This window comes from Lolium perenne, chromosome 3 (assembly GCF_019359855.2).
Source record: "Lolium perenne isolate Kyuss_39 chromosome 3, Kyuss_2.0, whole genome shotgun sequence".
In the NCBI taxonomy this organism is placed as follows: Eukaryota; Viridiplantae; Streptophyta; class Magnoliopsida; order Poales; family Poaceae; genus Lolium; species Lolium perenne.
Genome location: NC_067246.2, coordinates 38,687,844 through 38,759,932, shown reverse-complemented (window position 1 = coordinate 38,759,932; position 72,089 = coordinate 38,687,844). Strand labels below are relative to the sequence as shown.

The 72,089-nt window shown below is 44.0% G+C and overlaps 2 protein-coding genes and 1 long non-coding RNA gene across 3 annotated transcripts; all 3 read left to right on the top strand.

The window, feature by feature from the left end:
• Window positions 1–38,341: 38,341 nt before the first annotated feature.
• LOC127340719 (uncharacterized protein At4g14342) lies at window positions 38,342–41,728 on the top strand. The gene is made up of 5 exons (XM_051366472.2): window positions 38,342–38,586; window positions 39,049–39,128; window positions 39,610–39,695; window positions 39,811–39,934; window positions 41,374–41,728. The coding sequence occupies exons 2-5, from the start codon at window positions 39,123–39,125 to the stop codon at window positions 41,419–41,421; spliced, it is 264 nt and encodes an 87-aa protein (XP_051222432.1). The 5' UTR covers window positions 38,342–38,586; window positions 39,049–39,122; the 3' UTR covers window positions 41,422–41,728.
• A 588-nt stretch (window positions 41,729–42,316) lies between these two features.
• Window positions 42,317–44,128, top strand: LOC127340718 (transcription termination factor MTEF18, mitochondrial-like). Its single transcript, XM_051366471.2, has one exon. The coding sequence runs from the start codon at window positions 42,411–42,413 to the stop codon at window positions 43,560–43,562; it is 1,152 nt and encodes a 383-aa protein (XP_051222431.1). The 5' UTR covers window positions 42,317–42,410; the 3' UTR covers window positions 43,563–44,128.
• Window positions 44,129–49,043: 4,915 nt separating this feature from the next.
• On the top strand, window positions 49,044–50,366 carry LOC127338037 (uncharacterized). Its single transcript, XR_007874167.2, has 2 exons — window positions 49,044–49,289; window positions 50,027–50,366. It is a non-coding gene; the product is annotated as an uncharacterized lncRNA (long non-coding RNA).
• Window positions 50,367–72,089: the final 21,723 nt, after the last annotated feature.

Below are 72,089 nucleotides of genomic sequence, written 5' to 3'. Positions count from 1 at the left end.
TCCCCGGCGGATTCCTGCCCGCTGGAGAGCTCTTTTCTCTCTGGTGTTCTCCGCCCCGCAGAGGCGGCTGTAACTCTCCGTGAGGAACCCTCTGTGGCTTAGGTCTTCGGGACGAAGGGTTTCGCGAAGAAAAGGAGGCGAAAGGGGCTGTGGGCCCCCCACACCACATGGCGGCGCGGCCGTGCCATGGGCCGCGCCGCCCTAGGGTGTGGGCCCACCCTGGGTCCTCCTGGCTCCTCCTTCTGGCTTCCTTCGTCATCTTGAAAAATAGGATTTTTGGTATAATTTCCTTCCACAGTTGATCTTCCGAAATATTGCGTTCTGACGGTGCTTTTTCCCGCAGAATCCTGGCTCCGGTGCTTGATCCTCCAATAATGATGAAACATGCAAAATAGATGAAATAACATAAGTATTGTGTCCCAATATGAAATATATCAATGAATAACAGCAAATTATGATATAAAATAGTGATGCAAATTGGACGTATCAACTCCCCCCAAGCTTAGACTTCGCTTGTCCCCAAGCGAGACCGAACTCGATAACAGGACCACATGTTTATGGAGTGAAGAGTCGATAAATAAAATACGGACAAGAATCATCATATTCATTCACACAAGACATTATAGTAAACAACTTCCTCATATAACTCAACTTGAAACAAGTATAAGGTAATCACAAATAAAGGTGCATAAGAAATCATAGTTGGTGATGGCAAACTTCGTTCTTGGTCAGAGAACAATTAACAGATTATATTTATCTCATTGAGCAACGCTCTTATGTTAAAGTTTATATGGCACAACTTGCATACTCAATCATAATGGTCTCTTCATGATCATTGATAACTTGCAAAGCTATATTCATTCAGATAAAACTTGTACTAAACAAGGAAGAATAAAAGACATGATGAAGCAAATCACAATATAATGGTTTGATCACAACTACTCAAATGCTTGCTTGAGATGGAGGGAAATAGGTTTACTGACTCAACATAAAGTAAAAGACAGGCCCTTCACAGAGGAAAGCAGGGATTAAATCATGTGCTAGAGCTTTTTCAGTTTTGAAATCATATAAAGAGGGTAAAAGTAACATTTTGAGGGGTGTTTGTTGTTGTCAACGACTGGTAGCGGGTACTCTAACCCCCTTGCCAGACAAACCTTCAAAGAGCGGCTCCCATATTATTTTCATTTTGTGTGGCACTCCTTCCAACCTTTCTTTCACAAACCATGGCTAACCGAATCCTCGGGTGCCTGCCAACAATCTCATACCATGAAGGAGTGCCCTTTTATTTTAGTTTTATTATGATGATGACACTCCCCCCAACCTTTGCTTACACAATCCATGGCTAACCGAGTCCTTCGGGTGTCGTCCATCAATCACATACCATGGAGGAGTGTCTATTTAGTTTAATTAATTTGGGACTGGGAATCCCATTGCCAGCTCTTTTTGCAAAATTATTGGATAAGCGGATGAAGCCACTAGTCCATTGGTGAAAGTTGACCAACAAGATTGATAGATAAACACCACATACTTCCTCATGAGCTATGAAACATTGACACAAATAAGAGATACTAAGTTTTTGAATTGTTTAAAGGTAGCACATGAAGTATTTACTTGGAATGGCAGAAATTACCATGTAGTAGGTAGGTATGGTGGACACAAATGGCATAGGTTTGGGTTAAGGTTTGGATGCACGAGAAGTATTCCCTCTCAGTACAGGTTTTTGGCTAGCAAGGTTAATTAGCAAGCATAAGAGTCGAGGGAAACAAACAAATATACATGTGATAGAAACAATCATGCATCTTCCTTGTAAGCACAAACAATCTTGACTTCAGAATAATAAGCTATGAGCTAATCAAGAAAGAAAGACAATGAAACAACTACATGTATTTCTCTTTTCTATTTAAACCTCAAAGTGTTGTTGCTATTGACCAATGCTAAGTTTGCCAAAACCAAATAGATTTATTCAATGCTCCCAAAGTGATACCAATACTAACAACAAGGTAAATCATATAATAGAGATTGCAAACTAAAATAAGATGTGCAATATGTAAATGATAAGACTTCTCATTAATATTCCATAACGATAACTCACACCAAGGGATACATAGATAACCAACTAAAGGAGAGACACTTCCAAACTGCAACCCATCTTATATGATAACTTCCCTACTCATGATATGACACTACTTGACAATAAAAGTAAAAGGTAGTGATAATGTGATACCGCGGCACTCCCCCAAGCTTGGAACAAACCAAGGGGATGCCAATACCGATGATGAATTACTCCTTCGGCGATGGTGGTGATGAATTTCTGATAAGCTTCTCAACGAGCTCCTTTAGCTTCAGTTTCTCAGCTTGGTAATTCTGCACTAAAACTCGAACATATTCATTGTTATCTGAAGTTGGCGATGATGACCTTGTGATGCGGATCGAATGGTATTCCAGTATTCTTCGGAGACGGCAATTCTCCTCTTGGAGTATCTCCACTTCTCTTCTCAGAGCCCGATATTGATCACAAAACTCATCGGTAGTCCGTAGAGCTTCTTCCAACACAGGGAAAGAGTCGAGGCTACGAGCGGGTGGTAAAGGTCCCTGCAAGTTATGAGAAAAAGAACGTCGAGTGTCAACAGATCCCACCAAGATTTGCTTGCTCCCTCCGGCTTGCTGCTCTTGTCTTGATGGCACCTTCTTCACTTCTTCCTTCAAAAGTCCCTTGCCCTTGTTGTTGGAGGCCATGGTGCTTCTAAACCGAAAACAGATCCTGGCAGAAACAGCTCGAAACAAAACACGTCGAGAAAACGATATACGGATCTCCAGGGGTCCGGGGGATTATATAGCAAAAAATTTCGCGACATAAGGAAAGTACCAGATCGAACCAGAGTCGGAAAGGGGCGACGAGGCGGCCAAACCATAGGTCGGCGCGGGCCCAGGTCAGGCCGCGCCGCCCTATGGTGGCACCCCCTCGTGCGTCCTCTCCACTCCGTTTCGAACTCGTAATTTTTCATATTTTCCAAAAACAGCAAAAATATTGTTCGGAAGGTAAATTGCGTACTTCTTATTACCAGTACTGTTACCTATTCAAAGTCGGGTTCTGGCGGACTGTCAATTTGCCTTTTGATGAAAGCCTCTGGTGTTTCGACTTGAATAATATCAACATCAACATTATAGGAATCACCTGAGATATAATGCTTGAGTCTTTGTCCATTCACCACTTGCGTAGCATTGCCTTGGAGAGAGCTAATTTTAATTGCTCCTGAACGATACACCTCCTCGACAACATATGGTCCTTCCCATTTCGAGAGTAATTTCCCTGCAAAGAATCTGAGACGAGACCGATACAATAGGACTTTATCCCCAATATTAAATTCTCTTTTGATAATCCTTCTATCATGCCATTTTTTAACTTTCTCTTTAAAGAGTTTAGCATTTTCATAAGCTTCGCTTCTCCATTCATCTAGAGAACTTAATTGCAACAACCTCTTATCACCGGCAAGTTTAGGATCTTTATTTAATTCTCTAACTGCCCAATAAGCTTTGTGCTCTAGTTCTAAAGGTAAATGACAAGCTTTCCCATAAACCATTTTATAAGGTGACATTCCCATGGGATTTTTATAAGCAGTTCTATAAGCCCATAGTGCATCCTTCAATTTACTAGCCCAATTTTTTCTAGTTTTATTAACGGTCTTTCCCAAAATAGATTTAATCTCTCTATTTGATAATTCTACTTGACCACTAGTTTGAGGATGATAAGCGGAAGCAATTCTATGATTAATACCATACCTAGCAAGAGTTTTTCTAAAACCTCCATGAATAAAATGAGAACCTCCATCAGTCATAATATATCTAGGCACTCCAAATCTAGGAAAAATAATGTCTAAAAGCATTCTTAAAGAGGTCTCACCATTAGCACTTTTTGTAGGTATGGCTTCCACCCATTTAGTAACATAATCAACAGCAACAAGTATATGAGTGTTACCTTCTGAAGACGGAAAAGGTCCCATGAAGTCAAATCCCCAACAATCAAACGGTTCAATAACAAGAGTATAATTCATAGGCATTTCATTACGTCTGGAGATATTACCAACCCTTTGACATTCATCACAAGATAAAATAAACTTTCTCGCATCCTTGAAGAGAGTTGGCCAATAAAAACCTGATTGTAGAACCTTTTGCGCGGTTCTTTCTCCGGCGTGATGTCCTCCATAAGCACTACCATGACATTTACTCAATATCTCTTGTTGTTCATATTCGGGAACACACCTTCGCATAATACCATCCACTCCTTCTTTATATAAGTGTGGGTCATCCCAGAAATAATGCCTCAAGTCATAAAAGAATTTCCTCCTTTGTTGAGCTGAAAAGGTTGGAGGCAAGTACTTGGAAACAATAAAGTTAGCATAATCAGCATACCAAGGACTGTCTCGCGAGCTCACCTTTATTACAGCCAATTGTTCATTTGGAAAACTATCATTAACAGGAACAGGATCATGAGCAATATTTTCCAATCTAGACAAATTATCAGCAACAGGATTATCAGCACCTTTCCTATCTACAATATGTAAATCAAATTCTTGCAAAAGAAGTACCCATCTAATAAGCCTCGGCTTAGCATCTTTCTTAGTCATAAGGTATCTAATTGCAGCATGATTAGTATGAATAGTAACTTTTGAATCAACAATATAAGATCTAAATTTATCACAAGCAAAGACTACAGCTAATAATTCTTTTTCAGTTGTAGCATAATTTCTTTGAGCAGCATCAAGAGTTTTACTAGCATAATGAATAACATTCAGTTTTTTATCTACTCGCTGTCCAAGAACAGCGCCTACAGCAAAATCACTAGCATCACACATAATTTCAAATGGTAAATTCCAATCAGGAGGTTCAACTATAGGAGCAGTTGTTAAGGCTTTCTTTAGAGTTTCAAAAGCTTCCTTACAATCATCATCAAAAACAAATGGTACATCTTTTTGAAGAAGATTAGTAAGAGGCTTTGAAATCTTGGAGAAATCTTTAATAAATCTCCTATAAAACCCAGCATGACCAAGAACACTACGAATACCTTTAACATCCCTAGGATAGGGCATCTTCTCAATTGCTTCAACTTTAGCTCTATCAACTTCTATACCTCTCTCAGAAATTTTATGTCCCAATACAATTCCTTCATTAACCATAAAGTGGCATTTCTCCCAATTAAGAACAAGGTTAGTTTCTTCACATCTCTGCAAAACTTTATCAAGGTTTCGCAAGCAACTATCAAAAGAATTCCCATAGACGGAAAAATCATCCATGAATACCTCTACAATACTCTCACAAAAACCATGAAAAATAGCAGACATGCATCTTTGAAAAGTAGCAGGAGCATTACATAAACCAAAAGGCATACGCCTATAAGCATAAGTTCCATAGGGACAAGTAAAAGTGGTTTTCTCTTGATCTTTAGTTTTAACAGCAATTTGTGAAAATCCAGAATAACCATCAAGAAAGCAAAAATGAGTATTTTTAGACAATCTTTCTAGCATTTGATCAATAAATGGTAAAGGGTAATGATCTTTCTTAGTAACTTTATTAACTTTTCGAAAATCAATGCACATTCTATACCCTACAACTACTCTTTGAGGGATGAGCTCATCATTATCATTAGGCACAACAGTCATTCCTCCTTTCTTGGGAACGCAATGCACAGGACTAACCCATCTACTATCAGCAATAGGATATATAATACCAGCTTCAAGAAGTCTTAATACCTCATTCCTTACCACTTCCTTCATCTTCGGAATTAGACGACGCTGATGTTCAACAACAGGCTTTGCATCATCTTCCATATTAATAGCATATTGGCAAATAGAAGGAGAAATCCCTTTCAAATCATCAAGAGTGTAGCCAATAGCGCCTCGGTGTTTCTTCAATATTTCCAATAGCCTTTCTTCTTCAAACTCTGAAAGCTTAGAACTAATAATAACAGGATATATTTTCTTATCATCAATATGAGCATATTTAAGATTATCAGGCAAAGGCTTTAAATCAAAAACAGGATCTTCCTTTGGTGGCGGTGTTGTACCCAAATCTTCCACCGGTAAATCATGCTTGAGAATAGGTTGGCGAAGAAAAATTTCCTCAAGCTCATCTCTTTCTTTCCTAAAAACTTCACTCTCGCTATCCTCCAAATGTTGCTGCAAAGGATTGTTAGGAACAAGAACAATAGATGCACATTGCTCCATTTTAAAATCATCACTAGGCAAATCAGCTTTATAAGGAGTTTTGGTAAATTTAGAGAAATTAAACTCATAAGATTCACCAGCAAATTTAGTCAAATTTTTCTCTTTCTTGCAATCTATAATAGCTCCACAAGTATTTAGAAAAGGTCTACTGAAAATAATAGGACAATAATCACTAGCAGCAGAACCAAGTACCAAAAAGTCAGCAGGATATTTAATCTTACCGCATAAAACTTCCACATCTCGAACAATACCAATTGGAGAAATAGTTTCTCTATTAGCCAGCTGAATAACCACATCAATATCTTCAAGTTCACAAGAATCAATTTCGTGCATAATCTCCGTGTAAAGCTCATAAGGAATAGCACTAACACTTGCACCAATATCACATAATCCATAATAGCAATGATCACCAATTCTAACAGATAGCATAGGAACACTAGCTTGTTTGGGTTTATTAGGATGTGAAACAATATTAGAAGCATCTTCACAGAAAATAATATGACCATCCTCCACATTTTCAGTCACAAGATCTTTAACTATTGCAACAAAGAGTTCAACTTTTATTTGTTCTTCAGGTTCTACAGGTTTCTTTTCACTTTTATGAACCGCACTATTTATAACAGAGTACTCCTTCATTTTAGCGGGGAAAGGAGTTTTTTCAATATAAGCTTCAGGAATAACATGATCAGCAGTTTCAACTACAACGCATTTATTAATAGATGAATCAATTTTATCTTTATAAGGTTCATGATACTTATCGAAATTCTTCTTTGGCAATTCATAATGAGAGGCAAAAGCTTTATAAAGATTTGCAGCAACTTGAGAATCAAGACCATATGTAGCACTCATATTACGAAATTTATCAGTATCCATAAAAGCTTCAATGCATTTATAATCATAAATTATACCCGATTCTCTATCCTTGTCGTTCTCCCAACCTTCAGTATTTTCTTGGATCCGATCAAGAAGGTCCCTCTTAAACTCTTCTTTGTTGCGCGTAAATGATCTAGAACAAGAAGTATCCAGCAAGGTCTTGTCTTGAAAAGAAAGTCTTGCATAGAAATTATCAATAATAACATTACCAGGAAGCTCATGAATGGGGCATTTGAGCATTAAAGACTTCAATCTCCCCCAAGCTTGGGCAATACTCTCTCCATCATGAGGCCAAAAATTATATATGCGATTCCGATCCTTGTGAATTTCACTTGGAGGATAGAACTTAGAATAAAACCGGGGCACAATATCATTCCATTCAAGAGAATCCCCATTATCCAGTAATTTATACCAATGCGCCGCTTTACCAGACAGCGATAAAGAGAATAGTTTCTTCCTCACTTCATCCATAGCAATACCTGCACACTTGAATAAACCGCATAATTCATGCAAGAACAATAAATGATCTCCAGGGTGGACAGTTCCATCCCCTTCATAGCGGTTATCCATAACACGTTCAATAATTTTCATAGGTATTTTATATGGTATCACTTCCTCACCTGGCGCCTCATCCACTACCGTTGCAGTAGTAGTAGATTTCCCAAATAGAAATTGAAGAGAAGATCTCTCCATAATGACTTATAGCAGCAGGCAGAAATAAAATCAGCACAAACAGTAAAGGTTTTCCTTACCAATTCCACTTACCAATGGCGCTTCACTCCCCGGCAACGGCGCCAGAAAATAGTTTTGATGACCCACAAGTATAGGGGGTGTATCGTAGTATCTTCGATAAGTAAGAATGTCGATCCCAACGAGGAGCAGAAGGTGTTGACAAGCAGTTTCGATGAAGGATTCACTGTAAATGCTCACAGACAAGTATTCAGGGGGTTTTGATGTAACAGTTGAATAAAGTACGAGTAAGTAAAGTGCAAGAGTAACAATTGCAGCGAGTGGCCCAATCCTTTTTAGCACAAAGGACAAGCCGGTTTGTTTACTTATAATGACCAAGCGTTCTCGAGGACACATGGGATTTTAGTCTAGTGCTTTCGCTACATACGGCTAAATAATCTTCATTGTTATGATAAGTGTTGTGTGGGTGAACCTATGCTAATGTACCGCCCTTCCTAGGTCTAATACATATTTGTGATTATACCCCTTGCAAGCATCCGCAACTACAAGAAAGTAATTAAGAATAAATCTAACCACAGCCTTAAACTCTGAGATCCTGCGATCCCTCCTGCATCGATATACCAACGGGGGTTTAGGTTTCTGTCACTCCGGCAACCCCGCAATTGGCAAACGAGTACAAGATGCATTCCCCTAGGCCCATAAATGGTGAAGTGTCATGTAGTCGACGTTCACATGACACCACTAGAAGAATAACACCACAACTTAAATATCATACCATTGAATATTACTCAACCATAGTTCACTACTAACATTTAGACTTCACCCATGTCCTCAAGAACTAAACGAACTACTCACGAGACATCATATGGAACATGATCAGAGGTGATATGATGATGAATAACAATCTGAACATAAACTTGGTTCAATGGTTTCACTCAATAGCATCAACAACAAATAGAGATCGATACCGGGAGAGTTTCCCCTATCAAACAATCAAGATCAAACCCAAATTGCTACGGCGGTGACGAGGTGCTGCGGAGGAGACGGCGGTGATGATGGTGGAGATGATGATGATGGTGATGGAGATGATGTCCAGCTCGATGACTGTAACATCCCAAGTTTCAATAAAATGAACAAGAGATAACTTTCAAGAATCCAAAAATTGGAGCCAACAAAAACTTTTCTCATCATATAGGACTATGCATATTAGCTCACCTTATTAATTTATTTGAGTGTGCATTTGCCATGATGCTTGCTTATGTGTTACTCTCTTTCTAAAACCCTAGCAATGATCATTTGATCACCCAAAGTCAAATAAAAATAAAATAGAAAAGGAATTCTAACTTTCCACTTCACCCTCACATAAGGCCTATGCCATTTTTTTACAAATCTTTGATCTAGGCCAAATTGGTTTGCACCATTACTTGTAAATGGTTACTAGACACTTATTAACACCTTTGAAATCAAGCCAACTCAATTCAAATCAAATTTGAATCAAAATGGAGCTCACATGTGATTATGGTCATATGTGCCATTTTTACCCTGATGCCCACTTTAAGCCCCTGGATTTTCACCTTTCCCTTTCTACACTTGGTCAAACCTTTTCACCTCATCCAAGACAACATCAAGCACTTCAACTTTGCCCAAAACCACCACCCCAAAAGCATTACCAATTTCAAATGGGAAGCAAGCAAAGTTGGAACTTTCTCACATATGCAAGATCATATGCAAAATGTGATTTTGCATCTCAATTCCATTTTGACCACCACCACCACCAAAATGCTCCATTTAATATTTGATTACAACCCACCAAAAAGATTTTCAAAATTCAAAAATTATTTTCTTGCGGGCATTCTGTCGAACACCTTGTTGGCAGGGTGAAAAATTGAGCCCATACCTCATTTTTACTTTGGACTTGGTCCAACCTTGCCCTCTCTGCACCCTGGAACCTCCCTCTCACCTCACCACACCATCACCACCACTTGCACTGGACATGGTTTGATTTAATCAACCCAAACCATGCCATGCCGTGGCAGGGCATGCCACCTCATGCCATCTCCTCACCTGGTCGATTCTAGCCTGCACCACCATGTCCACTGGCTCCCTCTCACCTCCCTGGACACGCTCATACCATCCCTTGACCGAGACCAAGCTCGCACGCGTCAGCACACGAGCGCCCAGACACGCCCAGGACTCGCCCATGCCGCGCCAGAGCGCGCATGGCGTTCACCCTGGACGCACCAGAGCGTGATGACGCCCCGCGTCCTCGCGTCACCTCGACCCCTCCTCTCAGCACCAGTCGACGCACGACGGCTCACTGGATCGCCCGGACACGCTCACTGGCCCACGGGAACGCCAGGCGCGACGACCACGACGACGAGCTTCCGCCACGGTGACGCACCCTCCCGTCAAGCTCCCCGTCGCCTCAGAGCCTCGTTTTCCCCACCATCAAGCGCGTCAGCCTCGCCAGGACACCAGTAACACGCCGCGCCCATCCCTTGCCTCTTCGCCGTCCTGGAACGACGACGACGATGACAAACCTAGCCGGGCGCCACAGCCACCTCCCGCCGCTATAAAAGGGGAGCCCCTCCCACTGAACTGAGCACGCCAACACCTTCCCCTCCCTTCACTGAACATTTTCCCCACCTCAATTGAGCACCACCTCGCCGGAGCTGCTCGAATCGCAAGCTCAAGTCCGCCGGAGCCCGCGGAAGCTCTGCTTCGATTGGCGCCTCCCCGAGCGCCGCCGCTGCTCCCAGGGCTTCCTCATCTACTACCCCTTCTCCGCGCCTACTGCCAGACCCCTGCAACGGCCTGGTACTCCCTCCAACCCCCTAGGCTCGCCGCCAGGGAGCTCGCCGCTCGCCGGAGACGACGACGTCTGTCGTTCGTCCGATATCTTTCTAATCCAACCGCTCACATTTCACCGTACCGCTTCGGGCGTTAAGTCCCGCTGACGCGTGGCCCCCACGCTGTCAGGCGGCCCGCTGCGCTGGACGCAGTATTGGGCCGGCCCAAGTTCTTTTCCCGCGCGAGCCCACGGTTTGAATTCAATTTTGAAAATTAGAAAAATACACTAATCTGTTGCAAACTTTGAAATTCAATAGTGACAAATCTACTCGGCCAAATTTTACAAACTTTATATTTTTGGAAACCTTAGGAATTTATCTACACAATGCCACTGGATAGAACCCTAGATCTATTGTAGAATTAAAGTGGCAAAATAAACAAGGCAGGGACTTTTCTGTCTTATAATAATTCTTAAAAATCAAACATAAATGCTTTTCAGTTAATTCCACCTCCAATAATTCACATTTCACTTATACTAATTGTTTCTGCAAAAATATGCCATGCCTACTTTGAATGATCATGGCTTAGTTGTTTGAAATGCCCTTATGGCTATTTCTAGTCAAAGGTATTGTCCAAAACTATTAAGAAATCTTATGAGGGAGTTTTCTCTCATTTAAATCTTGTCACCACCAATTCCAAATGAAGTGGAGACTCTGGTTATTTAGGTCCCATAGGAATTGTTGGTGATATTAAATCTTGGTTATGCTAGAATTAAATGGTATGAGGTGCTCACCTCATTTAAATCTTTTTCTCCAAATGATAAGTGTGAAGAGGTTGACTTGGGTCAACCTAGGTCACATATTATGCATAAGAGAAATTAAATATTAATAAGAAAAGCACATCCACCAACATAATAGTAATATGTGATGCTAGTTCAAGTGTGTGAACCATGTTTGTGCATAGTTTAGTAAATTAGTTTAGTGTGATGATTGTGTACTCCGTATTCGTATTTTAGACGCTAGTACCGAGGAGTACCAGGAGGAGGAGGAGGTCTACTTCCAAGAATAAGAAGACCACTTTGACCAGTTTCCCAACCAAGGCAAGATAATACTCTTGCAAAGTGCAAAGCTCACCATGAGCAAGGCATTACCCCAATTACTTTATGCTTATGATCCTATTTCCCAGTTTTACTTTACAAGCTTTATTTACCTTTGTTTTATCAAAGTACTTTTTGATTTATGATTTACCGGGTTAGTGTTGAGTTAGTACAAGAGTATCAAACTTAGCCTAGAAGCAAAGCAAATACTTAGCACCCCTCACACATAGTGGCTAGTGCTAAAGTTAAAATGACTACTCTAGATGGGAACTCGTGTTGATGAAATGATGATGGTGAAAACCTTGGAATGATTAGTCTTTTCCATTGAAAGATTTTGAAGGTGAATATGACACTGAAGTTGACTTGGTGACTTTGGTGAAAAACTGATGATTGAGTTGGATGCGATACCATTCCAATTTTTGAGTACCCCCACAATACCTGATTATGGGTAGGGCTTAGCTGGAAATTTATGTGTCTTAGTATGGGTTCCCTCTAAACAAGCGTCATCGGGGTTATGCCGAAAGCTGCCTCTACAACAAAAGAAATGATTGTGATATGACGTGATATGAGGTGAATGTCCGGCCCAAGCCCTGTGCAGTTCCCGGGTTAACAGTGGGTTTTCACCGGGAGGCCAAGCTCATGGGGAGAGGTGCCTATACTAGGGTGTGTAAGTGAAAGGTTAATGGTTGATGATCCGCGTACTGAGTTACGATTATTCGGGGTTTTATCCCTGACGGATGTAATCAAATGTTGTGGCACAAGTGTGCGACCTCTGCAGAGTGTAGAACTATTCGAATAGCCGCGTCCGCGGATATGGACAATTGGAAAGGCCATTCTGTTTTCCGTCATCAGATTTATATTTATGTGACTGGTATTCTTGAACTTGACTTGAATGGTGAATTTGACTTTGAATCACAACTGAGTTGTGGGAATGACACTAATGTTCCCCCTTGAGTTAGTTAGCACATGGGGAGTTGTTTTCTACAATGTTTATCAAATAAAATTGGCTTTATGCAAATAAACTTAGAGCTTAGAACACCATTATATCAATGCTAGTACTTACTTTAGTGTTAGATTGCGAGTACTTAAAGTACTCACGGCTTTGTCCCTGGCTATTCAAATGGCCAGAATATGAAGCCGAGCAGCAGTACGAGGAGGACGATCAGCAGGACGTCTACCACAACTAGGAGCTTCTAACGTCAAGCGTTGGCCTGTGGACTAGAGAGTCCTTGTATCTTACGCTTCCGCTATGAACTTGTGTTTGTTCGTTGATCATTAGATCAACTATTTGTGTAATATGGATCATGTGATTCCAATTTGTAAGACATTATGGTTTGTAATGAATGATGACTGTGATACTTAACTATTATGCCTCGCAACAACAATTTCCTGGGATTGCGATGTATGACATAATAGGCATCCGGACTTTAAAAATCCGGGTGTTTACAAGTTGGTATCAGAGCCATTGTTTGACCTTAGGAGACCCTAGTTAGAAGTGGACGTTCTGAAAAATTGAGTTTCAAAAAGGAATGAAGTATTTCTGAAAATTTTAATCTTTGTCTTCTCTTTGAGCTCTTTGGAAAAACAAAAAGTCATGCTCTTCCTTAGAAATATAACTAAAATTTTGCCACACTTGTTCACTTCTCTAACTTAATCCTTTACTTCACTTTCAGATGGAGCCCGTGAACACGAAGTTTTACCAGCTTGGGAATGGGGGAAGCTTGATCTTCGAGCACGACCTCAACGCCCTGTCCGACCACCTTGGTCGCCCGCACCCAGAGTTCCATGGATCGCAGATCGCGAACCAGCCAGGAGGTGAACTGCAGTGGATCATCACCGCTGACTTGAGGGGCAAGATGGAGCCCCCCACTTCTGAGAGGATCCTCTTCTCATTCATGGAGAGCAACTGGCTGGACGGACTTGCCCGCGCCCTTCAGGAGGGACTCGCACGCCTGTGCGGGATGAGCGGGGAGGCACTCAAGCACCCTCGCTTCTCTCACCTCGCGAGGCGTAACTCTGCTGGAGAGCCCATGGACATGTCATCCCACCCGGAGCTGAAGCACCATGTGGAGCATCTCGACTTCATGCTGTACCACACTCAGCAGGATCTCGACCACTCCCGTGAGTACGCCAACCAGACTCACGCCCGCATCATCGAGCAAGGAGACGCCATCAAGATGCTCGCCAACGACCGCAGGACCCTCCGCCAGCAGTGGGCGAAGAGGGATGCCACCATCACTCGCCTCCGCGCGAAGATAGCTGCACTTGAGGCCACTGTCAAGGCCCAGGAGGAGCAGATGAAGAAGATGGAGGAAGATGGAGAAGACATTCAGGGAGGAAGCAACTACCTGAGTGACGACAACGACTTCGAGGAGGATGAGAACACCGAGGGGGAAGACTACGACTTCCTGGACAACGAAGATGATGACCACACCCCCATCGATGTTGATGAGGATGAGGAGTAGTTCACTTAGGCACTATCGTAGGTGTGAGTTGTATTCCGCCCCATGTATCGTAGCTTGGAGAAGAAGGGTTCTTAAAACCCTTAGTGTGTTAACTTGTCAAGTGTGTTGTTTGCTATGAATGAATGTATGTTTGTGTCATCATGAAAAGACTTCAAGTTTTAAGCTTTTGAACTCAAACATAAAACAAGCCATAGAAAAATTCCCTCTTATCTCATGATCACTCTCAATGCTCAGATGGCCCCTCCAACTCGCAACGCGAATCAAGACGCTATGATGCAGATGTTGCAAGTTATGCTGGAAGATAGAGAAGCAGAAAGAGCTGAAAGGCAAGCCAACATTGCAGCACTTCAACAGCTTGCCAACAACAATCAAGGCCACCATGATCATCCAGGATCCAAGCTCAAGAACTTCCAGAATACCAACCCGCCAGTTTTCAGCAAGACTGAGGAACCACTTGATGCAGATGATTGGCTCCAAACTATGGAGAACAATCTAGAAGTAGCTGGAGTGGAAGAGAATGAGAAAGTGCTGTTTGCCACGCACTACTTAGCAGGACCAGCAAGAGCTTGGTGGACAAGCACCCGTGCCATGAACGCGGGACAGTTTATCACTTGGACTGATTTCAAGCTCAAGTTCAGCAAGTACCATGTGCCCCCGGGTCTGATAAAGAAGATGAGAGATGAATTCCGTGAACTGAAGCAGGGCTGGATGTCCATGGTAGAATACCGCGACAAGTTTCTCACACTGTCAAGGTACGCCCCGGATGAGACCGACACTACGGAGAAGAGGAAGGAAAGGTTCCTGAATGGACTGCATGATGAGATGCAGACTGTGTTGATCAACATTCCCTTTGCCGACCTCGAAGCCCTTGTTGACTCCGCCATCCAAATGGAAGGCAAGCTGCACCAAGCCAGCGAGAACCGCAAGCGCCGCATGATGAATCAGAGTGGGCCTAGCAATGCCCCAAGGTATCGCCCCAACTCAGGCGGAGGCTTCAGGACCAACAAGCCCAATGCACAGATGTCACGTCCGGTTTACTAGAACCGGAGTGGAGGAAACCCCAGGCTAGGAGGCCACTACAACAACAACACCAACAACAACTTCAACCGCGCTCCACCGAGAGCCCCCAACCACAACAACAGCAACAGCAACAACAACACCAACACCGCACCAAGGACCGGGAGCAATGCAATCCCCGTCGCGAACAAGCAGGACAAGACCACCATCACTTGCTATGAGTGTGGTGTAGTGGGGCATTACTCCAATGAGTGTCCCAAGAGGCTCGCCAAGCTCGCAGGCAACCCCGTACCACCTGCTCAGCAGCAACGCCGTGTCTCCACCGGCAAGAAGTTCGCCCCCAACAACCCGAACAACCGCGGAGGTCGCCTCTACCACATGAATGCTGAGGAAGCCCAGGAAGCACCTGACGTGGTGCTGGGTATGTTCTCTGTTAACTCAATACCAGCAAGAGTGTTGTTTGATTCTGGAGCAACGCATTCGTTCGTTACAGAAGATTTTGTGTGCACTAGTAAGATTCAACCAATCAGCTTGAAACATGTCATGGTAGTTCAAATACCTGGATCAACAACTAAAGCTAGAAAATTTTGCAAAGATGTACCCATCAGAATCCATGAAATAGACTTTTATGCAAACTTGATTGTTCTGGGAACAAAAGGATTGGAAGTAGTCCTGGGTATGGATTGGATGGCGAAACATCATGGATTGATAGACTGCGCCAAGAAGGCCATCACCATGACAAGTAGCACCGGAATACTAATAGAACACTTATCTGAAAAACTACCCAGAAATTTCACCTGCAACCAAGGTGTAGCTAAGCCAACTCTGGATCAAATCAGGGTCGTTTGTCGATACCCTGATGTGTTTCCGGATGATCTACCAGGTATGCCCCCGGATCGGGATATCGAGTTTATCATCGAGTTAATCCCTGGAACAGGACCTATAGCCCAGAGAGCCTATAGCATGAACCCCGCAGAGTTAATGGAACTGAAGAAGCAACTGGATGATATGCTGTACAAAGGTCTGATTCGACCAAGTGCGTCGCCTTGGAGATCACCAGTTTTGTTTGTGGATAAAAAGGACGGTGCCACTCGTTTGGTTACGGATTATCGTAAGCTTAACGATGTCACCATCAAGAACAAATATCCCCTGCCGAAGATAGAAGATCTGTTTGACCAGCTAACCGGTGCCCAAGTATTCTCAAAGATTGATCTGAGGACAGGTTACCATCAACTGAAGATCCGAGCAACAGATATTCCAAAGACTGCCTTTACCACCAGATATGGACTGTATGAGTACAATGTCATGTCCTTTGGACTGACCAATGCCCCCGCTTACTTCATGAATCTCATGAATAAGATCTTTATGGAATTCCTGGATAAGTTTGTCGTTGTCTTCATTGATGACATCCTTATCTACTCCAAATCAGAAGAAGAACATGAGCAACATTTGGAAGTGGTTCTAGAAACCCTTAGGCAGCATCAGTTGTACGCCAAGTTCAGCAAATGTGAGTTTTGGTTGAGAGAAGTAGGATTCCTGGGACACATCTTGTCTGCAGGAGGAATTGCGGTAGATCCCGCAAAAATCAAAACAGTTGAGGAATGGAAAGCACCAACCACCCAGACTGAAGTCCGAGCATTTCTAGGATTGGCGGGATATTACCGCCGATTTGTTGAAGGATTTTCAAGCATCGCCAGACCAATGACTCAACTGCTGAAGAAGGACCGGAAATTTGACTGGAATGACAAATGTGAAGAAAGCTTTCAACTACTCAAGCTCAGATTAACCACAGCCCCAATACTGATCATGCCCGATGTCACCAAGCCTTTTGATGTCTATTGTGATGCATCCAAGACTGGTCTTGGATGTGTGTTGATGCAAGAAGGCAAAGTAATATCTTACCTATCAAGGCAACTGAAGCAACATGAACAGAACTATCCAACTCATGACTTGGAGTTAGCAGCCGTAGTGTTAGCCCTGAAGGTTTGGCGTCATTACCTCATGGGTAATCGATGTGAGATATATTCTGATCACAAGAGCCTGAAGTACATTTTCACCCAGAAGGAGCTGAACATGAGACAGCGCAGATGGATAGAATTAATCAAGGATTACAACATGGAAATTCACTACCACCCCGGCAAGGCCAATGTGGTAGCGGATGCCTTGAGCAGACTGCCGTGTCAGTTGAACTCCATGATCGCAATAGAGCAACCAAGCCTGTACCAAGAGTTTGAACAATTCAGACTAGAGCTAGTGAGCGAAGGATTCCTCGCCAGCATTGAGCTCCAACCCACTTTGATGAGCCAGATAAAGGAAGCCCAGAAGGGAAATGCCAGCATTGATGGAATAAAGAGTCAGATAGCTGTAGGAAAGGCACCAGGATTTACCGTAGATGAAGAAGGAGTTCTTTGGTACAACGAACGCCTGTGTGTACCGTCAGATTCAGAGTTGAAGCAAGTCATTCTGAAGGAAGCTCATGATACACTGTATTCCATTCACCCCGGAGGAACCAAGATGTACCAAGACCTGAAGGAACAATTCTGGTGGCACGGAATGAAGCGAGAGATAGGAAGCTACATCGCCAAGTGTGATATCTGTCAACGAGTCAAGGCAGAACATCAAAGACCTGCAGGACTGTTGCAACCTTTACAGATTCCGGAGTGGAAATGGGATTCTGTCGGTATGGACTTTATCACAGGATTGCCCAAATCTAGCAGAGGAAATGACTCCATTTGGGTAGTCATTGATAGGTTGACCAAGGTTGCACACTTCATCCCCGTCAAGACCACATACCAAGGCCCAAAGCTAGCTGAGTTATACATCTCCAGAATAGTCAGCCTGCACGGAACCCCGAAGTCAATTGTGTCAGATAGAGGGTCACAATTCACCTCAAGATTTTGGCAGAAAGTGCATGAAGGACTAGGAACCCGTCTGAATTTCAGCACAACGTACCACCCACAGACTGACGGACAGACCGAGAGAGTCAACCAGATACTGGAAGATATGTTGAGAGCCTGTGTGCTAGAGTACGGATCCAAATGGGAAGACTGCTTACCATATGCAGAATTCTCCTACAACAATAGCTACCAAGCCAGCTTACAGATGGCCCCCTTTGAAGCCCTGTACGGAAGGAAATGCCGTACCCCTCTGAACTGGTCGGAAGTCGGAGATAGTCAAGTCTTCGGCCCCGATGTGCTCCGCGAAGCCGAAGAAAAGGTGCACAAGATCCGCGAGTACCTCAAGACCGCCCAGTCAAGACAGAAGAGCTACGCCGACAAGAGACGCCGAGAGATGACGTTCGAGATCGGAGACTTTGTGTATCTCAAAGTCTCACCCCTCAAAGGAATGCAGAGATTCCAACTCAAAGGAAAGCTCGCCCCCAGATATGTCAGACCATTCAAGATTCTGGATCGCCGAGGAGAAGTCTCATATCAGTTGGAACTACCGGAAGAGATGTCCGCCGTACACAATGTGTTTCACATCTCACTGCTTCGGAAGTGTCTAGAAGTGCCTGAGAAGACCGAAGTATTCAAGAACATCGACCATAGAGCCATTGATATCAACAAGGATCTGACCTACCGCGAAGTACCTATTCGCATCCTTGAAGAAGCATTCAGGACCACCCGCACCAGAAGTATCAAGTTCCTGAAGATACAATGGAGTAATCACACCGAAGAAGAAGCAACTTGGGAACGCGAGGAAGACATGAAGAAGGAATACCCAGATCTCTTTAGTACCTAGTTTTCTCTAGATCTCGGGACGAGATCTTTTGTAAGGGGGAAGGGTTTGTAACATCCCAAGTTTCAATAAAATGAACAAGAGATAACTTTCAAGAATCCAAAAATTGGAGCCAACAAAAACTTTTCTCATCATATAGGACTATGCATATTAGCTCACCTTATTAATTTATTTGAGTGTGCATTTGCCATGATGCTTGCTTATGTGTTACTCTCTTTCTAAAACCCTAGCAATGATCATTTGATCACCCAAAGTCAAATAAAAATAAAATAGAAAAGGAATTCTAACTTTCCACTTCACCCTCACATAAGGCCTATGCCATTTTTTTACAAATCTTTGATCTAGGCCAAATTGGTTTGCACCATTACTTGTAAATGGTTACTAGACACTTATTAACACCTTTGAAATCAAGCCAACTCAATTCAAATCAAATTTGAATCAAAATGGAGCTCACATGTGATTATGGTCATATGTGCCATTTTTACCCTGATGCCCACTTTAAGCCCCTGGATTTTCACCTTTCCCTTTCTACACTTGGTCAAACCTTTTCACCTCATCCAAGACAACATCAAGCACTTCAACTTTGCCCAAAACCACCACCCCAAAAGCATTACCAATTTCAAATGGGAAGCAAGCAAAGTTGGAACTTTCTCACATATGCAAGATCATATGCAAAATGTGATTTTGCATCTCAATTCCATTTTGACCACCACCACCACCAAAATGCTCCATTTAATATTTGATTACAACCCACCAAAAAGATTTTCAAAATTCAAAAATTATTTTCTTGCGGGCATTCTGTCGAACACCTTGTTGGCAGGGTGAAAAATTGAGCCCATACCTCATTTTTACTTTGAACTTGGTCCAACCTTGCCCTCTCTGCACCCTGGAACCTCCCTCTCACCTCAACACACCATCACCACCACTTGCACTGGACATGGTTTGATTTAATCAACCCAAACCATGCCATGCCGTGGCAGGGCATGCCACCTCATGCCATCTCCTCACCTGGTCGATTCTAGCCTGCACCACCATGTCCACTGGCTCCCTCTCACCTCCCTGGACACGCTCATACCATCCCTTGACCGAGACCAAGCTCGCACGCGTCAGCACACGAGCGCCCAGACACGCCCAGGACTCGCCCATGCCGCGCCAGAGCGCGCATGGCGTTCACCCTGGACGCACCAGAGCGTGACGACGCCCTGCGTCCTCGCGTCACCTCGACCCCTCCTCTCAGCACCAGTCGACGCACGACGGCTCACTGGATCGCCCGGACACGCTCACTGGCCCGCGGGAACGCCAGGCGCGACGACCACGACGACGAGCTTCCGCCACGGTGACGCACCCTCCCGTCAAGCTCCCCGTCGCCTCAGAGCCTCGTTTTCCCCACCATCAAGCGCGTCAGCCTCGCCAGGACACCAGTAACACGCCGCGCCCATCCCTTGCCTCTTCGCCGTCCTGGAACGACGACGACGACGACAAACCTAGCCGGGCGCCACAGCCACCTCCCGCCGCTATAAAAGGGGAGCCCCTCCCACTGAACTGAGCACGCCAACACCTTCCCCTCCCTTCACTGAACATTTTCCCCACCTCAATTGAGCACCACCTCGCCGGAGCTGCTCGAATCGCAAGCTCAAGTCCGCCGGAGCCCGCGGAAGCTCTGCTTCGATTGGCGCCTCCCCGAGCGCCGCCGCTGCTCCCAGGGCTTCCTCATCTACTACCCCTTCTCCGCGCCTCGCTGCACTCCCTGCAACGGCCTGGTACTCCCTCCAACCCCCTAGGCTCGCCGCCAGGGAGCTCGCCGCTCGCCGGAGACGACGACGTCTGTCGTTCGTCCGATCTCTTTCTAATCCAACCGCTCACATTTCACCATACCGCTTCGGGCGTTAAGTCCCGCTGACGCGTGGCCCCCATGCTGTCAGGCGGCCCGCTGCGCTGGACGCAGTATTGGGCCGGCCCAAGTTCTTTTCCCGCGCGAGCCCACGGTTCGAATTCAATTTTGAAAATTAGAAAAATACACTAATCTGTTGCAAACTTTGAAATTCAATAGTGACAAATCTACTCGGCCAAATTTTACAAACTTTATATTTTTGGAAACCTTAGGAATTTATCTACACAATGCCACTGGATAGAACCCTAGATCTATTGTAGAATTAAAGTGGCAAAATAAACAAGGCAGGGACTTTTCTGTCTTATAATAATTCTTAAAAATCAAACATAAATGCTTTTCAGTTAATTCCACCTCCAATAATTCACATTTCACTTATACTAATTGTTTCTGCAAAAATATGCCATGCCTACTTTGAATGATCATGGCTTAGTTGTTTTAAATGCCCTTATGGCTATTTCTAGTCAAAGGTATTGTCCAAAACTATTAAGAAATCTTATGAGGGAGTTTTCTCTCATTTAAATCTTGTCACCACCAATTCCAAATGAAGTGGAGACTCTGGTTATTTAGGTCCCATAGGAATTGTTGGTGATATTAAATCTTGGTTATGCTAGAATTAAATGGTATGAGGTGCTCACCTCATTTAAATCTTTTTCTCCAAATGATAAGTGTGAAGAGGTTGACTTGGGTCAACCTAGGTCACATATTATGCATAAGAGAAATTAAATATTAATAAGAAAAGCACATCCACCAACATAATAGTAATATGTGATGCTAGTTCAAGTGTGTGAACCATGTTTGTGCATAGTTTAGTAAATTAGTTTAGTGTGATGATTGTGTACTCCGTATTCGTATTTTAGACGCTAGTACCGAGGAGTACCAGGAGGAGGAGGAGGTCTACTTCCAAGAAGAAGAAGACCACTTTGACCAGTTTCCCAACCAAGGCAAGATAATACTCTTGCAAAGTGCAAAGCTCACCATGAGCAAGGCATTACCCCAATTACTTTATGCTTATGATCCTATTTCCCAGTTTTACTTTACAAGCTTTATTTACCTTTGTTTTATCAAAGTACTTTTTGATTTATGATTTACCGGGTTAGTGTTGAGTTAGTACAAGAGTATCAAACTTAGCCTAGAAGCAAAGCAAATACTTAGCACCTCACACATAGTGGCTAGTGCTAAAGTTAAAATGACTACTCTAGATGGGAACTCGTGTTGATGAAATGATGATGGTGAAAACCTTGGAATGATTAGTCTTTTCCATTGAAAGATTTTGAAGGTGAATATGACACTGAAGTTGACTTGGTGACTTTGGTGAAAAACTGATGATTGAGTTGGATGCGATACCATTCCAATTTTTGAGTACCCCCACAATACCTGATTATGGGTAGGGCTTAGCTGGAAATTTATGTGTCTTAGTATGGGTTCCCTCTAAACAAGCGTCATTGGGGTTATGCCGAAAGCTGCCTCTACAACAAAAGAAATGATTGTGATATGACGTGATATGAGGTGAATGTCCGGCCCAAGCCCTGTGCAGTTCCCGGGTTAACAGTGGGTTTTCACCGGGAGGCCAAGCTCATGGGGAGAGGTGCCTATACTAGGGTGTGTAAGTGAAAGGTTAATGGTTGATGATCCGCGTACTGAGTTACGATTATTCGGGGTTTTATCCCTGACGGATGTAATCAAATGTTGTGGCACAAGTGTGCGACCTCTGCAGAGTGTAGAACTATTCGAATAGCCGCGTCCGCGGATATGGACAATTGGAAAGGCCATTCTGTTTTCCGTCATCAGATTTATATTTATGTGACTGGTATTCTTGAACTTGACTTGAATGGTGAATTTGACTTTGAATCACAACTGAGTTGTGGGAATGACACTAATGTTCCCCCTTGAGTTAGTTAGCACATGGGGAGTTGTTTTCTACAATGTTTATCAAATAAAATTGGCTTTATGCAAATAAACTTAGAGCTTAGAACACCATTATATCAATGCTAGTACTTACTTTAGTGTTAGATTGCGAGTACTTAAAGTACTCACGGCTTTGTCCCTGGCTATTCAAATGGCCAGAATATGAAGCCGAGCAAAGACGAGGAGGACGATCAGCAGGACGTCTACCACAACTAGGAGCTTCTAACGTCAAGCGTTGGCCTGTGGACTAGAGAGTCCTTGTATCTTACGCTTCCGCTATGAACTTGTGTTTGTTCGTTGATCATTAGATCAACTATTTGTGTAATATGGATCATGTGATTCCAATTTGTAAGACATTATGGTTTGTAATGAATGATGACTGTGATACTTAACTATTATGCCTCGCAACAACAATTTCCTGGGATTGCGATGTATGACATAATAGGCATCCGGACTTTAAAAATCCGGGTGTTTACAATGACGGTGACGATGGCGTCGATTTCCCCCTCCCGGAGGGAATTTCCCCGGCGGATTCCTACCCGCCGGAGAGCTCTTTTCTTTCTGGTGTTCTCCGCCCCGCAGAGGCGGCTGTAACTCTCCGTGAGGAACCCTCTGTGGCTTAGGTCTTCGGGACGAAGGGTTTCGCGAAGAAAAGGAGGCGAAAGGGGCTGTGGGCCCCCCACACCACATGGCGGCGCGGCCAGGCCATGGGTCGCGCCGCCCTAGGGTGTGGGCCCACCCTGGGTCCTCCTGGCTCCTCCTTCTGGCTTCCTTCGTCATCTTGAAAAATAGGATTTTTGGTATAATTTCCTTCCACAGTTGATCTTCCGAAATATTGCGTTCTGACGGTGCTTTTTCCGCAATCCCGGCTCCGTGCTTGATCCTCCAATAATGATGAAACATGCAAAATAGATGAAATAACATAAGTATTGTGTCCCAATATGAAATATATCAATGAATAACAGCAAATTATGATATAAAATAGTGATGCAAATTGGACGTATCAACTCCCCCCAAGCTTAGACTTCGCTTGTCCCCAAGCGAGACTGAACTCGATAAACAGACCACATGTTTATGGAGTGAAGAGTCGATAAATAAAATACGGACAAGAAGCATCATATTCATTCACACAAGACATTATAGTAAACAACTTCCTCATATAACTCAACTTGAAACAAGTATAAGGTAATCACAAATAAAGGTGCATAAGAAATCATAGTTGGTGATGGCAAACTTCGTTCTTGGTCAGAGAACAATTAACAGATTATATTTATCTCATTGAGCAGCGCTCTTATGTTAAAGTTTATATGGCACAACTTGCATACTCAATCATAATGGTCTCTTCATGATCATTGATAACTTGCAAAGCTATATTCATTCAGATAAAACTTGTACTAAACAAGGAAGAATAAAAGACATGATGAAGCAAATCACAATATAATGGTTTGATCACAACTACTCAAATGCTTGCTTGAGATGGAGGGAAATAGGTTTACTGACTCAACATAAAGTAAAAGACAGGCCCTTCACAGAGGGAAGCAGGGATTAAATCATGTGCTAGAGCTTTTTCAGTTTTGAAATCATATAAAGAGGGTAAAAGTAACATTTTGAGGGGTGTTTGTTGTTGTCAACGACTGGTAGCGGGTACTCTAACCCCCTTGCCAGACAAACCTTCAAAGAGCGGCTCCCATATTATTTTCATTTTGTGTGGCACTCCTTCCAACCTTTCTTTCACAAACCATGGCTAACCGAATCCTCGGGTGCCTGCCAACAATCTCATACCATGAAGGAGTGCCCTTTTATTTTAGTTTTATTATGATGATGACACTCCCCCCAACCTTTGCTTACACAAGCCATGGCTAACCGAGTCCTTCGGGTGTCGTCCATCAATCACATACCATGGAGGAGTGTCTATTTAGTTTAATTAATTTGGGACTGGGAATCCCATTGCCAGCTCTTTTTGCAAAATTATTGGATAAGCGGATGAAGCCACTAGTCCATTGGTGAAAGTTGCCCAACAAGATTGAAAGATAAACACCACATACTTCCTCATGAGCTATGAAACATTGACACAAATAAGAGATACTAAGTTTTTGAATTGTTTAAAGGTAGCACATGAAGTATTTACTTGGAATGGCAGAAATTACCATGTAGTAGGTAGGTATGGTGGACACAAATGGCATAGGTTTGGGTTAAGGTTTGGATGCACGAGAAGTATTCCCTCTCAGTACAGGTTTTTGGCTAGCAAGGTTAATTAGCAAGCATAAGAGTCGAGGGAAACAAACAAATATACATGTGATAGAAACAATCATGCATCTTCCTTGTAAGCACAAACAATCTTGACTTCAGAATAATAAGCTATGAGCTAATCAAGAAAGAAAGACAATGAAACAACTACATGTATTTCTCTTTTCTATTTAAACCTCAAAGTGTTGTTGCTATTGACCAATGCTAAGTTTGCCAAAACCAAATAGATTTATTCAATGCTCCCAAGTTTATGATCTTGCATGCTCTCCGTTATTAGTAGAGGCTCTGGCCAAGTTTTTACTCTTAACTCCAAGAGGGAGTATTTATGCTCGATAGTGGGTTCATGCCTCCATTAAATGCAGGGACAAAGGACGAGAAAGTTCTAAGGTTGTGGATGTGCTGTTGCCACTAGGGATAAAACATTGATGCTATGTCCGAGGATGTAGTTATTGATTACATTACGCACCATACTTAATGCAATTGTCTGTTGTTTGCAACTTAATACTGGAAGGGGTTCGGATGATAACCTGAAGGTGGACTTTTTAGGCATAGATGCATGCTGGATAGCGGTCTATGTACTTTGTCGTAATGCCCAATTAAATCTCACAATACTCATCGTATCATGTATGTGCATTGTCATGCCCTCTCTATTTGTCAATTGCCCGACTGTAATTTGTTCACCCAACATGCTATTTATCTTATGGGAGAGACACCTCTAGTGAATTGTGGACCCCGGTCCATTCTTTTACATTGAAATACAAATCTGTTGTTATTGTTCTTTAACTGTTTTCTGCAAACAATCATCATCCACACTATACATCTAATCCTTTGTTACAGCAAGCCGGTGAGATTGACAACCTCACTGTTTCGTTGGGGCAAAGTACTTTGGTTGTGTTGTGCAGGTTCCACGTTGGCGCCGGAATCCCTGGTGTTGCGCCGCACTACATCCCGCCGCCATCAACCTTCAACGTGCTTCTTGGCTCCTCCTGGTTCGATAAACCTTGGTTTCTTTCTGAGGGAAAACTTGCTACTGTGCGCATCATACCTTCCTCTTGGGGTTCCCAACGGACGTGTGCTGTACACGCCATCAGCCCCTGCAAAAACCTGCGCACGTACCAAGTCTCGAATCTTCTTGGCATTACCAAATTCAGACATCAAAGCAAGGAGCGTCGGGGGAACTGCGTTCAAAGGAAACATTGTCTTCCAAACCACCCTCATAGCCTTGTAGCACTTGTCAAAAAAATGGTGGACCTGCTGGACCCGATCCTGAAATTGTGCGACAGCCGAAGCCTTCGAGTGCTCCCGCCAGAAAATCTCTTCGGCTGAGGACAGCTGAGTTAATGCATTCACACGCTCGTGAATCCGTTTGTTCTCTTCTGCGCAGTTCAAAGCTATGACTGGCACGAAAATAAACAAAGGATCAGACAAGATACTATCGACAAAAAGGCACAGAGATCAAGGAACTCACAGTTCAAGCTCTCGGTAGCTTTATGTAGCTCAGTAAGAGCGTACCGCTCCACGTCGGCTGCAATCTCGCTCTTCTTGTTGACAATCGCAGCTAAGGCATAAGTGCTGCGCAGGTCCTTTTCCATCTGGGTGATCCGATCCTTCATCCGTTGGATTCGATCACCTTCGGGAAGAACGCCCAAAGAGTCATCAACAAACGAGGGCACCGGGAAAACCTGCAGGCAACAGCGTTAAAAGGATGATAGATATGGACAAATTAAGCGTCCAACGTAACTCCCATCGGGAGAAGTACAAGAAATTTCTATCAGGAGAAGTACAAATAAAGATATTATGACAAAAGTGTGGTGGCAACATTGCCACCACAGTGTTCATTACAAACTTAAGTTCTCACAATAGAATAATGTTTTGTACTAAGCCCAAGGATAAAATCGTTACAACAGTCAAGGAGCCTGAGTTTGAGTCGACAGGCTGGGGCCAGCCGATGTCTTTCCGGACGAAACTAGTTCAAGGAGCTGGCGAGCACAAGTATGGGCAGACGATGTAAAGGCGCTCAAGTCAACAAATCGCCCATCTTTTTCTTTCGGCAGCTCCTTAGTCATTTCTTCGATGTCAGCCTTAAAGCCGTAACCCATCATAAGTTGGAAGGCAAGGAGGGCACCATAGGTACGCGAGGTACGCTTGAATACCTCAATAACTTCCTTGGTGTCGACGGCAAAGGCATCAATCAGCTGCCCCAGAGTCTTCTCCTGCTTGATCTTGGGGAATATCATCGAATGCATCCGCGCCAGAGCACCCTTTCCCTTGTCAAGAAGCTCCCGGGTAAGCTGGTGGGTGGCAAGAACCATCGACACACCATTCGCCGGGGAGTTGCTCGGAACTTTGTCCAAAGCAGTAGCAGGGATGCTGGCGGCTTCTGCAAGAAATTCAATTGGAGGAAACCATTGATGAAGAAACGGATCCATAAAAAGTAATAATCTACAAGAGATGTGTGAAAAAGCTTACCAAGTAGAGCCAAGGAAGATTGACGAAGGAGCTCATCCTTCTCTGCTGCTTGATGGCGTGTAACTCACACGTTCGTTGGGAACCCCAAGAGGAAGGTATGATGCGCACAGCAGCAAGTTTTCCCTCAGAAAGAAACCAAGGTTTATCGAACCAGGAGGAGCCAAGAAGCACGTTGAAGGTTGATGGCGGCGGGATGTAGTGCGGCGCAACACCAGGGATTCCGGTGCCAACATGGAACCTGCACAACACAACCAAAGTACTTTGCCCCAATGAAACAGTGAGGTTGTCAATCTCACCGGCTTGCTGTAACAAAGGATTAACCGTATTGTGTGGAAGATGATTGTTTGCGTAAAAACAAGAAACAAAGTATTGCAGTAGATTGTATTTCAGTAAAGAGAATTGGACCGGGGTCCACAGTTCACTAGAGGTGTCTCTCCCATAAGACAAACAGCATGTTGGGTGAACAAATTACAGTTGGGCAATTGACAAATAAAGAGAGCATGACCATGCACATACATATCATGATGAGTATAGTGAGATTTAATTGGGCATTACGACAAAGTACATAGACCGCCATCCAACTGCATCTATGCCTAAAAAGTCCACCTTCAGGTTATCATCCGAACCCCTTCCAGTATTAAGTTGCAAAGCAACAGACAATTGCATTAAGTATGGTGCGTAATGTAATCAACAACTACATCCTTAGACATAGCATCAATGTTTTATCCCTAGTGGCAACAGCACAACACAACCTTAGAACTTTCTGTCACTGTCCCAGGTGTCAATGCAGGCATGAACCCACTATCGAGCATAAATACTCCCTCTTGGAGTTACAAGCATCTACTTGGCCAGAGCATCTACTAGTAACGGAGAGCATGCAAGATCATAAACAACACATAGATATAACTTTGATAATCAACATAACAAGTATTCTCTATTCATCGGATCCCAACAAACGCAACATATAGAATTACAGATAGATGATCTTGATCATGTTAGGCAGCTCACAAGATCCGACAATGATAGCACAATGGGGAGAAGACAACCATCTAGCTACAGCTATGGACCTATAGTCCAGGGGTAGACTACTCACACATCACTCCGGAGGCGACCATGGCGGCGTAGAGTCCTCCGGGAGATGAATCCCCTCTCCGGCAGGGTGCCGGAGGCGATCTCCTGGATCCCCCGAGATGGGATCGGCGGCGGCGGCGTCTCAGTAAGGTTTTCCGTATCGTGGCTCTCGGTACTGGGGGTTTCGTCACGGAGGCTTTAAGTAGGCGGAAGGGCAAGTCAGGAGGGGGCACGAGGGGCCCAGATGACAGGGCCGCGCGGCCAAGACCTAGGCCGCGCCGCCCTGTAGTCTGGCCGCCTCGTGGCCCCACTTCGTTGACTCTTCGGACTTCTGGAAGCTTCGTGGCAAAATAGGACCCTGGGCGTTGATTTCGTCCAATTCCGAGAATATTTCGTTACTAGGATTTCTGAAACCAAAAACAGCAGAAAACAAAGAATCGGCACTTCGGCATCTTGTTAATAGGTTAGTTCCAGAAAATGCACGAATATGACATAAAGTGTGCATAAAACATGTAGATAACATCAATAATGTGGCACGGAACATAAGAAATTATCGATACGTCGGAGACGTATCAGCATCCCCAAGCTTAGTTCTGCTCGTCCCGAGCAGGTAAAACGATAACACGTATAATTTCTCGGAGTGACATGCCATCATAACCTTGATCATACTATTTGTAAAGCATATGTAGTGAATGCAGCGATCAAAACAATGTATATGACATGAGTAAACAAGTGAATCATATAGCAAAGACTTTTCAAGAATAGCACTTCAAGACAAGCATCAATAAGTCTTGCATAAGAGTTAACTCATAAAGCAATAATTCAAAGTAAAGGCATTGAAGCAACACAAAAGAAGATTAAGTTTCAGTGGTTGCTTTCAACTTGTAACATGTATATCTCATGGATATTGTCAACATAGAGTAATATAATAAGTGCAATAAGCAAGTATGTAGGAATCAATGCACAGTTCACACAAGTGTTTGCTTCTTGAGGTGGAGAGAAATAGGTGAACTGACTCAACATTGAAAGTAAAAGAATGGTCCTCCATAGAGGAAAAGCATCGATTGCTATATTTGTGCTAGAGCTTTGATTTTGAAAACATGAAACAATTTTGTCAACGGTAGTAATAAAGCATATGTATCATGTAAATTATATCTTACAAGTTGCAAGCCTCATGCATAGTGTACTAATAGTGCCCACACCTTGTCCTAATTAGCTTGGACTACCGGATCATCACAATGCACATGTTTTGACCAAGTGTCACAAAGGGGTACCTCTATGCCGCCTGTACAAAGGTCTAAGGAGAAAGCTCGCATTGGATTTCTCGCTATTGATTATTCTTCAACTTAGACATCCATACCGGGACAACATAGACAACAGATAATGGACTCCTCTTTTATGCATAAGCATGTAACAACAATTAATAATTTTCTCATTTGAGATTGAGGATATATGTCCAAAACTGAAACTTCCACCATGGATCATGGCTTTAGTTAGCGGCCCAATGTTCTTCTCTAACAATATGCATGCTTAACCATAAGGTGGTAGATCTCTCTTACTTCAGACAAGATGGACATGCATAGCAACTCACATGAAATTCAACAAAGAGTAGTTGATGGCGTCCCCAGTGAACATGGTTATCGCACAACAAGCAACTTAATAAGAGATAAAGTGCATAATTACATATTCAATACCACAATAGTTTTTAAGCTATTTGTCCCATGAGCTATATATTGCAAAGGTGAATGATGGAATTTTAAAGGTAGCACTCAAGCAATTTACTTTGGAATGGCGGAAAATACCATGTAGTAGGTAGGTATGGTGGACACAAATGGCATAGTGGTTGGCTCAAGTATTTTGGATGCATGAGAAGTATTCCCTCTCGATACAAGGTTTAGGCTAGCAAGGCTTATTTGAAACAAACACAAGGATGAACCGGTGCAGCAAAACTCACATAAAAGACATATTGAAAACATTATAAGACTCTACACCGTCTTCCTTGTTGTTCAAACTCAATACTAGAAATTATCTAGACCTTAGAGAAACCAAATATGCAAACCAAATTTTAGCATGCTCTATGTATTTCTTCATTAATAGGTGCAAAGCATATGATGCAAGAGCTTAATCATGAGCACAACAATTGCCAAGTATCACATTACCCAAGACATTTATAGCAATTACTACATGTATCATTTTCCAATTTCAACCATATAACAATTTAACGAAGGAGAAACTTCGCCATGAATACTATGAGTAGAAACCAAGGACATACTTGTCCATATGCTACAGCGGAGCGTGTCTCTCTCCCATAAAGTGAATGCTAGGATCCATTTTATTCAAACAAAACAAAAAAAAAACAAAAACATACCGACGCTCCAAGCAAAGCACATAAGATGTGATGGAATAAAAATATAGTTTCAGGGGAGGAACCTGATAATGTTGTCGATGAAGAAGGGGGTGCCTTGGGCATCCCCAAGCTTAGACGCTTGAGTCTTCTTGATGTATGCTGGTGTGAACCACCGGGGCATCCCCAAGCTTAGAGCTTTCACTCTCCTTGATCATGTTGCATCATACTCCTCTCTTGATCCTTGAAAACTTCCTCCACACCAAACTCGAAACAACTTATTAGAGGGTTAGTGCACAATAAAAATTAACATATTCAGAGGTGACACAATCATTCTCAACACTTCTGGATATTGCATAATGCTACTGGACATTAGTGGATCAAAGAAATTCATCCAACATAGCAAAAGAGGCAATGCGAAATAAAAGGCAGAATCTGTCAAAACAGAACAGTTCGTATTGGCGAATTTTAAAATGGCACCAGACTTGCTCAAATGAAAATGCTCAAATTGAATGAAAGTTGCGTACATATCTGAGGATCATGCACGTAAATTGGCTTAATTTTCTGAGCTACCTACAGGGAGGTAGACCCAGATTCGTGACAGCAAAGAAATCTGGAACTGCGCAGTAATCCAAATCTAGTACTTACTTTTCTATCAAAGGCTTAACTTGGCACAACAAAACACAAAACTAAGATAAGGAGAGGTTGCTACAGTAGTAAACAACTTCCAAGACACAAAATAAAAACAAAGTACTGTAGGTAAAAACATGGGTTGTCTCCCATAAGCGCTTTTCTTTAACGCCTTTCAGCTAGGCGCAGAAAGTGTGTATCAAGTATTATCAAAAGACGAAGCATCGTTATCACAAACTCCCCCATCTATGGTGGTACTAAGGGCTTTGTCAATTTTAGGCCTATAATAATATTTCTTTGGTTTAGGCACTTTAGAGACATACATAAACTTTTGCTCCTTACCCACATAAGCTTTTTCTCTAAACTTTATAGATGAAAAGGTTGAACCCAATGTTCCCATAGCCTCTTCTAGTTCACTAATCCTTTGGGTTTGATTATCATAAATAGCACAAGATTCTAAGATGGCGATTCTCTCATTAATTCCACCTAGAGATTTATCAAGTTTATCAGTGCTATCAAGTAATGCTTTCAAAGTAGTATCAATAATTGGAAGGTTTTGCTCTATGGTTTCCAATTTTTTCATAACATCCTCAAGAGAGGTTTCAATTTTAGTTTCATTAACAGGTGGTGTTCCAAATAAACTCTCAATAATGCAACTAGCTTCTAAAGTGGGAGCGCCTAGGAAGTTACCTCCCGCGAGACAATCAAGAACATATCTATTCCAGCTAGAGATACCAACATAAAAATTCCTGAGTAGGATAGTGGTGGAATGTTTCTTAGTGCACCTACTATGAGCATCACTAATTCTATACCAAACATCTTTTAAACATTCTTCCCCTTGTTTCTTAAACGAACGAACTTCAACTTCAGGATTACTCATTTTAGCAGTAGTAAATAAAGCAAACTAGATAAAGTAAATGCAAGTAACTAATTTTTTTGTGTTTTTGATATAGCAAACAAGATAGCAAATAAAGTAAAACTAGCAACTAATTTTTTTGTATTTTGATTTAGTGCAGCGAACAAAGTAGTAAATAAAATAAAGCAAGATAAAAACAAAGTAAAGAGATTGGGAAGTGGAGACTCCCCTTGCAGCGTGTCTTGATCTCCCCGGCAACGGCGCCAGAAATCTAGCTTGATGGCGTGTAACTCACACGTTCGTTGGGAACCCCAAGAGGAAGGTATGATGCGCACAGCAGCAAGTTTTCCCTCAGAAAGAAACCAAGGTTTATCGAACCAGGAGGAGCCAAGAAGCACGTTGAAGGTTGATGGCGGCGGGATGTAGTGCGGCGCAACACCAGGGATTCCGGCGCCAACGTGGAACCTGCACAACACAACCAAAGTACTTTGCCCCAACGAAACAGTGAGGTTGTCAATCTCACCGGCTTGCTGTAACAAAGGATTAACCGTATTGTGTGGAAGATGATTGTTTGCAGAAAAACAGTAAAACAAGATCGCAGTAGATTGTATTTCAGTAAAGAGAATTGGACCGGGGTCCACAGTTCACTAGAGGTGTCTCTCCCATAAGACAAACAGCATGTTGGGTGAACAAATTACAGTTGGGCAATTGACAAATAAAGAGAGCATGACCATGCACATACATATCATGATGAGTATAGTGAGATTTAATTGGGCATTACGACAAAGTACATAGACCGCCATCCAACTGCATCTATGCCTAAAAAGTCCACCTTCAGGTTATCATCCGAACCCCTTCCAGTATTAAGTTGCAAAGCAACAGACAATTGCATTAAGTATGGTGCGTAATGTAATCAACAACTACATCCTTAGACATAGCATCAATGTTTTATCCCTAGTGGCAACAAAGACAACACAACCTTAGAACTTTCTCACATCGTCCTGTGTCAATGCAGGCATGAACCCACTATCGAGCATAAATACTCCCTCTTGGAGTTACAAGCATCTACTTGGCCAGAGCATCTACTAGTAACGGAGAGCATGCAAGATCATAAACAACACATAGATATAACTTTGATAATCAACATAACAGGTATTCTCTATTCATCGGATCCCAACAAACGCAACATATAGAATTACAGATAGATGATCTTGATCATGTTAGGCAGCTCACAAGATCCGACAATGATAGCACAATGGGGAGAAGACAACCATCTAGCTACAGCTATGGACCCATAGTCCAGGGGTAGACTACTCACACATCACTCCGGAGGCGACCATGGCGGCGTAGAGTCCTCCGGGAGATGAATCCCCTCTCCGGCAGGGTGCCGGAGGCGATCTCCTGGATCCCCCGAGATGGGATCGGCGGCGGCGGCGTCTCGCAAGGTTTTCCGTATCGTGGCTCTCGGCATCTGGGGTTTCGTCACGGAGGCTTTAAGTAGGCGGAAGGGCAAGTCAGAGGGGGCACGAGGGGCCCAGATGACAGGCCGCGCGGCCAAGACCTAGGCCGCGCCGCCCGTAGTCCGGCCGCCTCGTGGCCCCACTTCGTTGACTCTTCGGACTTCGGAAGCTTCGTGGCAAAATAGGACCACGGGCGTTGATTTCGTCCAATTCCGAGAATATTTCGTTACTAGGATTTACGAAACCAAAAACAAAGCAGAAACAAGAATCGGCACTTCGGCATCTTGTTAATAGGTTAGTTCCAGAAAATGCACGAATATGACATAAAGTGTGCATAAAACATGTAGATAACATCAATAATGTGGCATGGAACATAAGAAATTATCGATACGTCGGAGACGTATCACTGCTCGAGCTTCCTCCTCCTTCAGCCTCTCTTTCAGCTTGCTCAGCTCATCTTTTAGGGAGTCAACCTCATGGCGAGCTATGGCAGCCTTTTTGATGGCACCATCTAACTTTGAAGAGGAAGACTTAGCTTCCTCCTGCAGTCGAACCTTGTCCGCCTCCAGGGAGGTAAATTGAGAGGCGAAGGCTTCTAAAGAGGATATCACACCTCGTAGATCCTTGAAGAAAGGGAATGTTTTACAAAGATCATTAGGCAAAGACACATTCCAAAAGATTCCTGTTAGACTCGATAAAGACTTACAGAAGGAGGAGATGTGGCAGCGGCAGGAGCATCTTTCCCTTTGGAAAGGGAGGAGGCAGTCGATGCTTGCGCCGCGGGAGCCGCTTTAGGAGCCGAAGCTTCGGAAGCTGCGGCGGCTGGCGAGACAGCATCAGATCTGACCCTCTTAGGTGGAGGCTCAATGAAAGCATCGTAACTACAAGAAGGATTCGATCGACCAAGTTATGAGAAAAATGTGAGAAGACCAAGAAGCTGAAAATAGTAAAAAAGACACTTACATATCAAGCAGATCATCTTCATCGGCAAAGCCACCGATTGATCTCTTCGTAGGTGGAGCCCTGGTCTCCTCCGCAGCTGCATTAACAAAGGCATCGTGATCAGCGTCATCATCGCGCACTGATCCCTCTGTGTCGCAAGTGTCATCGGCTGATGGGGGGAGATTGGTATGAGCGGTTTCAGAATCTATCAGGTCATCGTGATCGCTTGCGGGGTTTGTATGCTCAACAGTACGAGAGTCAACGGGTTCTGAAGAGCCTCTTCCTTCGGAAGTATCATTTGGCAAGTTATGTAAGTCCTCGGAGGCCACGAGGGTGTGTCGAAGAAAAGGCAAATGAGAACAACAGTAATTATGTCGATTAAGTAAATAGCATCATAACAAGAATTTGAGGAGGGAAATTACCTCTGGTGGTGGATGATCGGCATCAAAAGGAGTATACGGAGACATCAATGGGATCGAGTCTTCTTGGCTGAAGAAAGTGAGGCGACGGACTTCATCGAGCAGTTCTTTTTCCGACAGTTCGGCAGCGTTAATTCTGGTCCCATCCTTTGGACCCGAATACAACCACATTGGGCGAATTCTAGCCATAACTGGTTGGACTCGACGTTTCAGAAACACTGCCGCTACCTCAGTACCAACCATGGTTTGGCCATCAGCTTCTTTAATCCGAAGAAATCTGGCAAATAATTCGTCGGCTGCTACTTTTTCGTCGGGAGAAAGAATATTTTTCCAGGAATTCTTAGGTTTGGCTTCAAGGACGTCGACAAATCGAGGAAGTTGAGATTCGGGTGACAAGGAATCCTTGGCGTAAAACCACTTCAATCTCCACCCTTGCACAAACTCTCTCATTGGGAAATTGAAGTAGTTGACATCCGAACGGGCTACAAATCCCACTCCTCCGGTGACAAAAGACCCGTTACTGCTGCTGTATCTCTTCACGTAGAAAATCTTTTTCCACAACCCAAAATGAGGCTCAACGCCCAAATATGCTTCGCAGAGGGTGATAAACACAGCAACGTGGAGGATTGAGTTGGGAGTGAGTTGCCATAGTTGGATTTCGTAAGTTCGCAAGAGATGAAGGAGGAATTCGTGAACGGGAAGCGAGAGACCTCGATATAAGAACGACAAGAACATCACGGTAAAACCAGCAGGGGGATTAGGTCGGGAAATCGCACCTGGAAAGATCACATTCCCCTCATCGGAGGAGATCAATCCCAGGCTTCGGGATCTCTTCTCGTCACGCCTGGTGACGGTCGAAGCTATCCAATCTCCGGGCCTGGCTACTGAGCCTGGCGGCACCGGCGGCACCGGAGTTGGAGGAGGAGCGCTTGGAGCGCCCTCCTTCGGAGGAATCAAGGAAGATTTGGCGGAGGCGCCTCCGCTCGTAGAGCTGGCGGCGGCGCTAGGGTTCTTCTTCTTCACCATCGCAAGATCCGGGAAAAGCTAGGAAGCAGTGGTGGCGGCGCGAGCAGTTGTGAACGGGAGAAGAGGAAGAACAGCGAAGGGATGAATGAAGGAAAAGATTAGGTATTTCTATCTCTTGGGAAACTTAAGGAAGGCCTCGTCAATGGGCCTTTTCTCCAGTTAATGGTTGCGGAAATCGAGGAGGTGCCTCGCTAACCGTGTAAGAGGAGCAGGAATTGCTCGAAAACAGGGCTGGCAGGTCGTGTCTTATCAGTCAAAATCAAGGGGACAGAAAAGCGTCATCAATGACGTCATGAGGAATGATTGCATACGAAGAGATAAGAAAGTATCGGGTGATCAACTTGAGCCTACGCACGGATTGCGAGCATCCGCACCTAGGCTCGGGGGCTACTCCCATCGGGAGCGCTGGCGCGCACCCGATAGAATAAAGACTCGAAGGAAAAACTTGACTCGAGTCTGCGCCCAGACATAAGCGCCCGTGCCCAGACTCGGGGGCTACTCCCATCGGGAGCGCTGAACGCGCACCCGATAAAACTTTTTTTCGCATTCCAGGATCATGCCCGGGGACTTGATTCTGTGTAGGGTAACGTTGTTTTGCCATCGGCAGTTAACCAACAAAAGTTGGGCACGTTATTCGTTATCCCTTGCATAAAGAAAATGTATCGGATGGACTACAAAGACTTGCAGGAAAAAACTTCGGCAGAAGAAGGTGCTCGAGTGGTACAACTTGAGTCTACGCACGGATTGCAAGCATCTGTACCTAGACTCGGGGGCTACTCCCATCGGGAGCGCTGACGCGCACCCGATAGAAGATAAAAGATAGAAGAAAGGCAAGAATGATCAAGGAGAAGAACTTCGGAAGAGGACAAGCTCTAGTCTCTACCCGAACTATGTTCGGCTAGACACTCGGGGGCTACTGATGTGGGCATTACCCTTCGGGTAACCAATGTTGCTCTACCCTACACGGTCCAACTGGAGGCCCATGAAGGTACCTGATAGCAAGATGGGCCACTAGTACGGTGCGGCGGAAGATTACTTGGAGTACAATACACGGAAGAAGTCGAGCAAGGAAAGATTGGAGATAGATCTATTGTAAACCTACTCGTACTCGATTAGACCTCTCGGGACCTGGCCACCTATATAAAGGCCAGGAGAGAGGCTATCAAGGGACACACTCAACCTTAGCAATACTAGCCAGCAGAAGCTTAGAACTAGGTTACCCTAGCAACTAGCGTCTCGACGAGATTACAGCCGAACTATTCGGCACCCCATTGTAACCTGTTTTCATCATAATCAAAGAACAGACAGGCAGGACGTAAGGGTTTTACCTCATCGAGGGCCCCGAACCTGGGTAAATTGCTCTCCCCGCTTGTCTGTGTACCGATGTCTCGTGTCAGCTTGCAGGATTCCATCAACCCTAAGCCCCTATCGGAGGGCATTGCCGAGGAGCACCCTGACATGCGCCCTTGGGATTCCCTCCATTGATGAATTTTTTGCCGCACTTGGGAGTATCTGCCTGCGCGCGCGGGAGAGAGAGGAAAAGAAGGCGGGGCAGAAGAATAGCGGGAGGGAGTAGAATGCACGATCGGTTAAGGAAACAGGAGTATTTTCTGAGATATGTTTTCAGTTTTCTATTTTGTCTCTCATATCGCTAGGAGGTGTCAAAAAAATGGCTCGCCCTAATTTCCGTGCCAAAAAACAATAAACACTGTATAGAAAGGAATGGAGGGAAAAGCCCCAGTTGAACCTAGGTGCACGTGAATCCAGGTTGGAAATGCATTTTCGAAATGTGAAAAAATTCTGAAATAAAAATAGCGGTGTACGTATGCATGTTTCATGTGTGCGTAAAAAGTTTTCGCGGAGAAATCACTTTTTTATTTCAGAATCTAAAAAAGACAAAATACGTCACATGTGTACTGCTATATAGCCCTGTAAAATTTCACTTTTTTGCCGAGACAAAATAAAATGTTTTTTCAGAACGAAACTCATGTCCTGGGCACATGTTTGAGATCATCTTTGCAATCATTTTGTGTTTCGATTTTTGAAACATGTTTTAACATCACAAACCCACTTTTAAAAAAGTGGGTTCACATACATCCAGGTTCACAAAAGTCGGTCTCGGAATGGAGGGAGTATATAATTTCAAAGTTTGTAATCTTGATCTTGCACTTGTATTTTTCTGTAAAATTCATCTACTGTAAAACTTTTAGCTCGCCGTCCTGCCCGTCAAAACCCTAGCCCCTCACTCTCCGGCGCGGTTCCAGCCGACCACCGCGTCGCCCCTCCGCTCCACCTCCCAAAAATTCCGACCTTCACCGCGCACTTCAACACTCAACCCCTCATCCGCCTCCCACGCGCGCCGCCGCCGCCACCGCCGTTCCCGTCCCCGGTCCTTCCTCACCGCGCCGCCGCAATCGTTGGCCATTGGTTTTCGAGGTATGGCCTTTTTCATCCAGCGATTCTCATAGTCAGATCCCACCGACCTGTATTTCTCGGGCACACACGGACCGCCGGCGCAGCGCCTAGATCCGCCCGCCCCTGCGGAGCTGCGAATTCGTGCTTGACTGCAGATCTAATTTAGCTGCCTGCCATTTTCACCGGGAAACTTTCTTTGTAAATTTCAGAGGTTGTTAAAGTTCGCTGCGCTGTAGGAAAATTCGTTGTTGGCAATAAACTAGATTGTTCTCGGCTGATGAAAAGCAATAATGTAGACCCCCCCTCATGTCTCATCTGCTCTTACTGCAATACAGTACATTTTCTGCCTAGGGTTCAGTCATGGAAGTTTCTAATATACTTCTGTGGGTTTTTTCATCACAAATCTCACTAAAAAAATTGGGAGTGCCTCCTTGAGCTGTTTTTGGATGATGACATACCTCTGTGTCTTCTGCACTTCTGTAGAACTGGGTGAACGTTTGCGAGATTATTGGTCCCTCCTCAGTCTTCACAGGTCAGGATAACACCCATCAGCCACCATGCAGGTCAGTACTCAGTAATCCCTGATCAGAACTCTCTGTATTGCTGATTCTGCCCAAAGTATTCAATTGCCATTTTACATAGACGAATAGGAATTTTTTATTACTCCGTATAATTTTTTTTTTGCCACAAAGCATCTATTATTTATTATTTAGTTGAGTGGCGAGCCTATTGGATATTTATACCCCGCAAAAATTTCTTGTGAAAGATAACTTACTTTTTGTGCAGTTTATTTCTTGGTTTGTTATAGTTGGTGATTTATTCTTGTCTGCTAACGGAATTGATCTAATATAACTTGAACTAAAAACATGTTCTACCTGATCTTTATATATCTAAACATTTGTTGTTGGATTTACCTTTTTGTTTTGGTATTGGTGGTTAGGTTCAAGTATTAGTGGTTTTGTCCTGCTATTGTATACATCTTAAAGTAATTCTACATTTTGACTGGAACTCCTTTAAGTTCTAACATGATTCAGTATTTTAAAGGCTAGCGACAGGTTCAACATAAATTCTCAACTTGAGCATCTTCAAGCCAAATATGTTGGAACAGGGCATGCTGACCTGACCAGATTGTAAGCATCTCATTTTTGTCTGTATTAAAAAAGTAATGGCACACTAGCTGTTCGGACTTTGTTATTGTTGCACGGCTGGTATGGTATTAACCATTAGCATTTTCTTGTACTACAGTGAATGGGCTGTAAATATCCAAAGAGACAGCTATGCATCCTATGTTGGACACTATCCAATGTTGTCATATTTTGCCATTGCTGAGAATGAATCAATTGGAAGGGAGCGCTACGAATTTATGCAGGTATGTGAACAGATTTTATCTTAACTGGTCCACTGAATTTCAGCTGGAAATTGCAGATAACACAAAAGGTGTATAAACATTGGCGTAAAGTATGACTAGGCTTGATTTATTAGGCTTCAGTTGTATTCTGTTGAATTACCTTACTTGCTTGTATTAGGTTCACTAGTAGGTTGCTAGTCTTGCTTTGGTTACTTAGGCAGTTTCACTGTCTTCCATGTAACCTTTCTTTGCCTCATATTTGGCATTTTTATTATTTTCGCGCACCATGTAATTGCATTTATGTGTATGACATTGCAAGCTCATTAAATACCACCTCGATGCTGCTACTCTTCAAGTTGTAGCTCTGCAGGGTTTCTGTACTAAGCCATAATATATCATGTCCAGTATCTAGCTTGAACTTGTTTATTTCCATGCTAGGAAGGAATATTTCACGGATGTGACAGTCTGAGATACTCTCCATTTATAAGTTGATGTGAGATACACCCCCTGTGAGAACCTCAAGTTATGTAGCGATTTCTTGAAATGGTATGAGACACTCCGGGCCTGTTAGGTTCCCGGCCACGTTTTGCCAAGCCAAAGTTTGGCAATTTGGCATATGTTTGGTTCCTGCCACGCTTTAGCATTGCCACACTTTATTACGCATGTGGTCCATCTGTCATAGAGTGAATTTTTTGCCAAGATTTGCCACACTTTGTGGCACAAAAATTTTCAGCCACACTTGCCAAGTTAGGCTTGGCAAAGTGTGCTTGGGAACCAAACAGGCCATCCATGTCTATAAGTAGATGTTTCAGAATGCTCGCAATCAAAAGTGTGAAGATTGATCTAACAAACATAAAATTTGTGACATTTTTTCACATGCAAGAGGTATAACATGAAGAGGTTCCACATCAACTGAATGGTCCAAATAAAAATTGTTTGTGCTTCTGTTGAATGCTGGAAGCAAGACACATACTAGACGGTTGGTTAAACTGTCTCTTTCCTGCCTTCAAACTGATGCAAATCTATATCCAAGCCTAGCAGGCTGCAGTTTGTCAATTCAGATTTTACCTTTCTCTATTAGATAGGCTTCAGTCTTAAAGCCTACTAGGGTTGGTAGTTTGGTACATTCTGTGATATGTACTGTAGACTGGGGGAGCCAAGCTATCTATCTGATACCACGGTTTATCTTTACCATTCTACTGCGCTCAGAATTGAAGAAAAAAGTTAGATATGTACCCAGAATTTCTATGCGGGCACCTAGGCTGTGTTGGACCTGCAATTGATTTGTTTTATCAAATTCATTTTGTTGCCATCTAATTTAGCATGTTTGAAGTTTACCAGTATCTGAGGTAATTCCCCTTCAGTGGTATTTGGCCATACTCCATTTGCATGTTTGTGAGCAGTTGTATCTGTGAGGTATTGCATTACAATTTATTGAACCGCTGTTTCTGGTCTTGCAGAAAATGCTGCTTCCCTGTGGCCTCCCTCCTGAGAGAGACGAAGACTGAGAAAGTGTTGGTGCTGTAGTTGGTACCACGGCAGAAGCTTGTGTTTTAGCCACCTCAGCGCTGTGTGTGATTCTGTTTGAACATCCTGGACATCTTTGGCGACGTGTTTCTACTTGTCCTCCACTCAAATGTTAAGCAGTTGCTCCGTTCAGTTTAGCTATATTAATCTGGTGCTATCCAGTTGAATTTAATTTGTGGATGGCCACAGCTATCTTATAACCTCATAAAGGAGGTAATGTAACATGATGCTGTATCTGCGTCCTATGTGTGGACAATGTAGTCGAATTGCAGCAGCTCATGGCAGAAATTGGGATGTATTGGAGATGCATGCTATGTTTTAATTTTCCATGTTATAAGCCAGGCTTCATCCCCTCCACCTATGGCGCTCTACTGGTGCTGGATTCTGTTTCTTTATTCTTTGAAATGAGTAGGAAAATGGAGTTCAAATAGATTTGGTATTGGAAGCTGAGACATTTGTAGTTTGGAAGTTTGGGTCATTTTGGCAGAGATGGAAGTTGCAAGTCTTGCAGCGAAAGAAGATATGTTCATCTCTTAGCTTATTTGTGTTTATATATTGTATTAGAATGTTCTGCTAGCACTCCTATTTCTCTTTGCAAGCTGGAGTAGTATTGTCCTCGAGAGATTGTATGTAATTAGACAACCACAACAAATAAGCTAGCATCTAGTGATTTAGTTACTTCGTATATCCAGATCCAGTTAATTTGAATCAGAGCTCAAATTGTACCCTGAAAATATGAATCTTTGTAATCTGGAACTTACAGCAAAGTTTAATTTTTAGGAAAATATGAATCTTTTTTGCAGCGCATGGGATAACAAGGCCCACTACGCTCACAAGTTCGGCTCGTGAACAATTCTTTCCTGGGCTTCCGTTCCGTCAACGCCAGTCTTCATCCCGTAGACAGAAATAACCAGAGTCTCCCTGTCAGTGGCGGCGCTCGTCCCCGCTTCCCGTCGCCGCCGCCTGCGCCATGCTCCGCCTCCGTAGCTCCATCCTCACCCACCTCCTTTATTCTCCCGCCACCTCTCTGGGCTCCTCGGTGCAGCGCCTTCTCTCCGCAGCCGCCCCACGCATTCCTCCAAGCCCTGGCTTTGCCGTGGACTACCTCGTCGAGAACTGCGGCCTCACCCGGCCGCAAGCCCTTAAGGCCTCCACTAAGATCTCCCACCTCAAATCCCCCTGCAAGCCCGATGCCGTCCTCGCCTTCCTCTCCGGTCTTGGATTCTCCACCGCCGACATCGCCGTCCTCGTCGCCAAGGACCCGCAGTTCCTCTGCACTCGCGTGGAGACAACTCTGGGACCTAACGCCGTCGAGCTCACCGCCCTCGGATTCTCGCAGACTGAGATTGCGAGCCTCGTCTCGCTCATCCCCGCCTCCTTCCGCCGCAGATCCATCGTCTCCAACGTGCCGTACTACCTGTCCCTCCTCGGTTCATACGAGAACCTCCTCCGGGTACTCATGAATAGCTCCACCCTCCTCTTCGTCAGCCTCGAGAAGGTGGTCAAGCCCAATGTCGCCTTCCTGCGGGAGTGCGGGCTAGATCACTGTGATATTGCCAAGCTGTGCATCTCCTGGCCACGGCTGCTCAGCGCCAACCTAGAGCGCGTCCATGCGGCGGTGGCATGCGCCGAAAGTATTGGCGTGCCTCGTGGGTCTGGGATGTTCAGGCAGGCGCTGCGCGCTGTTTCATTCCTCAGCAAGGAGAAGGTCGCTGCCCAAGTGGACTACTTGAAGAGCACGATGGGGTGGTCGGATGCCGAGGTGGGCATTGCTATTTCTAAGCTTCCGATGCTGCTGGTGAGATCTAAGGGCATTCTGCATATTCTGTCGGAATTCCTTATCTCTGAGGTGGGGTTGGAACCGGCATACATTGCTCATCGGCCAGCATTGCTCACTTATAGCCTGGAGGGCCGGCTTAGGCCACGGTACTGTGTTTTCAAGTTTCTCAAGGAAAATGGACTGCTAGGTCGGGACAGGAGCTATTTTTCCGCAGTCACGGTGACCGAGAGGGTATTCATGGAGAAGTACATCATCCCTCACGATGAAGCTGCACCACACCTAGCTGAAGACTATGCTGCCGCTTGTAAAGGGGAAGTGCCTGCTAGATTCATATTTGCTTGATCCAAGAACGGTGTATTGGATTTTTTAAATGCGTACTACACAACCAAGATTTCTCTCTGAGCCGTAAGCTGGTTTGGCTAGTGCAAGTTGATATTGATTTGTGAGTCCTGTTATGTCCATTACATCAATCAGTAGAGAAGAAAGCATGGTGGTCGTGAACTGGTTAATCCTCATGTTATATTGAGTGTGAACCAGGCTATTCTGCAAATGTATTGAAGCATCAATGAATAGTACTATGTCTGCACTATTGATTTCTGTGTGGATACTGATATGGATTATGGAAGAAGCAGAGTGCTCACAAATGATCCTTGCAGTTTCCAGTGCATCCTCTAATCTATCTTTCCATGAAAGATGTTCCTTAGTTTAGCCATGGAGATGAGAGTTTCATTCTGACATAACTCTGAACCTTTGTTTTTGTCGGGAACAATTTTATACTTATTGATGACCATAACAAATTGATCACTGCTGAGGGTGCAGTTTTGATTTAGTTTGTTAGTTGCTTGCTATGAGTCATGTATCATTGTCTGAAGAGATTAAATGGTGTGAAAGAAGTTAATGTTTTACTAGTTTGTATCTGTTTACTCCTTTATAATTCTCCAGTATTTTTCTTTGGCCTAATGGCTAATACTTTCAGTTAGGGGCAATTCATGTCAAAACTGAATAAGGCAGTAATACAATTTCTGAAATACCACCTACTATCTCCTCAACATACCATGGGTCTATGGCTAGTAGATACCAAGCCTCCTCAGGTTTACACTAATCAAGGTCATATGTTCTTTATGCTTCGAAAGTAACATGTCTGAATATAGTTATGTTATCGAATTTCATCTCTTCGTACTAAACCAATTCTGTTTTTCTCAGTTATATTGGATGTCCTCACTTCATCACTAAATTTCTAGTTAAATCTTATTTTTTAGTGACAGACAAGTTTGGAGTGTTAGATAGTACGTACTTTTAGAATCTTGTAGAATTTCAAACACAGTAGTAGTAGAGATGGTGTGTACATCAAATTTAAGAACCAAGCTAGCTGTGTGAGAGGAGGATGGTGCACATTTGTCTGTTCCTGATGTGAGGCTGTAGAAGTTGGAAGAAACGATATCTCAGATGGTGCATAACTTGTGGCTATATGAACAAAATTAATTCAATCCTAGCGAGGGGAAGGGGTCGATCGGATGAAGTAACATACCAGGTGAGAAGATGGGTTGTTTCTCCTCAAACTGATACTACTTTGCGTGTAGGCTGATGCACAAGAGGTCAAAAATCTCAAGTATCTGGCAGAAGAAAAGAGGCTATTCTGTGTGCTCAGAAAGGGGGTGGCTGCAGTCATACTTGCTTTACAACTTGGTGATAAGGATTGTTGAGCTTAATTTAAGTTTTTCTTTCATTTGTAGCAGTTTGCTTGATTTGACTGTCAGTATCCAATTCCTGAAATCAGTTTTCTTTCTCCTTCATTTGACGGTGCAGTTCTATGTGGATAATGTGAAGGAAACGCCTCACTTCCACTTTATATCTGGGTCACATTTGCTAACATTGTGCCTTCTAGCTGCTGGTTAACCTACAGATTTTCTTGATATAGAGAACAACAGCAACATCAATTATGGAGGAGTTGGTACTGTAGTCTACTAATGTTTCTGATCTTGCAGATGTTCTTATTGCAATATAAATTACTGAACCATTGTTTCTGGTCTTGCAGTAAATTCTGCTTCCCTTTGGCCTCCCTTCCTGAGAGAGACTTAGAATTTGGATCTGGTACTGTAGTGCTACCACTGCATCAAGTTGTGTTCAGCTGCTGTTTGTTACCGAAGTCTAAGCCCTATCTGGATTAGCCAGCTCAGTAGTATGCGTGTTTGAACATCCTCAACATCTTTAGGGCTGTGTTAGGTGTTACCTCTTCTACTCCATAGGTAACAGGCCAACTAACCCCTCGAAAAAAGGTAACAGGCCAACTTGGCGTCCACTGTAGCAGGGTGACTTGGGGCGACTATACGAGCTGAGTCATTGACTCAAGTCAGCAAGTCACGAGCCGCAGCCTCGGCGACTTGACTTGACTCGGCGACTCAAAAATCATGCTCCATCGCATGGATCTTTGTCATGAATGTTAAGCATGTGTTTGGCTCAGTTTTTGGACGGCCATGCTTATCTTAGCCTCATACAGGGGTAATGTAACATGAAGTTGTATCTCCATCTTTATTTGCGGACAATCGAATCGAACTTGCACATGTAGAAATTGGGATGTTTCAGACATGCTATGTTTTAACTTATCATGTTAAAGGACGTACCCAGTGCTGAGAGCTCCCGCACTATGCGGGGTCTGGGGAAGGTGTTAGTGGCAAGCCTTACCCTCACGATGTGCAATGTGAGGAGACCGCGACTCGAATCTGGGACCTCTCGGTCACAGGCGGTGAGGCTCTACCGCTGCACCATGCCCGCCCTTCTTTTAACTTATCATGTTCTCGCACATTATTTCTTAGTTGAAGTCTCTGTGTTTCTGAGTTGAATCAACTTGTAAGTATCTCATATTTCGCATTCAAAATGAAATTTCACACCAACTGTTAAAACTCTCTTTTAATTGGCAGTGGTTGATATGATATTAACCATTAACATTTTCTTGTATTACGGGCTGTAAAGTTTCAAAGAGAAAGCTAGCATTTTTTTATTGGACACTATCCATTGCAGTATATTTTATCATTGCCTGGAGTTGAATAAATTGGAATGGGGACATTACGAATAGAACTTATCTTTTTTTATCTTTTTTAGCTGGAAATTGTGTAGAAGGGTGCATGGTACAAGTTATGACTAGTAATGCTATTGAATTGTGCTACTCGTAGTAGACTTTAACCAGTGAATGCTAGTTCTTTTTTGTTGTGATTCAAGAGATGTGTATTGATTCATCAGCTAGATCAAAGTCTTCTATACATGGGGCAACACTAGCCGGAGCCTGGACATGCTAGGTGCAATCCGGATTAATAGCGGAGGCATGCTTCACCATACAGTGAGCATCAATATCGGCCTCCCTTCTTACAAAGGTGAAATTAGAAGAAATAAAACCCCCAAATCTCTTAAATTGGATTGAGAACTGGTAGCACCTTCGATCCGTTCTTCTCTCTTATCTTCTCCAGCTCGATCAAGGCTTGATCACCATGCCAGCGGCCATTGTGTGATGCTAGTTTGCTTTGGTTACTTAATACTATATAGGTGGTTTTACTATTTTTGATGGAGCTTTTCTTTGCGTAATAATTGAATTTTATCGTCATGACTATATATCACCTTGTAAGCACATTGAATGACATCACTTTCCAACAAATATTAGCTAGCCAGGGTTTATGTATTCACCCATAGTGCAGTATGGTCAGAATCTAGTTGGAAGTTATTTTGTGTTCAGGCTACTAGAGAATATTTTAGTCATGTCTGACAGTGCGACATGCTCCTTTTTATAAATAAACGTGAGATATACCCACTGTGAGAACACAAGTACCATGACCCCATGTAATATATGTTTCCGAACGCTCGCAGTAAAAAATTGAAACATCCGACTTCTAAAGTTATTAACATTCTACACATCAAAGATGTAAAAATGTAGCTTGAAGAGGATTCATGTCAATTACATGGTTAAAATGAACCTACTGCCTCTAGCCCATAATACTTATCGCTGAAACAAGTGATTAGACACACTAAAATATGTTTAGATACATGCGATTCAGTGACAAGTAGACTGGAGAGAGTCAATGACTTTCCATATCACTTGTGTTTTTTTAGTTTCTTGCTGGAACATCGTAGAGTCATGGAAATTTTGCATAAGTAGCATCTAATACATATGGAATCTCTGTAGATTATCAACGGAACATCTGTAGGCCTCCTTCGGATCTTGTGAGTTGAAATGGCTACCAGCTGTACTATTACTCCTAGGTAGGTAAGTTGCATGAAAGATTTGATCGAGGAGCTTTCCTCGAGATGGAGGGAGCTCAGCTTATTTCGATAACTGAAGAAATATAGTTGCTACTGACGAAAACTGAAGAAACACTAACAGCTAACCCTGTCATAAATTCAACTTTCGGGATTTTGAGCAGTAGCTGTTAAATGATAATGTCCCTCTCTCCTGCGGTCCCGCCTACCTCCAAGGGCGGTGAGCCGGTGACCCTCGGCTCCTCCCTCGAGTTTACCTACCTCGGCCATTCTCCTTCCTACACTTGCCCCTCTACCCCTTGGGCTTTGGCCTTCTCCTTCCTCGACAGCAGCAACGACAACACTGGAGTTGTTGGGAGCTCCCATCTGCATTCTAATGTATTGTCAAGCTCCTCGTGGAGGGAACCGTCAGGACGAACATAATCTTGTTATTGCGACGACGAGTAATATAGAGCATGGAAGAAGGCTGTATTCCGATCGCCTCCCCGAAGCCAACCAACCCCGGAACGTTGTCGTCCCATCACTTCCTTGGTTCGTCCCTGTCAACTGGTTCACGGGGGGTTGTTGTATTGTTGATTGAAGCTAGCAGGAATGGGCCCAATTGATTTGAGTTTAAGCTCCAACTTATTTATCTCCTTCCTAACCAAACCAAGTATCGATCCTTGCTTGGTGGTAAGGTTCTCGGTGGTAGGCCTCGTGTGGGGTGGCAGTGGCTGGCATGGTGCTTTTGGCTGGCTGGTCCGCATGATGGCGGTGCAAACTCGAACACGTTGCAACAGTTGGTAGCCGTTGCGGCGGCCAGTAATTCAGCTGAGAGGAGGTCAACTATGAGCTGAGGAAAATTCATAGTTTTGTTTATTTGACCGAAATCATCTATGCCCGCAAATAAGGGACACCTACCTAGAGGAGTCTTTGCATCGTTATGTTCCTTTCTCAGGTCCTCGAAGGTCTCTTCCAGGGTCTTTGATGGAAAACTTAGATCTAGGTTCTCCTAGACTGATCAACATATTGCTACGCTTCCGTGTTTTGTTTCCTCGTGATAAAAAATTGAACTAGTGCACGTAGACATTGACACAAAAAACATGTAATAAAAAAGTGCATTTGCACACCATGTCGGAGTGCACCTGTGGGGTTGTGACACATGTCAAGCTTATGGCCTCGGTAATCTCCCTCTCTAAGATAGGGGCCCATAGGTTACGGCTTGCATCTGCGTCACAGCGATCGGTTTTGGTTGTATACATTTGAATCTGCTGACCATCCTTGCCGGCTGGTGAACGCTGTGCCCCGGTAACAGAATATATAAACAGGTTCGACGTCTGCTAACTAAGCGATGTGGTACAAAAAAAAAAACGTTACACGGTGTCGCAATGAGTCCCGCTGATACGAACCATACGAACCCGACACAGGCCCGGTAGTCTGCCAGCCTCGCCCCGTACTGGCCCAACAAGCGCCATCCCATCGCCGGCAGGCTGCGCGCAACATGGGCTGAGGCCCGGTAGACTGGCATCCCGGCCCGTACTGCCCCAACAAGCGCCAGCCCATCGACCATCGTCGTCTACGTCAGCCGCTGCCGGCGGCAGCGGCAGGCGGCGCGTACGGCGTCAAGAGCTACTAAGATTTTCCCCCAACTCGTGGGCTCGTGGCCGGTCCTCAACAGACCAGCAGGCAGCCGCTGATCCGTCGTCGGAACGGCTCGATCTCGCCGATCTTGCGGTGAGCCGGCTCTTCCGCAACATGGTTTACATCAAGTCCAAGCGCACCTCCAAGTTCATGGCGCACGAACGACAAGACTGGCCGACCGCTGCATCTCCGCTGAAAATTTCGGTAACCGCCTCTGCCCCCTCGATCCCCTCCCCCCTCTGCGAATTGGCTTGGATTCAATCCAAATCCTTGCAATTTAGCTCGGGGTTGATGATTGATTATGTTAAAAGGGTATATAATTATATTTTCTCTTCGTTGGACCTATCTTCTAGACTTGTAGTGTTCGCTGGACCTATCTTGTTCAGTTCACCGAATAATGTTAATATATGTCCCTCCATATGCATGTATGATTGTATCTCAACAGGTTCTTGAAACTGTATGAAGTATAATAGTTCTCAGACTTGTTGACCACTTGTTCATGTATTTAAACTCATTGTTGATAACTCAAAATACAATTTTTTTGATGTTGATAACTAGAGGGCTATGAGTTGGTAGTCATTTTGTATGTTTTCTTTTTTTTGATGGAGGCAAATTTACTATTCATATCATTCAATTCAATTAATTTTAATTAGATAGTTATGCTGAAATTTTGAGGTCTATCGAAGGCCCGTAGCAGATTCATTACGAGCAATACCATTGCCTTTTGCTCAAATTTGTGTTTGATTGTGTTAAACACTTAAACGGATATAGCTCAAATTCAACTCCATCTAATTTAGCTCAAATTCGTGATTGATTGTGTTAAACACTTAAACGGATATAGCAAGGGAAAGGTGACTCCTAAATCCTATCTCTAGTTCAGGTCCACGGCTACCTATTTGGGATCAACTTAACTGATTCAATTCATGATTCCATGTTGTTAGTAGGGTGAAGGTGGTGTAGTCGGAGGAGAGGATTTGGATCGGGACGACGTGATCGACGGGGAGAAAAATAAGCCCCACAAGACTGAGACCGAGGATTTTAGCAATGACTTGTTGTTGCACTCGTTGCCCCTCCGGAGGGAGTTGTCTTAATATCAATATCTTTCTTTAACCTTTGGGAGGTCGAACCACTGAACCTATTTATTTGACCTTGGGACCGTTAGGAAGGGTACATAATTGTGCACCTCCTCCTTCCACCCATGTTTAGTAAAATTGGCTTCTAAACTCGAATGTGTGATCAATGACTTTAATGTGTAATTATTTGATACGTTAATATGGTAAATTGGTGGACATAGTCGGTAGGCGATTCCACACAATAAGTTAAGAAAGAGTAGAGCCAATCTTTAAATTATAATTTTGCTAACTGATCTGAACATAGAATTCACTAAGTGCCTCTATTGCGACCATTTACATCGTAAAAGTTCAATTTCTTCGCACAGTTTTATATCACCTTGTTTTATGTTTGTGATCGAATGTGTTCATGTTATTTTTTGTACCTTCCCTTGAACTACTAATGTTGCAATGTGAATTTGATCATCTTGGAACTACTTCAGACAAGAAGTACTTGTTCAAAATATCCGTTTTAATATGTGAGAAAGCTTTCTCCATTTTCATATGGTACACATCTTGGCATTTTATCAATGCCAAGATATCAAATATAGTGTACAGGTAATATTCTTTGACGTGGATCATACATTCATACTGGCTTGGGTAAGTTACTGTGAGTCGTTGGGACTGATGTCGAGTTGCCTGCTCACTGGAGCTATAAACAGTTCTGAGTGTCATCAATATCTTATTCTGTCATAAGTAAACAGTGGCTCATACCCGACGACTCCAAACTGATTTTGTATGGAATAATATAATATCTATTGGAAGTTCACGCACAGAAGGTGCTGTACTGTATAGCCTTTCTGCTACGTTACATTTCCCACTCCTACATGTTGTTCTTTGCAGAGTTATGGTTTGTGTGTAACTAGAATCTGTGGTTAGAGAAGATCTGTAACATTTTGAGTGCCACATTCAGAGATCTTAAGACCTGCCAGCAAACGCCCAGCCAAAGATGTTTCTCCTGGAGGAATATTTTTGGAATCATTGTATAACAGTAGCTGTTATATTTTGCTCTTAGCTATTGTTAGGCTACTATCAAACTCGGGGAACTTCAAATTGTTAACCGAACTATGCAAATTTGTCCCAAGGAATTATGCTAACTGGAAGAAACAACGGGTAAATTGTTTTTGATGTACATATACTTTTATTTTGTGACAAAGTGGTACTCAATAATAACAAAGTGTTACGAGACGAGCATAAAAGTCATTGTCCTTTAGAAAATGAACTCTTCAGATCACTACTACGTGTTGCTCTTTTGAAGTAATGTCACAGTTTATTTGTTACCACTTTGAGTATATGCATTTATAAATGTAATTTATATAGAGCTTGAGAACTTTCATTGGGATGATTTTGGATTCTTTTGAACATGAACGTAATTTGAACAATACTGCTAACTTCTCTGATTTCACAACCTTTCGAGATTGTAGTTAGATTAGAATTTCTTTTGGGGTACTCCACATAGAATGATATATTTTTGAAGTCCATGGTTCTTCGCAAGCAAAGACACTTAGCTAGTAATAGTAAAGACAAGTAATCACACAATGATGGGCGAATCCGGTTGTACATACACCCTATCTTATTAAAATCATGAGGTAGGGAGCTTAGGTGCAGCATGAAAGTGCAGAAGAAACACTCACGAGTCCTCCAGTAGAGACATGGCCCGTTCGTCGACGGTACCGTCGCCCCAAAACGCCTCACACATGCCCTGGGAGCGCCGGACGGCCGTGTAAGCCATGAGGCGTAGGGACCAACGGGTAGAGTCGTCGACGCGTTTGTGACGGAAGTCTATGCGCCGCCATAGCGCGGGCTCGTCCCGCGCTGCGCGGTGCCAGGTGCGGCACACAAGCTCAGGCCCACGGAGCACATCGACATGGTGCAGCTTCTCGAGCACCAGCAGCAGCGCGTCCCGCGGCAGCTCCGCCCCGTCTCTGGCCTTCCGAGATCCTCTGCCATCTTCTTGAACTCCGGCGGCCAAAGTCCCTGAGGACGGGCATGAAGGAGGACTGACGATGACTGGATGAGGAGGATGGTGTGGCGTTGCCATGGCATGGACGAAGCAGGTAGTACTCTCAGTCAAGTAGAACGGCCGGCAGGCGTGTAATCCTGAATAGTTTATGTGTGCTGGCCAGACAGCTAGCAAAATTATGTTCTTGTAGGAAGCTTGCTTCATTACAGCGGCATCCTTAGTAATCTACGCCACATTGGAGGTGACGTGCATGTAGCTAGCGCGCTAACCGCCGCCTACTCTGACGGGGCCGCTTGTGAGCAAGTTAGGGCATCTCTAACCGATCCTAGAAACCGGTTAGAGGAGTAAAAATCAGTAAGAGATGTACGTACTCAAAGTATAAAACGGTTAGACGAGAAAATATTTAGGAGTCGGAGGAGTAAACTTGTCCGCGGAGGAGTATTTTTAGGAGTCGGCCGCCACTTCCGAGAAAAACTCCCGCCTCCACCCCCATCGCACCCATTCCTGCAGGCGTTACCGCCGGTGACCGCCATAACCCACCGCCCCCACCAAGGTCCATGTGCTGCCCTCCAGGCCACCTCTTTGTCGCTCGCCGCATCTCCGAGGGGATCGAGTTTCCGCCAGCCGCCGCCCCGATTCATTCCAAATCGGCATCCGTCGGCCTCGATTCATCGCAGCTGGGAGCCGCCGGAGGCTGGGAAGGCGGTAGAAGGCTGCGACCGTCGCCCTCGACGCCTCCCTCTGTCCCATTTGACGACCGTCCGCCCACCCTCGTCGATCGATCACCTCCTCCGCCCATCAGGTGTTCGACCGAGAGGCGTGAGCATTTTTAGCCGATTTTGTGTGTGGCAATTTTTGCTTTCGTTTGCAAATTTGACCCTCCCCCTCCTCCTACGACGATGAGTCATCCATGATGTACTCCCTGAGCTTCTTCATCTACACGACGGCTAGGATCACAGTTTGGTCGTGCATACATCAACCGGGACAAAGCCGAGGGCCACGCCAAGATCATGCGAGATTACTTCATCGAGGGTGCCACCTATCCGGAGAAGTACTTTCGCCGGCGATTACGCATGCACAAGAGCCTCTTTCTCACAATTGCAAAAGCGGTGGAGAAGGATCGGTGAAGACAATCCCGAAGACTCTCATCGATTTGTGAAAAAAGTCTCACTTTGTCAAGGTTCAAGAGTCTACGAGGAAGGATGTTGAGTGTGCTTTCGGTGTGCTTCATTAGAGATTTGGCATAATCAAAGGCCATGATGAGTACTGGAAGCCAAAGGTTCTTTGGCAAATAATGAAATGTTGCATCATCTTGCACAACATGATCATTGAAGATGAGCGCGACATTCCCAAGAACTTCCGGTGCATCTCCAATGGTGATCTTGTAGAACCAGCACATGATGGCAACAAGATCCAAGCCTTCCTCCAAGGCCATGCACGAATTGAGAACAAGGAGGTGCATTATCAGCTGCAACATGATCTTGTTGAGCATCACTGGACTCTCCATGGTGCTACCTAGTTGTGTTTGTACTACATTTAATTTTTATTCACTCCTAAACATGTAATTTCATTGTATTTGAACTATGCCAACTGTTTGACTTTCGATAGTTTAATTTATAGAAAAAATATTTTACTCCTCTAAATATAGGGGTTCGGTTAGGAACCGCCAAACTTTAGAGGAGTACTTTTACTCCTCTAAGTTTCAGTAGTCGGTTTACTCCTCATAAATTTTGGGGATCAGTTAGAGATGCCCTTAGACCTGATAAAGTGCTCGGTTGTTATAGCGTGAAAAGGAATAGCAAAATAGACATTTTTATGTCATAGCTTTTCTTAGACATATGGATATGGTACAGAAGTGGCAGAACTACTTGGATAGACCACACGCTAACATTTTTTCAGCATCCTTGGCTTGCGATTGTCTTTTTTAGATAAAAGAAATAAATTAATATAACAAAATATTAATTACATCCAGTCTCTGCAATAACATAATAATTAGAGAAAGTCTAAATTTTAAGGATGCACACAGCCGAAACAAAAGAAGAAAAATAAACGGTGCAATTCTAAATTTTAAGGATGGAAGTCTACCACCCATTCTATTCCTCATATATATTGGCCAATTTGATGATATAGAAAATACCTCTTTGCTTTTGCCTAACCACGGTCCAGGAACTAGACGTGGAGTTGTTTTGGAAATTCTCTCGTATGCAGCGGACACTGCTCCTTCAGGGTACATCGATCTACGTGGCACTTCATCAAATAAGCGCCCGATCATGTTGGGCCGGGTTCGTGTGTCGGATCCAGGGATCACGGGGATCACCCAGATCCCTCAGGCCTTGTTCGGCAGAGGTGGATTAATGTGTTTTTCAGTGTATTAGCCACCGTGTCTTGGGTGATCACCCAATCCTCTCAGATCCACTTCCGTTCAGATCCGATCAATCCCTCTCGTCAGAACATGGACTAAAATATCAGCGGTTCTGAGCTTTCGTGATGCAGCCGTCCAAACCGCGAGGGGAGTGGAGCGTTTCCGTTACACTCCAACCCTACGTGTTTTGGCAGGGATCGATGGGGCTGACCCGTCTGAAACCGGCCGGCCGAACGACCTGCTAGCGTTTTGATGTGTTTTCTGATCGGGCCGGAATAAGACCCAAAAAAACCTGCCGAACCTCCCCTGCCGAACAAGGCCTCAAGTGTGTCACGACCAGGGCCAGCGCTGACATTTTAGGGGCCCGGTGCAAGGCCAGAAAAAGGGCAACTATACTCGCTGCCGCCGTCTTGCCCTACCAGCATGCTGGAAATTGCTACAAACCGCCGGGCGCAGCCGTGCTGGCCCCTGCCACAATCCCCCTTGCCCCTTTCTGTCTCTTTCAACCCTATGCAGATTGGGGAATGAGAAGCAGAGAATGAATCGAATCGGATGAAAAAGAGAAGATTACATGGGAGATGGTACTTACTATTCCAAATCGAGAGGGATTTCTTGGGAATCAGTGAATCATATGATCTCCTCCTCCATTAGTTCCTTCAAAAGCCTTTCGCTTTCCTGAACGCAAAACTCAACATATTTCTTGTCGCGTTCTATGGATGCAAACCGGATGCGAGCCTGACTTGTCCACGGCCTCACATTACAGTCCGATATGGTAGTGCATGGGCACTTTTTGTTTTCTTAACTTTTTTTTGTCTAGTACTAGTGTACGCTCAACCCACTTTAGTTAGTCAATAATTTCTGAAAAATTCAAACGCCCAATTAATCTATTTGTGCATTGCAAGATGTGGGACAACTGTCAAGTCTCATATTTTTGGATATCCTTATGAGGGGAGTTGTTACACTTGTTATACGAGCGAATCAAGAGGACTCCTACACGTGCGTTCCTCCTCTTCTGTGTCAAGAAGCGCGCACCACGGGCTGTGGAAATGAGTTGAGACTTTCTTTTTTGTCACTCGTGAATTGGAGTTTGAACAGTTGCATGGAAGCTCAAACGTTATGGTGAAGTAGAAAAAAGAATACTAAAGCTTTCTAACTCCTCGTTTCGCCTCCCGTCGGTGCTTGTTCGTCCCCTTTTTGTTTCTACAAGAGAGGACGCTCCCCTATATACATAACGCCACCAAACATACGTGTGCCTACCATTTAGTTGAAATACAGTGCGATGCTGCTCAAGACTTCCCCATCATGTTTGCTGGCGTGCATCATTGGACGGGAAACATGCCTCTGAAACTCTGTCTCTTACGTGATAAGGTTTTTAGGGAGACTCGACTACTGGTTTTTTATCCAACAGGGACGCTAGTTTGGGTTTGGGTTGGCCACCGGTCGCCTACACCTACTCATCGCTACTCTCGAGCTTGATGACGATGGTCTGGGTCAGGCCACGACGATTACGGCTCACCGTTGTTTATGCCGCGAGGCCGCTAGCGACTCGTTTCACATTGATCAGTGTGTCTCCTCCTAGGCCGATCATGGGTTCAAAGGGCTGGGTGCCCTCCGGTAGCTGGCCATCCTCGTTGCCTCGGCGTCTCGATCGGCAGCCACCGCGCGATCCTCCTCCTGTTGGGCCACCGTCCTTGCCGCATTTGCCTCTCGGCCTCCTTCCGATGGGCCACCGCCCATGCCGCCCTTGCCTCTCGGCCTCCTCCCGATGGGCCACCACCCATATGCCGCCACCTTTCGTTCAGCGGCCTGCTGTGTGCCGTCCTCCTGCACCCTCACCATCTCGAGGAATGTCTCCGCCTCGGCCTCTTCGGCGGCCGTGCACGCCACCGCCTTGAGAGCATAGGCGCAGAGCATCTCGAGAAGGTATGATGCCACACACACGAGCTCCTCAAGGTCGGAGGCCTCGATGGCAGCCAAGCGTGTGTTGTCGTGCTCCTACACTAGTGGTGGACTTTTTGCCACTTCGTCTTCTCCCTCCTTCAGGCGCTAGCGGCGGACTGAGGCTCGCGCGCTGCCACCCGCGACGCAAGGAAGGTGCGTTAGCGGGTGTCGTGCTCGTGGGTGAACCACATATTCCAGTGGTCTGACCCCTCAAAGTATGCCGAGTCATCACGCAGGTACGGCGGGAGGAGCACACATCAACGTTGGATATCGATTCGGTGCATGCAACCAGATGCAGGGATGGGCGACACCGAAACTCGATCTAGGCTCAGGTGACACCCACATCGCCCACAACATCGGCATGCCAGCCTCCCAAAATGTCTGCGCCACTATCACCACCATGTAGATGTGATGCCGCGGGATGACCGACAGAGGTCAGGCGAAAGGGCGCTGAGGTGGCGGGCGCACGGCTTGAGGAGACTTCGTGGTCGTTCTTTGCTTAGCGGCAGATAGCCACGTGGACAGACATCCAGATGTGTCGTGGGTTTGGGCCGCGGATTTAACCGCGACTACCCATTCATACACACACGGATCAAATGAGATTGCCTAAACACTCAAGCGCCAGCGGAATGTGAAAGCATTTGCAAAGTACAGTACATGATGTGCCATGATACAGAGTGAGTTGTTTTACTCCATTACTCGGGAGTTGAATTCAAGACGTCGAAGCAAATACTACCTCCATACCGGATTAATGGACATTTACGCACTTCGAGAAACAAGTTTGACTACTAATTTGGTTAATAAAATAAGATATATATCATAAAAATTATATTATTGAATAGATTTTTTAATACGAATCCAACGGTATAATTTTTGTGGCATATATTATCTCATATTTTATTGACCAAATTTATAGTTAAACTTTTTTCTCGAAATGCGTAATTGCCCATTAATCCGGTATGGAGGTAGTACTCCCTCCTTCACAGTTTATTAGGCGTGCGCGTACCCCTAGGTCATCAATTTAACCTATATAATTTAAATTATATAATACAAAAATTATATCATTAGAAAATAGAACATCTGAACTTTCTAATGATATAATTTTTATAACATATAACTAATGCTAACTTGATCAAATTTGCGACCTAGAGGTACGCGCGTGTCTTATAAACTGTGAGAGAGGGAGTACTAATTTTGACCCCCATCCTGGGATTCCAGATTCTTAATCAAGGTAGTAAATCGAAGCGACGGATGGTCATTCCCAACAACGCGCTCATGCAGCCGCCCCTTTAATTAAGACTAATCTCTTATTTAACCGACCGGCCTCTTCACCGCTCCCGTTCTCTTTCAAGCCCACTCCTCTCACCAATTCGTTCGGCCATGGCAACTGCATGCTGGTCATCCCTCCCCTTCGATCTCATCCGCTACATCGCCGGCTGCTTCCTTGCCACCACCGATCTCGACTACTACATGGACTTTCGCGCAGTCTGCCATAACTGGCGCGCCGCCACTGCCGACCCAAGCAACACCCTGGATCACCGCTTCCGCCCGCACAACTGGGTCATGCTCGACAACCCGTCCTTTGAAGAGGAGGACGACCGCCTCATGGTGAACACCGCCACCGGCCGCTTCCTTGTCAAGCACATGCCGCTGCTCCGAGAGTACTACGTCGTCGCTGTCACCACCGACGGCCTCCTTGTCCTGGCGGGCCGCGAGGTCCCTCACCTCGCCTGCGTCCTCAACCCATTCACGGGATATATGGTTGGTTTCGCGGCGCGCATGATTCCCGGTGTCGGAGCGGCAGCCGTCTCCGGTTCCTCTCCGCCGTACCTCGTCCTCTACCACAATGGTTCAATGAAGCTCTACAGGGCTAACCCGAACAGCGAGAGCTTCGTCAGGTACAAGAAGAAGTATGGTTACCCTTTGGTTAGTGTCGTTGCCTAATCGACGGTACCTCGGAGGAGGGATCCTCACGAGGGGGAGAAGAAGTAGGGGCCATAGGGCGGAGTGCTCTCGGGATGGTGGTACGCGAGTTACCCAGCTTCGGAACACCTGCATGATGACAGGGCCTACTGCTGCTTGTCTGGAATTATCTGGGCGCTTTCGCGTTGTTACAATGAGTTGAGGTTGTGCCTCTAGGGCTCCCGGGATCCGGCTTATATAGGCGCACGGATCTAGGGTTTACACGGAGAGTCCTAGCCGGAATACAAGTTACCTAACTACGGTACAATATCTTGCCGTGTACGTCAAGGATCCGCCTTCCTTCTAGGTCGTGCTGGATCCGGATACTTTATGGGCCTCCACGGATCCGGCCTCCTTTGTAGGTCGGTTGAGATCCGGCTCCACGTTCCTGGGCTGGACTTCATCCTTCATGATCTACAGCAACTGGGCCGCCCGATGGGCCACATGCCTCACCACCAACTATGGGCCACCCGGGCTTGCCGGATCTAGGCCATGCCGTTGATATACCCATAAAGTATACCCACAACAGTAGCCCCCGAAGTTCTCCGAGATTCATCATTCCTCCGACTTCATTCAGCTCGGATCCGAAGAGAATCTTGAAGAGCTTCAAAACTTTTACTTGATTCCGGGTTCGTTCACTCGGAAATCCTTCGTCTTCAGATTAGGTATCGCAACGGAGACTCCGCTTTTCCCGCGCACAACTTCCTTTTTTCCCGCGCTAAATTTTCGCAGATGCAAATCTTTAGCCGGAAATCTCGGGAGTGCTTGGTTAAGTTACCTCCACGTCGTTTTACCGTTTTTTGACCTAAGACACGTGTCGATCATCCAACGGCGTGACTGTTCAGTTTCCGCCATTAGATCCGAAACACGAATCTCCGTGCGGGGTCTATATATAACCCTCGCCCGCGGTAACTTCTCATTCTTTCACCTTCTCACCCTCATCGTCTTCTTCCTCGCGCCGCGCCGCCCGACGAATCTCATCTCCGGCGAACCTCGCCGCAGTGAGCTCCGCGCGCCGCCAGTCCAAGCCTCTCCTCGCGCCAAGATCCCTTCGATTGAACGGGAAATCCTTCCCGCCGCCGATTCGTGGTCACGCGAGGTGATTTACTGCAAGTCCGGCGACCTCGACCTCACCGGAGCTCCGTCGAGCCACCGCGCCATTAACGGTACGTGCGCCGGCCTCGTAGAAGATAGGCTTAGTGTAGATCCGGATACTCAAATAATTTGTATGGGTGCAGCCGGAAGCATGCCACTTGATTCATCGCACTGTACTGGTAGCTCTCCGAGTAGCCCGGATCCCAATACACTAGAACCAATATGTCCGGATCCCATAGCAATCCTGCCACCATATGTTTCCGACATTAGGTTAGCTCAACCGTTTTCCGCATCTTCCAGCACCGCTCCAGGCCGGATCCCCTCTCTCAAAGAGCTTCAAGAAGAACTCGAGGGACAAGCTAGGATGGCAGCCAAAGTACAGGAGGCGGAAAACAAGAAGGCGTCCAAGGCCCGGATCCGTGAAGGAGAGCGGGGTCAGTGGTGGCCCTGCGAAACTACTGATGTGGAGCTTAGAGAGTTCCAGAACGAGGGTATGATCTCCACTCACTGGAGCTTCGTACGCGATTCCGACGTCCCCAAGCCCGAAGCCGGAGAAATTGTCATGACTAAGGCTTGGGTGGAACGCGGACTATCACTCCCTTGTTCGGAGTTTTTTCTCTCCATCCTCAACACATACGGGCTCCAGCCCCACAACATCTGCCCAAACTCATACCTCCTCCTCTCCAACTTCGTAACTCTTTGCGAAGGGCACCTTGGGATCCGACCAGATGTCAGATTATGGCAGTTCTTCTTCCGAGTGAAGAAGGAAACGAAAGACAAAGCAATGGTGAACTGTGGGAGTATGACGTTCATGCTCCGACCTAGCCGCATGTATCCTCCTCACGATTCGCACGAATCCGTCCAGTACTGGAACGCCGGATGGTTCTATGAGAAGAACGCCTCAGTTCCGGATATCCATGATGGCTTGCCCAAGTTCATCAACGAGCCTCCGGAAGAGCTCGCAAGCTGGAGCTTTGTTCCCTCGCTCGCCCAAACCCCTATGTTGGAGAAGGCAGCGCGGAGAATCTCCTGGCTAGTCCACGACGGGCTAACCGGATCTCAGCTTACCCTTAGCTGGTTCACCCGGAGGATCCAGCCCCTGCGCTACAACGCACGCCTGATGTGCGCTTACACCGGGGCGGACGATCTCCTCCGAGTCACTCGCCACGATCTTCCGGCCGACTCCCTGAAGAGAAGGTTCAAGACGTTGGTGAAAATTCCCAGGGGCCAACAAGTCCCGGAACTGATCAAGGATATCTACACAAACGACCAGTGTCCTCCGGTAAGCTCTGTTCTTTTCGTTGCTTCAAACTTCACAAGTTTTTGGATGTTAACTTTAACTTTTTATTCATATTCCTCCAGCTCAACACTTTGGCGGAGGAAAACTTCCGCACCATTCTTCGTGTCCCTGTCAGCGGCGACGCGACGGAGGAGGTTCCGGAAAACGAAGAGGAGGAAGAGGAACAGGCACCCCGCAAGGCGGCCCCTCGACCTTCGAAGCGTCCCCGCGCCAAAGCTTCCGGCTCAGAAGCCGGAGCTAGCGGCGAGGCCTCCGCCAAGAAGCCCAAGACCGTAAAGCCACCTCCGCTAGACTCGAGGAAAGCGGAACGTGAACGCCTGAAGATGCTTTCAACAGCTGGCAGGCGCTCGCGCCCCATCATCCCCGGCGCCCCGTAAGTTTCCGAATATGGTGCACCTCTATTTTGGCGAAATTATTTCTTATTCGATTCCTTCCACTTGTTTGCAGGAACCCGAATTCCACCGCCACGCGGACCATCAGCCAAGAGCCCATTACTAAATACATGAAAAAGTCTCCGGCAGTTGGTCCTGCTACTCCAGCTCCGCCAAGTACTTCCCACCCTACTCCTCAGCCGTCTCCCCCTCAGGCTAATCAATCTCCCCCCTGCCACAAACACTCCACCGGAAATAATTCCGGTTAGCAGCGAGAAGGTGGGCGGAGAAGATCTTAAGGCCAAAGGCCCTGCCCAAGAAGACGCAGAAGAACAAGGCCAAGGAGAGGCTAAAGTCACTTCTTCTGAGAAGGCCGGAAACGGCGCTGGCGACGTCGTCGTTTTTTCGAAAAACTTTGGAGATCCGGCTGACATCACTTCCACCCCCAAGGCATATGCTACCAAGTTCTTCAACAAGTTAACCGAGGCGGAGAAATGGGAGCTTGAACAAGACTTGCTCAACGCCATGTTGAACAACGCCTGGGGGAAGCCTGACGCCGCGACATCGGAAATCCAGGACTTTAAGAAGGATGTCGGCCAGTTCTTCGACAAACTCATCTGCAAGCAAAAGGTACTCCCCAGTAGCCCCCAAGCATGTAGGCGGAAACTCAAATAATAGTTAGCGCTTAGATGCTTAGAGAAAGATTACTTCCGGGAAAATATTTAAATTGGATCAGTAGCCCCCAAGCATTATGGCGGAAAGGTTCCGGCAATAATGCTTTGAAGGAAACCACTGTTACAGGCCGAATTTTTACTCCTGCCCTGTCTATGTTTTTCAGGAACAGCAGGCGCTGCATTACGAGCTGCACAAGAACATTGCCCTTCAGCGCCGTGATGACCCACAAGTATAGGGGATCGCAACAGTCTTCGAGGGAAGTAAAACCCAATTTATTGATTCGACACAAGGGGAGACAAAGAACACTTGGAAGCCTTAACAGCGGAGTTGTCAATTCAGCTGCACCTCGAAACAGACTTGCTCGCAAGAGTTTATCAGTAGTAACAGTTGTATAGCAGTAGCAGTAGTGAAATAACAGCAGCAGAGTAACAAAGACAGCAGTAATGATTTTAGTAAACAGCAGGATTAAAATACTGTAGGCACGGGGACGGATGAACGGGCGTTGCATGGATGAGAGAAACTCATGTAACAGTCAAGCAGGGGCATTTGCAGATAATAATAAAACGGTATCCAAGTACTAATCAATCAATAGGCATGTGTTCCAATTATAGTCGTGCGTGCTCGCAATGAGAAACTTGCACAACATCTTTTGTCCTACCAGCCGGTGGCAGCCGGGCCTCAAGGGAAACTACTGGATATTAAGGTACTCCTTTTAATAGAGTACCGGAGCAAAGCATTAACACTCCGTGAACACATGTGATCCTCACATCGCTACCATTCCCTCCGGTTGTCCCGATTTCTGTCACTTCGGGGCCATCGGTTCCGGACAGCGACATGTGTATACAACTTGCAGGTAAGATCAATAAACAATGAATATCATGATGAAACAATAACATGTTCAGATCTGAGATCATGGCACTCGGGCCCTAGTGACAAGCATTAAGCATAACAAGTTGCAACAATATCATCAAAGTACCAATTACGGACACTAGGCACTATGCCCTAACAATCTTATGCTATTACATGACCAATCTCATCCAATCCCTATCACCCCCTTCGGCCTACAGCGGGGGAATTACTCACACATGGATGGGGGAAACATGGCTGGTTGATGTAGAGACGTTGGCGGTGATGATGGCGATGATCTCCTCCAATTCCCCGTCCCAGCGGAGTGCCAGAACGGAGACTTCTGGCTCCCGCGACGGAGTTTCGCGATGTGGCGGCGTTCTGGAGGGTTTCTGGCGACTTCGACTTCTCCCCGTGCGTTTTTAGGTCGTGGCCAATAAGTAGTCCGAAGGAGGGCGTCGGAGGTCGGCCGAGGGGGCCACACCATAGGGCCGCGCGGGCCCCCCCTAGGTCGCGCCGCCTTATGGTGTGGGGCCCTCGGGCCTCCACCTGAGTTGTCCTTCTGGCTCCGTCAGTTTTCTGGGAAAATAGGGCCTTCTGCATAAATTCCGAGGATTTTCCCAAAAGTTGGATTTCTGCACAAAAACGAGACACCAGAACAGTTCTGCTGAAAACAGCGTTAGTCCGTGTTAGTTGCATCCAAAATACACAAATTAGAGGCAAAACAATAGCAAAAGTGTTCGGGAAAGTAGATACGTTTTGGACGTATCAACTCCCCCAAGCTTAGCTTATTGCTTGTCCTCAAGCAATTCAGTTAACAACTGAGCGATAAAAGAACTTTCACGAACCCATTTGCTCATATGATGTATATATTCTCATGCTATGGCTAATACTTAAGCAATTCATAATGAGATACATGCAAATAAGATCATCTAACAGCTATGTCAATCATGGAGAGGTACCAACAATTAATAATAAGCATCATGAATCATGTATATAAGCAGGATTGCAATGTTCATAAGAGAGTATGATAAAGTGGTATCTCGCTTGCCTGTATTTGATTGGCAAAACATAAATGCCCGGGCACCTCTGGAGTTCATAGAAAGACTAGAAGTAGTGATTGTCAAAGATAAAAGCATCAAAGTTATACCACAATCAATCATATTTTGAGACAAGCATATTATACTAAGAATGACAGTTGTGCTCTCAAGATAGTGCTCAAAGAAATAATGGAGACACAACATAAAAGTAAAAGATTGACCCTTCGCAGAGGGAAGCAGGGATTAACATGCGCTAGAGCTTTTCATTTTTGAAATCAGGAGTAAAATTATTTTGAGAGGTGTTTGTTGTTGTCAACGAATGGTAATGGGTACACTAACTACCTCGCCAACCGGACTTTCAAGAGCGGCTCCCATGAATTATTTGCATGTTTATGTGGCACTCCTTCCAACCTTTCTTACACAAACCATGGCTAACCGAATCCTCGGGTGCCTGCCAACAATCTCATACCATGAAGGAGTGCCTTTTTATTTTAGTTTTATTATGATGACGACACTCCCCCCAACCTTTGCTTACACAAGCCATGGCTAACCGAATCCTTCGGGTGCCGTCCAACAATCACAAACCATGGAGGAGTGTCTATTTAGGTTAATTAATTTGGGACTGGGAATCCCGTTGCCAGCTCTTTTTGCAAAATTATTGGACAAGCGGATGTGCCACTAGTCCATATGAGAGTCCGTCAAAAGTAAATGACAAGGTTGAAAGCTAAACACCACATACTTCCTCATGAGCTATGAAACATAAACACAAATTGAGAAGCATTTTGAAGGTTTTAAAGGTAGCGCATGAGAATTTACTTGGAATGGTTTGAAATGCCATGCATAGGTATTTATGGTGGACACTCTGGAATAACTTGGTTTTCATGTGTTTGGAAGCACGAGCAGCGTTCCCGCTCAGTACAAGTGAAGGCTAGCAATAGACTAGGGAGCGACAAATCAAGAGAGCAAGAATCGTCATAATCATGCTAGCCTCAAAATAAATTAACGGACGCATAAAAGTGATACAAGAACTCAGAAGCAATATAGATCATCGAGGCTTAATTGACTTTTGTTCAGTCATATGCATGCGTGAGCATGTGCCAAGTCGATATAAATGAATTATTCAGAGGAGGATACCACAATGCCATACTTACTTATGAATAAAACAATGCAAGCAAACATCCATGACATGCTACTCATATTAATAAATTGGAGCTAAACATGAGAGATCATAAACTACTAGACTTTCTCAAATAACATATACCTCACATGAACCAACTAAGCATGCTCACATGGATGAGTATATGTACAAAAATGAAAACAAATAGAGTTCATACCAGCCTCTCACCACAATACAATTGTCGTAGATCGTCATTATTGCCTTTCACTTGTGTAGCTTGGATAATATGAAATGAAAACCACGCTCCAGCCACCGAAGACCATTGAACTCATAAAGAACTTTACAAAATCAAAGAAGAACAGCAAATATTTTTGGTGTTTTCGAATTTGAGAACAAGAACAAAAGGAAACAAGCAAACAAAGCAAAATCTTTTTGGGTTTTCTTATAGCAAACTAGCAATAGCAAATAAAGCGAAACAAATGCAAGAAACCAAAGTAAACAAATTATGAAGAGAAACAACAGAAATATTTTTGGTCTTTTTGTGTTTTGGGAAGGAAACAAAGCAAGAACAAGAAAATGAAAACTAAAAGAAACACAGAAAAGCGAAATAGCAGAAATCTGCCAAAACCTGACAGCAGTACAGAAATCGATTTTTACAAAAATCTTACGTTGCTTAGCTCGAAAAGTGTTCAACTAATGAAAGTTAGATAACATCCTGGGGAACCTGCACAAAAATGGGCAGCTCAAAATAACGTTCTTGCTGTGCGCACGAATTTTTCTAGTAACAGTCCAGAATCTGTTTTCAGGCAGCACTTCCCCAAATATCATCTCCCTCTCATTAGAAAACCACTCAAAGAGACTAAACAAGTATGTATAAGTATCCAGCAATCATAATATGCAAGGAATGAGTGATGCCGGTATACCTCCCCCCAAGCTTAGGCTTTTGGCCTAAGTGGAGATCAACCCCATCGAGGGTCTGGGTTCCACGTCGGTGGATCATACATGGAGTAGTCATAATAAGGTACCGATGCAGAAGAAAAGCGTGGAGGCTCCATATGCCCAACATGTTGATGCGAGGAACTTGCTGCATCGGATGATGAGTCGAGGTGTTCCTCGACCTCCGTGTCGTCTCTTGCATGATGGCCTCCTCCCTCTATGTGTGCATTCAGCGCACTTTCTGCGACCGACCAATCCTCCCTGGAATCAAGGTTAAACAGAACAGGCGCAGGCAACCTTACTAATTTCTCAGTTTTCTTAGTTATTCTCCAGACTTTCTTATAAAATGTCATCTTGTAATACAGGTTACCCAAGCTGGAGGAACTAGAAACAAATTCATGTTTAATCATAGAGGCTATGTCAAGTTTTTCTATGGAAAGTGGAATGTCAAGATGATGAGGTTCTACATTATGCAAAGCTAGTAAACGAGAGGCAATGAGACCTCCACAAATTCCACCTTTCTCACGGTTAGTGGCAAGTCTATAAGCTATTAATGCCCCCAAATTATAAGTCCTACTGCCTTGTAGTGCCGCAGCTAGAAAAGCTAAATCCGGGATAGAAAGTCTACCACCAATCTTTCTAGCAAGAACGCATTTAGTAACGAAATAAGCAAAGTAGCGGATAGCTGGGAACTGAATACTAGTGATTTTACCACTATCCTCTGAGAAACTCCTTCCACAGCAAATCATCTTTAAGAGGCTTAAGAGTTCTTGAGGCGATCCCCTTATCTTCTCGCATGATCCCCATTGCGGTACTCTAATTGCTGCACAAAAATCACTGAATGGCAAGTTGACAGCTTTATTGTAAATTTTATACTGGACCGTGGGGTTAGATCGCGACCAATTGAACTTAAAGTCCTGCACAAAAGACATAGTTAATTTTGCATATTGTCTTGGCTCTCCTTCAACAAAGTCACTCAGCCCTGCACGAGAAATTAGACTTTGAACATCTTCAAATATTCCCGCGCTTCTCATGAAATCTGCACATGGGTAGTAGGAGGGGTATACTCCCTCTTCACGGTTCACTCTCATAACTTGTTGGACCTCCAATTCTTGTTGGTTCAATTGATATCTATTCCACTCCATTTTCTGAAATTTCAACAAACAATATAAAAATTTGATTTGGTGACATATAATCAAGGGGAACTACTATAGGAACTTGCTAGAGTACTAATCATGCATCAAAACTAGTTTATACAACTTAGAACAAGCATGCAAGCTCACTAAACATGTTACCTACAGCAGCAAAATATTCAAGATATACTCAACCAAACAACATTCTACTTGGATAGGCGGAGGAGTCACATACCGAAGAGCAAATGTGCCAAATTTCAGACAGAAATCTGGGCTGAGCAAAGAGATCGAGAAATCTGGAGCTCTTGAGCAAAAACGCGAGTGAGAGGAACCTGGTGCAAGTTTTTTCGGGAGAGAGAAGATGCTGGGAGAAAGAGATGAGATGGTGGGGCAAGGAGGGGCCCACACCACAGGGTGGCGCGCCCCCCCTCCTTGGCCGCGCCGGCCTGTGGTGTGGCACCCTGTGGTGCCCCACAGGTCATCCTCTGGTGCTCCCAGGTGCCTCGTCGAAAAATAGGACCAACGGTATATTTTTTGTGAATTTTTGAAAACTTTGAAAATGAACATTTCTGGGTATTTAGTTTATTATTACTGGCAAGGAAAATTTTGAAATTTCCAATTAACTAAGGAACTTTGCAAATTAAAAGTGCTACAACAACTAGAGCAAGTGGAGGAAGAAAGAGATGTTGTTTACCTCCTCTATGCATATAAAAAGTATTTGTTAACAAGGTTGATCAAGTCTTGCCACCAAATAAATTTTACATAGCATAAGAAGAAATAAACCTCAAATCAATCATGTTACCTTGAATTGTATTGATATGGATCCAATCACGAGAGTTTGATATTCTTCTTTAGGCTCATATATAGGACAATCAATAGTTCCCACTTTGATAGTTCTCACATTAGAAATAGTATTGACTCGACATACTTTATCAAACTTCTTGGGGAAATAAACGGTATGCTCCCTATCATCAACATTGAAAGTAACCTTTCCTTTATTGTAATCAATAACAGCCCCTGCGGTGTTAAGAAAAGGTCTCCCAAGAATAATAGACATATTATCATCTTCAGGCATTTCCAACACAACAAAATCAGTTAATATCAAGCAGTTAGTAGTAACTTGAACAGGAACATCCTCACATATACCAACAGGAATAGCAGTAGATTTATCAGCCATTTGCAAAGATATATCAGTAGGTATCAACTTATCTAAATAAAGTCTCTTATAAAGAGAAAAAGGCATAACACTAACACCGGCTCCCAAGTCACATAGAGCAGTTTTAACATAATTATTCTTGATAGAACAAGGAATAGTAGGTATACCTGGGTCGCCCAACTTCTTTGGCACTTTGCCATTGAAAGAGTAATTAGCAAGCATAGTGGAAATTTCCTCATTGGGGATTTTCCTTTTGTTAGTAACAATATCTTTCATATACTTTGAATAAGGAGGCAATTTAATAGCATCAGTCAAAGGGATTTGCAACAATAAGGGTTTCATCCAATCACAAAATTTATTATAGTGTTCTTCTTCCTTTGATTTTAGTTTCTTAGCAGGAAAAGGCATTTGCTTTTGCACCCAAGGTTCTCTTTCATTACCATGTTTCTCAGCAATAAAATCTTCTTTAGTGTACTTTTTATTTTTAGCCTGCTTTTCAGGTTCTTCTTCAACATCTTCTTTATCAGAAGCATCATTCTTATCATTATCTTTATCATGTTCATTACCACTTTCAGTTTCAGCATCAGAAATAGAAATACTATTAGGATCATTAACAGGTTCAGAGGATTCTACAACATTTTTATGTTTCTTTTTCTTTTTCTTAGATGGAGCACTAGTTTTAGTTCGTTGAGAATCTTGTTCAACTCTTTTGGGATGCCCCTCAGGATATAAAGGATCCTGAGTAGAAACACCGCCTCTAGTTGTTACTTCATAAGCATGTTTTTCTTTAGAATTATTTCCCAACAAGTCATTTTGCACTTTAGTGAGTTGGTCAATTTGAGTTTGAACCATATGAAAATGTTTAACAAGCATCTTAACATCATTGGAGGTTCTCTCCACAATATCATGCAATTCACTAATAGCTCGAGAATTTTCCATTAGATGATTCTCTACTCTCATATTAAAATTTTCTTGCTTAACAATATAATTATCAAACTCATCTAAGCATTGTGCGGGAGGTTTCGAATACGGAATATCTTCCCTAGTAAAGCGCTGAAGGGAATTTACGTCAATCATGGATGAAGGGGGAATTATCTCACATATATCTTCTATGGGAGGAAGATTCTTCACATCTTCAGATTTAATACCTTTCTCCTTGAGAGACTTCTTGGCTTCCCTCATATCTTCATCATTCAATTTAATTAAACCCTTCTTCTTCAATATTGGCGTTGGAGTTGGTTCAGGCGTAGTCCAATCATCATGATTCCGGCCTATTTTACCCAATAATTCTTCAGCGTCGTCTGGAGTTCTTTTCCTGAAAACACAACCAGCACAACTATCCAGGTATGCCCTAGACTCAATGGTTAGTCCACTATAAAATATATCAAGTAAATCATGCTTTTCCAAATCATGGTCAGGCCGAGCTCTAATAAAAGAGCAAAATCTCGCCCAAGCCTCAGGCAATTTCTCTCCATCTCCCTGGTCAAAATTATAGATTCTCTGCAAAGCAATATGTTGAGCACTAGCAGGAAAGTATTTACGAAAGAAAACATCAAGCAATTCTTTTGGACTTTTAATAGAATTAGGTGGCAAACTATTATACCAAGTTTTAGCGTCATCCTTTAATGAGAATGGAAAGATTTTAGCAACAAAGTAAGTACGCATCTTGACATCATCAGAAAACAAGCTACTTAGAGTAGATAACTCAATCATGTGTTCAACAGCACTCTCTTTTTCAGTACCACAAAAGGGTGTTTTCTCAACAATAGCTATATGAGATAGATCAAGAGAAAAATCATAATCTTTATCCTTAATATTTATCGGAGATGTGGCAAACTTAGGATCAGGAGACAGTTTATATCTAACATCATGTTCTGCAAGCAACTTTTTAATTTTTCTTGCATCAGTAGTAGCATTGCATTTTTCAATAAAATCATCATTAAGCTCCACATAATCTTCATCAGGATCATCACTAAAATAATCAAGTTCAGGTAAATTAACAGGTGTAGTAGCATTAGGAGTTTCAGTATTTTCAATTTGTCTAGACCTAGCAATTGTAGCATCTAGAAAAGATCCCAATGAACCACTATCATCAAGCACAGCAGAAATATTATCAATATTATGAGAGTTTTCAGATTCAGCAGAAGTACCCGCATGTGAAGCATGTGGCGGTGAAACAAGTTTATCAATCACAGATGGTGAATCAAGAGCAGCAGAGGTACTCAGAGTTGTACCTTTTCTTGTAGTGGATGGTAATATGGCGACCTTAGTATCGCGAGGTTTACCCATGATGGAGAATTTGCAGCGAACAATATCAATCCAAGTGAACTTCCAAATAAAGCTATGCTCCCCGGCAACGGCGCCAGAAAATAGTCTTGATGACCCACAAGTATAGGGGATCGCAACAGTCTTCGAGGGAAGTAAAACCCAATTTATTGATTCGACACAAGGGGAGACAAAGAACACTTGGAAGCCTTAACAGCGGAGTTGTCAATTCAGCTGCACCTGGAAACAGACTTGCTCGCAAGAGTTTATCAGTAGTAACAGTTTTATAGCAGTAGCAGTAGTGAAATAACAGCAGCAGAGTAACAAAGACAGCAGTAATGATCTATTATATACTAAAAGCAACATGCGGAATTAAAATAGAGATAGCACGTTAATCCACATCACTTAAATTATTTTAACAGTTAGATCAAAAATTTGTGGCTAGGATTTAACAAACTATTAATAGTTACGTAACTAAAAAGCAGTCCGGTTTATCCAAGTCCAAGTTGACACGATAAACTATAAAAGATAACTGAAGCAGTCCGGTTTATCCAAGTTAACACGATAAACTATAAAACGAAACTGCCATATTCCATCAGCGCGGAAAAAACCAGACGTAAGGGTATCATGTCCGCATTGTTAAGGAAACATTTCTCTTACCTAACTGAAAAGATCTCATGCTCGTGTAGTTTTAAAAAAACAAGGAGATAGATGTCATCTCTCTCACGTATTGGATTTTCACGTGGCATATAGTTTGTTGTTATTAGAAAAAAAATATCATGCACGTGTTGTTTAAGAAAATAAGGAGACAACATCTCTCTTTCCTATCAGATCGGTATCTACAAAAAAGAAACAAAACTGACAGATTCCAGTATTTCATGGGACGTGGGCATGCAAAGAAAATCTTGAAAGAAATTTGAACGGGACCAGAAAAGAAAATCTGACCGAACTCCAGTATTTCATGGCACGTGCAAAGCAAGACCGACGGTAAAGTTTAAAGAATAAAATGTAATTGCAAGATAAAAATCATTTTTTTCAAACAAAAAATGCAAACTTATCTCTGAAATGAACCAAAGTTGCGACCTTTAAAAAACAAACCACGTACCTTGGCTAGAACTAGAATCAGAATTACAATGTGGTGATGTTGGCAAATAGTTGATGCTGGATGGATCGAAGGGATATGGTAACTAATAGCACTCATGAATCGTATAAAAGTAGACTAAAAGGACCAACTTTTTTTTAAAAAAATAAGAGAAATACTTAGCATATCATACAGAGAGAATTTAAGTTTACTAAGATTCAAATGATTGATTTGCATATAAGAAAACCCGGTACAAGACAGTAGTTACAGTCATGTAAGAACAGTAGTCTCTTCGATTCCACCGAGATATGTGCTAAACCATATGAGTATGGAAAAAGTATAAAGAAAGTGAAAATATATGCTTGAAGAAACAAATCCTCCAAAATATGCAATATATGTTGTTTTAGATTTTCCAGGCATAGTGATTGGCATAAAATGAACAATTTGTGGCGAGTGTGCATGAAAACGGACACTTCTAAAATATCCAATCAACAACACTCGGTAACTACAATACTTAAGGAAGAAATACGAAACTAAATTTGACAACAAAAGGTAAGTTCAAAAAAGCTTGATCGGAAAGAACAAGCATTGATAAGAGTAACTTAGAAAGTATTTTTGGGAAGAGGTTATAAGAGATAAATCATTCCGGTAC

Excerpts from the sequence above, each read along its gene's own strand:
- LOC127340718 (XM_051366471.2), top strand. The coding sequence starts at position 42,411 with ATGCTCCGCCTCCGTAGCTCCATCCTCACCCACCTCCTTTATTCTCCC.
- LOC127340719 (XM_051366472.2), top strand. Across the intron at positions 39,696-39,810 it reads CATGCTGACCTGACCAGATT|TGAATGGGCTGTAAATATCC; the intron begins GTAAGCATCTCA and ends CTTGTACTACAG. Across the intron at positions 39,935-41,373 it reads AGCGCTACGAATTTATGCAG|AAAATGCTGCTTCCCTGTGG; the intron begins GTATGTGAACAG and ends CTGGTCTTGCAG.